Genomic DNA, 72,089 nt, shown 5'->3' on the forward strand with positions numbered 1-72,089 from the left:
AACTCCCAGCATGCCCATCCCCCCCCCCCCCCCAGCAGGCGTCACTGACGTCGCACCTGCTGGGGAAGTCTGCCTGGTAGTGAGCACAATACCGGGCAGACAAAAGGCCTTTTTAATATGTAAAAAAAAATAATTAAAGGCAGGGAGGGGGTTAGGTATAGATGGGCAATAGGCAGGAGTTAAGACTTGAGGCCACTGTGCTCTTCGGTAAAGGGCAGCAGAATTTTTTTGTACCCTTCTCCAGATCCGTGTGTCCAAACAAGCTTGTCTCAGCTCTTTTTTTCTACCTCACGACTTGGTTTTTGCTCAAATATGTATTGACAGCTGGGAGGCTTTATATAGACAGGGCTGTTTATTTTCAAATCCTGTCCAATCACCAATTTACCACAGGTGTAGAAACATCTGAGAGATGAGCAACAAAAATGGGAAGCCACCAAAGCTAAATGTTATCTCTGGTGGCAAAGGCTCATAGTAAAGGGTTTAAATACTTACGTCCATGTGAAATGCTAGCATTGCCTTTTTCTCATTAATGGTCTATTCACACACACACACAGTATTCTACGCAGATTTGATGCGCAAGATTTTCTGCTGCAGATTTCAATGTAAACTGAATGACTGAACACAGCTTGAAATCCTGCGCATCAAATCTTCGCAGAAAACTGTATGTGTGAATAGACCCTAAAAGTTTTAATTGTTCTTAAAACTATTAAAAACAAACAAATATGGTGGTATGGATACCTCCAACAGAGTAATGGACAAATTGGTACATGAACAGAGTGAAAGCATCTGGAAAACACAACAATAGCTATGTGAGTAAGGTGCATCAGAGAAAATTCTGTAGGAACAACAGGGGATCCCTATTAGTATATGTGAAAAGGGAGAGGAAATTAAAAAAAAAATATGGCAGAGATATAATGGAGTCCTGAGCGCAAAATCATTATGAATTTTATATCAGACAGGAGGCATTCGCATTATTGCATATCTTTCTTTACTGCAAAATTGATAGCAGCAACACACATGTTTTTTAAATAAAGTATATCAAGAGAAAAAACTTAGACAGCATACAGGTAAGGTGTCACAACCTAGTATGATACAGGTATGCACAGCCAATAGGGATACAGCATATGTGATATAAGGTCTAGTAAACTGTCAATCATCCTCTTTCTTTGCTGCTCTCTGTGGTGTTCAGATGAGTATCAGTGTTCAATTTATACAGAGTTGATTATTAATTATTATTCATTAAGTATTTTCCGTTTGAATTATTTGATATATGACCATTTACTTTAGGTTGGTTATTGGAATATACGGCATCCCTATTTCCTACTAACTTACTACTTTCTCCTTCAGTCCTACTATCGCTTATCCCCTTCTTCTTCTACCTTCTACCATCAACTTAATAGTTTTTATATTAATTACCTCTCTCATATATTATCTCAGCTGTCTCGCGCCGGCATTTTCGCGCCGTTCACGGAAGTTCGCGCTCGCGCCACTGTATTCTCGTCTGCCCTGTTTCTGTGAGGCAGCTCCCTTCCGGTGATATCGCGAGACTTCGGATAGTTGGTCCTCAACTAGTCCGTTCCCGCCCTTCTTCCCTCATTCGCTTCCGCTCCTCTGACTGACAGGACCTCAATACTCTGACTAAATTTCTTCCATACTGTGCTGCCCCCTAGCATCCTTTTTAGGACACTGCAGCTCCTCTTAGTTACCTGTATTAATTAATAGGCATTGTTCTCTCATTTTTTACCTCACATTATCCCTACCATTACTATAATAAGTCTTATAGTTACATTCAATTAATTGCCTGCATTAAATTTACCCCTATATATTTATATAATTTATATATATTTATTATTAAATTATCTATATATTTTACCTCATATCTATTTAAAATATACTATATTTTTTGAAAAAATAATTTATTAAATTCATTATTTATTACCATATTTACAAGATGTCCTCCGACCAATCTATCTCCAGAGACATAAGTGTCGGATTATCTGACCAAATTCAAGAGATTGTTGACCAGTCTGTTGCTAGGTCTGTAAAGACCGCAGTTTCTGCTGCCATGGCCTCCATGCAAGATACTTTGGCTTTATCTGTTGCCCAGTCCATAACACAGTTTTCTTCCCAAAAAGTCCAGACTAAAGGTAAACAACCCCAAAAAAGTGCTTCCAAAAGACATTATAATGATAATCCTCCATCCCATCATATGGTGCCAGATTTGGACGTGACACATCCTTCTTGCAGTTTTCATGCAGATGTCTCTAAGTCACATCTATTACCCTCTACCCGAGAGGAAGAGCTTAACGCACGGGGTGAGAGAGCCTTAAAACGCTCTAAACCAGACTCATATATTGAATCCCATGATTCTGATGATTATGATTATTCTGAAACCTCAGACTGTGCAGACCCCTCTTATAACCCCAATATTTCAGAGGGAAGTGATACTAATGTTGAGGAACCTAATACGTCTAAATCCAATATTTTGGATTCTCTAGGATTCCCATTTTTTGACCCCTCCCAAATCTCCCACCCTAGATCTGGAGACTGGTCGACTAATCCCCAAGTGGATAACTTTATTTCCTCCTGTTTAACTAAAAGTCTGGACAAAAAAAGAAAGAAAGAAATTACGGGCTGAGTGCCCAAGACCAACCCTCAACACCATATCCTCTCCTGAGGTGGATCCCATCCTTATCAAATATCTCTTAAAGTCTGGAAAAAAAACAAAAAAGGGTATTGATCGTAGTTTTAAGTCCGTTCAGGATAAATTTCTGGACCTATTGGGTCCATTGGCCAAAATGCTTGATATTACCGAAGAAGCTGCCACTTCCGGTAAACCAATTGATGTACCTACCATGAGAGGTTGGGTACAGAGGGCTATGTGCATCTATGGTAACATTAATGAATCTTTCTGCACAGAAAGAAGACTGTCTATTTTGCTAAAACTAGACCCTCAGCTGACACACTTGGCCAACTCAGTATCGACTAACCCCTCAGAGGGTCTTCTTTTTGGTGACGATTTTGTCAAAGAGATTTCCAAATATGTAGGTCTCTTTTCTAGTCTAGAAAAAGCCCAATCCTCTCTCAAAAAAGTTTTGCCAATAAGGTTTTTGGCAGGGCTGGGAAAAGCCGGGGCCGTTTTCCCAGCGGGTCCAATCAATTCCGCAGCCAATATAGAGGCCCCCAACAACAACAACAACCTGACAGGACATCATATATTCCTCCACTCACTCAACCCACCCCGTTCTTTCCCACCCGAGGCCGTCCTTGGAGAGCCAGAAGCCACAGAGGCTCAACCAGATCCAGACCAACAGGTAAGTCCCCTCAATTCTTTTCATCCTCCAGTGGGTGGAAGACTCCTTTTTTCCCCGAGTCAGTATCTTCAGACCAGTGGATACTCTCCACAGTAAAGGGGTATCACATAGAGTTCATTCCCCCTCCTTTCCAAACTCATCTTCCTCACCCCATTCAATTCTCGAAGGAAGATCAAAAACTAGTGGCCTCAGAAGTGTTAGATCTGTTATCCAAAAAAGCCATTGTGCAGGTACCCCTACATGCTCCGGGCTTTGTCAGCAACCTCTTTTTGGTGAAGAAAAAAGACGGAGGTCACAGACCCGTAATAAATCTCAAACTACTAAACAATTATGTTCAGTATCGTCATTTCAAGATGGAAGGTATCCATCTTTTAAAAGATCTACTAATACAGGGAGATTGGCTTATAAAAATAGATCTCAAGGACGCCTATCTCACCTTCCCTATTCATCATTACTCCCAATCATTCCTTCAATTCATTTGGGACAACAAGAAATGGCAATTTACTTGTCTTCCATTTGGTCTATCTTCAGCTCCTTGGTGCTTCACAAAACTCATGAAGCCTGTCGTAGCCTTACTCCGTGCCCGAGGAGTTCGTCTGATTATTTATCTGGACGATATCCTCATCATGACTTCTTCTCGCAAACAAGCTTACGTTCATATGGAATGGACATTATCACTTCTATCCTTTCTGGGCTTTGTAATCAATTACGACAAATCCATCCTTTTACCCTCTCAAGATAGAATAATAGAATTTCTTGGTTTCCTAATCAATACGCAATCTGCCCTGCTAAACCTTCCATCAAAAAAGTTAAAGACCATTCGCAAAGAGTTCGGTCTTTACTCAACAAGAATCTTATATCCCTGCATGCGATCGCTCGGATAGTGGGTCTTCTATCTGCTCCTATTCAAGCGATATTTCCGGCCCCGTTACATTACAGAGCCCTTCAATGTTTGAAAATTCAACACCTTCAAGAGGGTCTCGGTTATTCGGACGAAATCATTCTTTCAACAGAAGCCAAGGAGGAATTGATTTGGTGGCTTCAACATATTCAGGAATGGAATGGAAAAACAATTTTCCTTTCCAGACCGGACATTGTCCTAGAGTCGGATGCCAGCCTCTTAGACTGGGGGGCTCGGCTCGGATCCCTTACCACGGGAGGCAAATGGTCCCATTCGGAAACTTGTCTTCACATCAACTGTCTGGAACTCATGGCAGGATTCTTTGCCATCAGAAGTTTCATCAAGGACATAACTCATTGTTCAGTTCTCCTACGCATGGACAATATCTTCGCTGTCCTATACATAAACCGCTTAGGAGGAACAAAATCTGAACTTTTGGCCAACATATCAAAGGAAATTTGGCATTTCTGCTTGGAAAGGGACATTACCCTAAAAGCAGAATATCTCCCAGGTTTGTCCAATACTGTAGCAGATTGGAATTCTCGCTATCTTGTGGATTACACCGATTGGAAACTGGACCCCAATATTTTCCAACAAATCAACCTTCTCTGGGGCCCTCTTTATCTGGATCTATTCGCATCTCGTCTCAATCGTCAACTTCCTCAATTCTTCAGTTGGCGCCCGGACCCTGAAGCATCAGGGGTGGATGCTTTCCTCCAAATTTGGCCAACTCAAACCCTGTATGCCTTCCCCCCTTTCAACCTAATTTCCAGAGTCTTGATTCAAACACTTGTACAGAAATCGACTCTAGTCCTAATCACCCCTTGGTGGCCAACCCAAGCTTGGTTCCTCCAAATCTTCCCGAGAGTTCTCCCTCTGTCTCCAGATCTTCTACTGGATCCCTCCGGCAACCCTAATCCCCTCATATTATCGAGTCAACTTCCTCTGGTGGCATGGTTAATTTCGGGTCATTCTCACTTGACCCAGAATTTTCTTCATCAACTAGAACTATCCTTTCCGAAGCCTGGGCTCCAGGAACCCGGACTGCTTACCGATCAGCCTGGAAATTTTGGGTTGATTGGTGCGCACAACGGGATTTGGATCCCGTTTCTGCACCTCTGCCTCACATCTTAAATTATTTCTCGAATTCTTTTGATGCAGGCAAGGCCTATCGTACCATTAATTTATACAGATCAGCTATTTCTTTTTATCATGATCCCATTAATTATTTTCCTGTAGGTCAGAATCCTTTGGTCTGTAGATTACTCAGAGGCATTCGCCTTAAACGTCCACCTACACCTAAATATCATTCTACCTGGGACGTTAAACTGATTTTAGATCTTTTTGTCTTTTGGGATGATAACGATTCTTTATCCTTGAAACACTTATCGTTCAAACTTACTACCCTTCTCTGCTTAATATCCATCAAGAGGATATCTGATGTCAAGGCCCTTGATATCTCTTCTCGTCAATACTTACCGCATGGAGTTATTTTTAAAATCCGTAGACGTACTAAGACTAATATCCAAGAAGTTTTCAACCCTGCCTTTCCTCATAATGCTAAACTCTGCGTGGTCAGATGTCTTCAATCTTATGAGGCTAAAACGGAATCCATCAGATCTCCATCCGTATTTCAACTTCTTATCTCCTATTGTAAACCACACCTTCCTGTCTCTTCTGCTACCCTAGCTAGATGGATCAGACAAGTCATGTCCCTTGCACATATTGACACTTCTCTCTTTGGGGCACATTCTGCTAGAAGTGCGATTTCTACTAAAATTATTCAGTCAGGGGGCTCACTTTCAGATCTGCTCAAAGCGGCGAATTGGTCTTCTGAATCCACCTTTAAAACTTTCTATTATAGACCTGACACTCGTGTAGCTATGTCTCTCTTGATTTTGCTATAATCATGTATATATTGTTTGTATGCATTGTAGCTTTAAACTTGCAATAATGCGAATGCCTCCTGTCTGATATAAAATTGAAGATTTTCCTAGCTTTAGTAACGGAAAATATAGATTTTATGAAAGACAGGAGGCGAGCATTATCCCTCCCTAACCCATCCCTTAATGTGTTGTTTTCTGTTCTTTTCAGCTTACTGATTCTTCTGCCATCTGGAAACATCTATGTTCATTTGCAATATATTTGGCTGTTTCCTTGTTTATGTGCCAAGTTTTCGTTCAACTGTTTCGCTGACAAACGAGTACAAAGCCTACAAACTTGCCCTGCATGATGACAACTTCCGTACTTCTGAGTTCCACGTCTTCGTTCCAGTTATATTTGATCTGACTGTTATGGATGTATTATATGACAAAGAGGATGATTGACAGTTTACTAGACCTTATATCACATATGCTGTATCCCTATTGGCTGTGCATACCTGTATCATACTAGGTTGTGACACCTTACCTGTATGCTGTCTAAGTTTTTTCTCTTGATATACTTTATTTAAAAAACATGTGTGTTGCTGCTATCAATTTTGCAGTAAAGAAAGATATGCAATAATGCTCGCCTCCTGTCTTTCATAAAATCTATATTTCCCGTTACTAAAGCTAGGAAAATCTTCAATTATTGAGTGCAAATTGATGAGGAAATAATGTTTGTTTTTAAATTTTAGCACAAGGCCATAACATAAATGTTGAAGGGGTATTCCGGGCTTAACTAACTTTTAAAGGGGTACTCCGGTGCTTAGACATCTTATCCCCTATCCCTTGGAGAGGGGATAAGATGCCTGATCGCGGGGGTCCCGCCACTGGGGACCCCCGTGATCTTCCATGCCGCACCCCATTAGAATCAGCCCCCGCGATCAGGCATCATATCCCCTATCCTTTGGATAGATGTCTTAGCGCCGGAGTACCCCTTTAACTGTCCTGCCCATTATGAAGAATTATGCTAGTTCTACATTTAGTTGCTATACCGCTCTCTGCTTTTTGTATGGTCCCCCCAGGTCTAGCGTTTCTGTTTAGGTATATATGACGTTTGTCTCAAAATCCTTTGTGGCTCGAGGTGGCAGCTGGTAACAGGGGGCTTGGCTATTTCTTGTCCTCACAAACCAGCCCCCTGATGACGTTTGCGGTCCATCTGTACGTCGTGACGTGCTGGCGTTCCCGCATTCTGCAGATTGCCGAGATCACGGGACGCCGGCACGTCAGGACGTACAGATGGACTGCAAACGTCATCAGGGGGCTGGCTTGTGAGGAAATACAAGAAATAGCCAAGCAATCTGCAGAATGCGGGAACGCCAGCACGTCACGACGTACAGATGGACCGCAAACGTCATCAGGGGGCTGGTTTGTGAGGACAAGAAATAGCCAAGCCCCCTGTTACCAGCTGCCACCTCGAGCCGCAAAGGATTGTGAGACAAACGTCATCCATACCTAAACAGAAATGCTAGACTGGGGGGACCATATAAAGAAAAAAAAAAAAGAAGAGCAGCAGAGCGGTATAGCAAGTAAATGTAGAACTATCATAATTCTTCATAATGGGCAGGATAGTTAAAAGTTAGTTAAGCCTGGGATACCCTTTTAAAAAAATGTAGTGGTCTACAGCCATTTCAAATGCATTGTATTTGCAGCACCCTGCCACAACCCAGCCTGCTCTAGTATATGTAATCTCATATAACTTTAAAATACAAATACAACTCCACTGTTACTGTTTATCTACTTCTTTTAGCCCCTTAACGACAATGGATGCAAATGTACGTCATGGTGACGTGGTACTTAACGCACCATGACATACATTTACGCGCCGACATGATCGCGAGCACCGGAGCGGTGCTCGCGTCATGCCCAGCAGGTCCCGGCTGCTATCAGCAGCCAGGGACCCGCCGGTAATGGCGGAGATCCGCAATCGCGCGGATGTCCGCCATTAACCCCTCCGATGCCGTGATCAATACAGATCACGGCATCTGCAGCATTGCGATACCTTAAACGGATGATCAGATCGCTGTCGCAGGGATCCGATCATCCAGCATGGCGGCCGGAGGTCCCCTCACCTGGCTCAGGCCGTCTCCCGGGGTCTTCTGCTCTGGTTTGAGATCGAGCAGACCAGAGCAGAAGATCACAGATAATACTGAGCAGTGCTATGCCCTATACATAGCACTGCACAGTATTAGCAATCAACTGATTGCAATGAATAGTCCCCTATGGGGACATAAAAAGAGTTTAAAAAAATAAAATAAAAGTAAAAAAATGTAAAATAAAAAAGTTTAAAAAATGTGAAAAATCCCCTCCCCAATAAAAAAGTAAAACGTCCATTTTTCCCATTTTACCCCCAAAAAAGCGTAAAAAAAAATAATACACATATTTGGTATTGCCGCGTGCGTAAAAGTCTGAACTATTAAAATGTATTGTTAATCATCCCATACGATGTACGACGTAAACGTAATTTTTTTTTTTAAAAAGTCCAAAATTGCTGCTTTTTTGTCACATTTTATTCCAAAAAAAATAAAAAAAATGTACAAAAAGTTAAACCTAAGCAAAAGTGAAACTGATAAAAACTACAGATCATGGCGCAAAAAATGAGCCCTCATATCGCCCTATATACGGAAAAATGAGAAAGTTATAGGTAGTCAAAATAGGGCGATTTCAAACATACTAATTTTGTTAAAATGGTTTGAGATTTTTTTTAAGCGGTACAATTATAGAAAAGAATATAATCATGGGTATCATTTTAAACGTATTGACCAGATTAAAGAAAACATGTCATTTTTACCAGAAAGTGTGCAGCGTGAAAACAAAACCTTCCAAAATTTGCTACATTGCGGTTTTCTTTTAAATTTTCCCACATAAATAATATTTGTTTGGTTGCGCTGTACATTTTATGGTAAAATAAGGGATGTAGTTACAAAGTACAATTGGTGACGCAAAAAACAAGCCCTCATATGGGACTGTGGATGGAAATATAAGAGAGTTATAATTTTTAGAAGGCGAGGAGGAAAAAACAAAAATGCAAAAATAAAATTGGTCTGGTCCTTAAGGCCAAGATGGGCCTGGTTCTAAAGGGGTTAATCAAAACTGGGGGAGGAAGGATGGTGGGAATAAAACTGTCTAAAAAAACAGTGTTATATGATTTTCCCCAAATTTCTGAGTTTTAGACACTATAGAAGATGCAAACTTAACTCCTTAAGGACGCAGGGTTTTTCAGTTTTTGCACTTTCGTTTTTTCCTCCTTACCCTTTAAAACTCATAACCCTTTACATTTTCGACCTAAAAATCCATATTACGGCTTATTTTTTTGCGTCACCAATTCTATTTTGCAGTGACAGTCATTTTACCCAAAAATTTACGGCGAAATAGAAAAAAAAAATCATTTTGCGACAAAATCAAAGAAAAAACGCCATTTTGTAACTTTTGGGGGCTTCTGTTTCTACGCAGTGCATATATCGGTAAAAATGACACCTTATCATTATTCTGTAAGTCCATACGGTTTAAATGGTACCCTGGAAAAAAATCGTACTTCTAGAAAAATTCATAACTACATGCAGGAAAATATATATGTTTAAAAATGTCCTCTTCTGACCCCTATAACTTTTTTATTTTTCCACGTACAGGGCAGTATGAGGGCTCACTTTTTGCGCCATGATCTGAAGTTTTTATCGGTACAATTTTTGTTTTGATCAGACTTTTTGATCACTTTTTATTCATTTTTTAATGGTATAAAAAGTGACCAAAAATATGCTTTTTTGGACTTCGGAATTTTTTTTACGTATACGCCATTGACCGTGCGGTTTAATTAACGATATATTTTTATAGTTCGGACATTTACGCACGTGGCGATACCACATGAGTATTTTTATTTACACTTTTTTTTTTTTTTTGCAGTGTTATAGCTCCCATAGGGACCTATAACACTGCACACACTGATCTTTTACACAGATCACTGGCGCCTGTGATCAGTGTTGTCGGCGCTTGACTGCTCCTGCCTGGATCTCAGGCACGGAGCAGTCATTCGCCGATCGGCAGGTAAGGTAAGGTCCCTCTCGGTGTCCTGTAAGCTGTTCGGGACGCCGCGATTTCACCGCGGCTGTCCCGAACAGCCCGACTGAGCAGCCGGGATACATTCACTTTAGACGCGGCGGTCAGCTTTGATCGCCGCGACTGAAGGGTTAATACAGGGCATCATCGCGATCGGTGATGTCCTGTATTAGCCGCAGGTCCCGGTCGTTGATAGCCGCCAGGACCGACCCGATATGACGCGTGGTCACTGCATGACCCCGCGGCATATCGCGGGAGCCAGCGGAGGACGTAAATATACGTCATTCGTCGTTAAGGGGTTAAACTAGACAGACAGACAGATGCACCACATTTCTAAACAGCCTGAGGTTATAAATCTTGTACAGTCTTAAAGGTGAAAAACTTTTTTTTTTTTAAATCAACTGGTGCCAGAAAGTTAAACAGATTTGTAAATTACTTCTATTAAAAAAATCTTAATCCTTCCTGAACTTATTAGCTGCTGAATACTACAGTGGAAATTCTTTTCCGTTTGAAACACAGAGCTGTCTGCTGACATCATGACCACAGTGCTCTCTGCTGACATCTCTGTCCATTTTCGGAAGTGTCCAGAGTAAAAGGAAATCCCCATAGCAAACATATGCTGTGCTGGCCAGTTCCTAAAATGGACAGAGATGTCAGCAGAGAGCACTGTGGTCATGATGTCAGCAGAGAGCTCTGTGTTTCACAAAGGAAAGAATTTCCGCTGTAGTATTCAGCAGCTAATAAGTAGAGGAAGGATTAAGATTTTTTTTATAGAAGTAATTTACAAATCTGTTTAACTTTCTGGCACCAGTTGATAAAAAAAAAAAAGAAAAAAAAGAAAAAAAAAAAAGAAAAAAAAAAAGTTTTTCACCGGAATACCCCTTTAACCCCTTAATGACGCAGGACGTATATTTACGTCCTGCGCCGGCTCCCGCGATATGAAGCGGGATCGCGCCGCGATCCTGCATCATATCGCGTCGGTCCCGGCGCTCATCAACGGCCGGGACCCGCGGCTAATACCACACATCGCCGATCGCGGCGATGTGCGGTATTAACCCTTTAGAAGCGGCGGTCAAAGCTGACCGCCGCTTCTAAAGTGAAACTGAAAGTGACTCGGCTGCTCAGTCGGGCTGTTCGGGACCGCCGCGGTGAAATCGCGGCGTCCCAAACAGTTGACCGGACACCGGGAGGGCCCTTACCTGCCTCCTCGGTGTGTCCGATTGAAGAATGACTGCTCCGTGCCTGAGATCCAGGCAGGAGCAGTCAAGCACTGATAATGCTGATCACAGGCATGTTAATACATGCCAGTGATCAGCATAGGAGATCAGTGTGTGCAGTGTTATAGGTCCCTATGGGACCTATAACACTGCAAAAAAAATGTAAAAAAAAAGTGTTAATAAAGGTCATTTAACCCCTTCCCTAATAAAAGTTTGAATCACCCCCCTTTTCCCATAAAAAAAATAAAACAGTGTAAAAAAAATAAAATAAATAAACATATGTGGTATCGCGACTATAAAAATATATCATTAATTAAACCGCACGGTCAATGGCGTATGCGCAAAAAAATTCCAAAGTCCAAAAAAGCGTATTTTGGTCACTTTTTATACCATTAAAAAAATGAATAAAAAGTGATCAAAAAGTCCGATCAAAACAAAAATCATACCGATAAAAACTTCAGATCACGGCGCAAAAAATTAGTCCTCATACCGCCCTGTACGTGGAAAAATAAAAAAGTTATAGGGGTCAGAAGATGAAATTTTTAAACGTATAAATTTTCCTGCATGTAGTTATGATTTTTTCCAGAAGTGCGACAAAATCAAACCTATATAAGTAGGGTATCATTTTAACCGGATGGACCTACAGAATAATAAGGTGTCATTTTTACCGAAATATGCACTGCGTAGAAACGGAAGCCCCCAAAAGTTACAAAATGGCGGGTTTTTTTCTATTTTGTCGCACAATGATTTTTTTTTTCCGTTTCGCCGTGCATTTTTGGGTAAAATGACTAATGTCACTGCAAAGTAGAATTGGCGATGCAAAAAATAAGCCATATGGATTTTTAGGTGGAAAATTGAAAGGGTTATGATTTTTAAAAGGTAAGGAGGAAAAAACGAAAGTGCAAAAACGGAAAAACCCTGATGCCTTAAGGGGTTAAATTGTCTAGTCTAATCTTACACTGTCTAAGAATTGTACATTTATTTTTATTTAGTCCCCCCCTTATATTTTGCTCCTGACCCTTATTTTTCTCATGTGTCTATGCATACAGTATAGAGCTCATGGTTAAGATAGACAAGAGATTAGAATAGTATAAGATTTATACAGTATGTATATTCCACAACCAATGTTGATGACTTACATTGGGGGGAGATTTATCAATCAGCCTGAAACCCTAATTGTCTGTTTTTTCCCATAAAAACCAATCACAGCTCAGCTTTCATTTCTTAATGAGCGCTTGTAAAATGAAAGTTGAGCTGTGATTAGTTGTTATGGGGAAAACCAGACAATTAGGGTTACAGGCTGATTGATAAATATGGACCATTGTCTGAGATAAAACATAGTTTTATCATTTATTTTAGTGATGCTAGTATATACTATAATACCTCTTGATTTCTGAGCAGTTACAGTAGCCATGGATTTTAGAAGTGCACTGTATTATCCTGACACTAATATTTCTAAAAACAATTAACTGCTGTCACAGAAAGATGCAGTTAGTCAAGTGACAGTCATGCAGCAAGGAAACTATAATCATAAGACCTAGACAGACAACAGCACAGTCAGAAGTATCGGTCAAAGAAGAAAACAGGCAAAGAAACTAAAACGATTCCTTCTGTCACGCAATAACCACTGTGAGACAGTCACAGGAATAGTGGTCGGAGGTTGCTATATACCTCCTCAATGTACCTGTCATATGCAGCTATCGGGTTTCAGGAAGCACATATCTCATTCAGGGAAAGATGGGTGGGATTTGGGACCATAGCAGACCATAGCTGCTAAGGAACCCTGGGTAAAGTCTATTTTTAGGCCTATATTTATTATATTATTATATTATTTATTATATTACAGGCAGGTTGATAGTGGAGCCTGTCATTCCCTTCCTGGCCAGTCCAGGTTTTCAGCGTGGCTCAAATCAGCACAAGTGCTGAAGACAGCTTGTCAATGGGTTTTAAGACAAGGTGTCTAATCATCTGTATCAGAATTTGACAACAGTTCCTTCCAATCTATGTTCTGAACTCCGGGAAATTGGGCTTTTTAAAATTAAATGTCTTTGCCCACCCAATATGTCTTTGTTTTCTACACTTTAAGCCAAAAGTACTGATATTGTTGTCACTATTATCGAGGGTTTTTTACTGTTTTATTTCATGTTGTTTTTCTGGTTTATCTCAAAAATAATATATTGCATTAGAAAAAAATAAATGAATAAATAAAAAAAATTATTTCTTTAACCTGTTCCCACATGTTGACGAATGTTTACATGCATTTCAATGGTATCTCAACCCAAGTGTTCATAGTTACATCCACTGGATGGCACGTGCATAGCAGCTGTGCCAGTATCATCTGTGGCAGGAGTCAGTTGTCAAGTATAGCTGAGCTCAAACCACAACTGGCTGGACCAGACCTTGTTCCAATCTTGGCAGCTACGTATCATTAGTGACTGCAGCACCTAGTAGGTTAAGAGAGAGAGAGGAGGGGGGGGGGGCTACCCTGTTTCCCATCAGAACCCCCTAATATAATTCTGGGGTGCTGATAGTTGACCAGCACCCAGAGGCCTGAGAAAGGCTTACAGTCTGCTGGCTATGGAAGCTGCTCAGGCACTGCTTGATCGACTAGCTTAGTAAACACAAATGACAGTACAAATCTGTATGATTAAATGATCAACAGATCCCACCTTCTAGTACTGTAGTGGGACAAAAATAACACACACACTCCACCATTATATGTATTTTGGACTATTAAAAAAAAGAATGCATATTTGACCCAAGTTATGAAACAATCACCATAAAATATAAAAATAGAATAAAAACCTTGCAAAACTGACAGCTTTTTGTAAATCCTGCCTTCCTAACAATAAATTAGAAAGAGAAGTAAAATTCATATGTAGCTGTTAGGCTAGATTTCCACATAGGTTTTTTTTCCAAGTTTTTTGGAATACTGCAGTTTTTGAGACAAAGCCAGAAGTGGATCCATGAGGAATGAGAAAGTCCTTCCCTTATATTTCTCATTCCTTTTGAATACACTTATGGCTTTGGTTTAAAAAAAAAAAAAAAAAAAAAAAACAACCTGTGGTGGCAGTTAAAAATAAATTAAATAAATAAATGAATTAAAAATAAATAAATAAATAAATAAATAAAAAGCCAGAAAAAAAAAACCCGTGTGGAAATATAGCCTTAGCCTTACTTTTAAACCATATGCTCATTGTACCCCTTATTACATTATGTGAGGGGTGTAATTTCCAAAATGGGGTCACATGTGTGTGTGTGGGGGGGGGGGGGGGGGTCCATTGTTCTGGCTCTATGGGGACTTTGTAAACACAAGTGGCCTTCAATTCCGGACAAATTTTCTCTCCAAAAGCCCAATGTCGCTCCTTAAATTCAGATCATTGTAGTGCACCCGCAGAGTATTTTACATCCACATATGGGGTATGTTCTTACTCAGAAGATATGGGGTTATAAATTTTGGGGGGCTTTTTTCCCTTGTGAAAATGAAAAATTTTGGGTAATACCAGCATTTTAGTGAAAATGTTTTTTCTTCATTTTCCCCTCCAACTTTAACGAAAATTGTCAAACACCTGTGGGGTGTTAAGGCTCACTATACCCCTTGTTACGTTCCATGAGAGGTGTAGATTCCAAAATGGGGTCATATGTGGGTAATTTTTTTGCGTTTATGTCAGACCTGCTGTAAAATCAGCCACCCCTTTTAAAAAAATCAATTTAGGCCTCAAATGTACATAGTGCACTCTCAGTCCTGAGCCTTGTTGCACATCCGAAGAGCATTTTACGCCCACATATGGGGAATTTCGGTACTCAGGAGAAATTGCATTACAAATTTTGGGGGTCTTTTTTTTTCCTTTTACCTCTTGTGAAAATGAAAAGTATGAGGCAACACCAGCATGTTAGTATAAAATATTTGTAATTTTTTTTTCAATAACATGCAAGTGTAGACCCCAACTTTACCTTTTCATAAGGGGTAAAAGGAGAAAAAGCTGTTACACAATTTCTCCTGAGTATGGAAATACCCCATATGTGGCACTAAATAGTTGCCTTGAAATTTGACAGGGCTCCGAAGTGAGAGAGCGCCTTGCGCATTTGAGGCCTAAATTAGGGATTTGCATAGGGAAGGACCCGGATGCAAGAATTACACTTGCCTCTAATACCAAAGGGGTGGACATAGGGGTATTCTACGCCAGTGTTTCCCAAACAGGGTGCCTTCAGCTGTTGCTAAACTCCCAGCATGCCTAGACCGTCAGTGGCTGTCCGGAAATGCTGGGAGTTGTTGTTTTGCAACAGCTGGAGGTTCCGTTTCGGAAACACTGCCGTACAATACATCTTTCATTTTTATTGGGGGGTACAGTGTAAGGGGGTGTATATGTAGTATTTTACCCTTTATTATGCGTTACTGTAATGTAGTGTTCTTAGGGTACATTCACACGGGCAGAGGTTTAGAGCAAGTTTCCCTCTTGGAGTTTGAGTTGCAGCTGAAAATGTACTGCATCTCAAACTTGCAGTGAGAAACTCACTGCAGCTGGAGGAATTGTAGCCTAGAGCTGTTGCATAATTACAACCCCCAGCATGCACAAACTACCAAAGTGTGGTGGGAGTTGTAGTTGAGCCTTCTGCTGTTGCATAACAACAACTCCCAGCATGCCCTTGTGTGCATGCTGGGAGTTGTTGTTTAGCAACAGTAAGAGGCCAGCCTTACCTCCTGCTGCTGTGCAGTGAAGATCCTGCCTGCCATCGCCACCTCCGCTGCTGGGGCCCCGATCCCACCGCCGATGCCGAGGATCTGGTGCCCCAGCCTCAGGTACACACTCCCGGCACCCGCTCTTGCCCTCCGGAACAGGGGCGGAGCGGGTTCCGTTAGGAACACCCCCCACTGCAGGAGTCCTGATTCATCGGACACCTCACTTCTGCTGCTAAAGGATGATAGGTGCCATCTTGGACAGCACCTATCATCCTTTTTTTACGGGTCACCGGAGACCCGACTGACCCGGAATTGCAGCAAATCGCTGATCTGAATTGATCGGCGATTTGGGAGTGATCGCCAACATGGGGGAAGGTCTCAGGACCCACCCAGGCATTGTCACAGGATGCCTGCTGAATTATTTCAGCAGGCATCCCCATCTGGTCCCTGCCCGGTGAGCGGTGGGAACCGGAAATACTCAGGGCGTACGGGTACGCCGCGAGTCCTTAAAGGGGTACTTCTCTGGAAAACATTTTTTTTATTAACTGGTGCCAGAAAGTTAAACAGATTTGTAAATTACTTCTATTTAAACATATTAATCCTTCCAGTACTTATCAGCTGCTATATGTTGCACAGTAAGTTCTTTCCTTTTTGAATTTCCTTTCTGTCTGACCACAGTGCTCTCTGCTGACAAGTCTGTCCATTTTAGGAACTGTCTGGAGTAGGATAAGATTGCTATGGGGATTTGCTCCTACTCTGGACAGGTTCCTAAAATGCACAGAGGTGTCAGCAGAGAGCACTGTGGTTAGACAGAAAGGAAACTCAAAAAGAAAAGAACTTCCTGTGCAACATACAGAAGCTGATAAGTACTGGAAGGATTAAGATTTTTAAATAGAAGTAATTTACAAATCTGTTTAACTTTCTGGCACCAGTTGATTTAAAAAAATATATATTTTCCAGAGGAGTACCCCTTTAAGGATCGGGGATGCAGGGCGTATGCATACGCCCTGCGTCCCCAAAAGGTTAAAGGGGTTTTCCAGCCAATTTTGCTAAAAATCAAATATAAAATGAAACATATATATATTTCCTTACACTTGCCAGACAATCCATCTGCTCCAAAAACTAGCTCTCTGCTCCCCTTGTACGCTATGCAGCACCTGATTTAAAATCCAGACACTTCCTGGTTCATGGATGCCAGGACTGTAAGCTTGAAACTACATTTCCCATGATTCAAAGTTCCAAATGCCTACTAGCACAGAAAAGGGCACATTATAAGTGAGGGGCACACAACAGGGTGGGGGGGGGGGGGCATTATATGTGAGTGGAACATGACAATGGGGCCCCCAGTCATGTATATATAATATACACTAACACTATACCTCTGGAATGCAAAACACTCTGTACCCCTCGTATATAATGCCCCATCCTGTGCCCCCACATATAATTATGACCCGTTCCTGTTCCATCCACATAATAATAATGCCCTCTGTCCTGTGCCCCTAGCATATGATGCCCTCTGTGCTGTGCCCCTAACATATAATGCCCCCTGTCCTGCATTGTATGTGAGGGGCACAGGACATGGTGCATTATATGTGAGGGGCACAGCACAGGGGGCATATGTGAGGGACATTTGCCCCTCACTTATAATGCCCCTCTGTCATGTGCCCCTCACATATAACAGGGCATTATACTGTATGTCCTGTGTCCCTCACATATAATGCCCCCTGTGCTGAGGCCCCTCACATATGCCCCCTGTGCTGTGCCCCTCACATATCATGCACCATGTCCTGTGCCCCTTACATATAATGCCCCGTGAGGGTGCAGGACAGGGGGCATTATTTGTGAGGGGAACATGATTTGGGCATTATATGTGAGGGGCACAGCAGAGGGAGCATTATATGCTAGGGGCACAGGACAGAGGGCATTATTATTGTGTGGGTGGAACAGGACAGGTCATAATTATTATTTATTGTTTTCATAGAGAGGATCAGAATCTGCTGACAAGGGGAATAGCCATCTGGGCGTCAAGTTCTGCAGAGAGAACATTTAGCTGAACTCGGCGGTATGTACATCTAAATTAGATAAGGAAAGACTATAGAGAAGACGTCACTAATATCATTGTGTATTCTCCTCACTATGTCCTATCAGAGCTGGAGTCACTTGTAAGTTTTACAATTTGAAGGGTGAAACAACAACTCCCAGCATAACCTTACCACATACTTCATACTGGGAGCTGTAGTTTTAAATGGTAAATAACTACTTTGGCACTTTCCCATTCTCTGGCAATTGGTATATTTGATTATTATACTGGAAATTATTTTCTGCAACATGCAAAACCGCGGGCATCACAACATGCTACAGCGCGGGCATCACAACATGCTACAGAATGGGCATCCCAACATGCTACAGCGCGGGCATCCCAACATGCTACAGAATGGGCATCCCAACATGCTACAGCGCGGGCATCACAACATGCTACAGAATGGGCATCACAACATGCTAAAAAAAATCAGGGCCTATATCCCTTAATGTTATGTTTTTGCAAATATTCATCCAGTTGCTGTTTAAACGTCTGTACAGACTAGTAAAACCACATCTGCAGGCAGAGGATTCCACGTCCTTATTGTTCTAAAAACCCTTTCCTTTGCCTTAGACAAAATCTCCTTTCTTCCAGTCTAAATGTGTGACCACATGTCCTATGTATAGTCCTGTTTATGTAAACATTCTAAAATATTATACATAAACTGATTAAAATGTCTTATAATGTTTGTAATATTGATACAGTGATCCCTCAACATACGATGGTAATTCGTTCCAAATGAACCATCGTTAGTTGAAACCATCGTATGTTGAGGGATCCGTGCAATAATAATATAGAAAGATATACTCACGTGCCCCCGCCGCTCCAGACCGTCACCCCTGCCCTGGATGTCGCTTTCCATCGTTTTCGTTGTGTCCCCGGCGCTCCGGACCATCACTGCTGCCCGGGATCGTCGCTCTTCATCGTCGTCTTCACGCAGCACACGGGGCACCTTATACGACTATCCGGTGGCAGCTGAAGCAGTCTGCGCTGCCGGATAGCCGTTTATGCGATGGCCCCGACATACAAAAGCATCGTATGTTGATGCTGCCTTCAACATGCGATGGCCTCTGAGAGGCCATCGTATGTTGAAATTATTGTATGTCGGGGCCATCGTAGGTCGGGGGTTCACCGTATATCTGTTTAAACATATCCTATCTGTTTGTAATGTAAGGCCAGGTTCACACTACGGAATGTCCACACGGTGTCTGCAGAAAGAATGAACGTGTTCATTCTTTCTGCAGATACAGAAAACGGAATTTCCGTGCTGGAAACATCTGGCATGGATATTCTGCCGTGTGCACAGCGCAGCAGAATCCTGTTAAATTCAACGGTACTCTGCTGCAGCGGAATGACGTCACAATGCTCCGTCCCTGTGATCGCTAGTAATCAGATCCGGAGCGAGCACGCTCCGGGGGCTGATTCTAACGGGGTGCGGCGTGGAAGATCACGGGGGTCCCCAGCGGTGGGACCCCGCGGTCAGGCATCTTATCTCATATCCTTTGGATAGGGGATAAGATGTCTTTGCGCCGGAGTACCCCTTTAAAGAAGGTTAGGACTGTATGATACATTTAATAATATTGTAAGGCTGCTTTCACATACTATACTTTTGCTCCGTTAAAAGATCCGCTATAAACTTCCGTTAGAAAACTCTTTAACCCCTTAACGACCAAGGACGTGTATTTACGTCCTTGGCCGGCTCCCATGATATAACGCGGGGTCACGCGGTGACCCCACGTCATATCGGGTCGGTCCCGGCATCATGTATCTGATGCCGGGACCCGGGGCTAATAGCGCGCGGCAGCGATCGCGGTGGCGTGCACCATGAACCCTTTGGACGAGGCGTTCAAAGTTGAACGTCGTGTCTAAACCGAAAGTGAAAGCTCCCCGGCTGCTCAGCGGGGCTGATCGGGACTACTGCAGTGAAAATGCGGTGTCCTGATCAGCTGGGACACGAGCGGAGGTCCTCTTACCTGTCTCCGGCGTGTCCCCTCGGTGACTGATTGCTCCAAGCCTGAGATTCAGGCTTGAGCACTCGACCGCCGATAACCCTGATCACTGCAAAGCTATGACTTTGCAGTGAACAGGGTATAAGATCAGTGTGTGCAGTGTTATAGGTCCCTATGGTAGCTATAACACTGCAAAAAAAAAAAAAAAGTGTAAAAAAGTTCAAATCACCCCCCTTTTCCCATAAATAAAAAAACACCATGTAAATAAAAATAAATATAAACATATGTGGTATCGCCGTGTACGTAAATGTCCGAACTATAAAAATATATCATTAATTAAACCGCACGGTCAATGGCGTACGCGAAAAAAAATTCCAAAGTCCAAAATAACATATTTTTGGCCGCTTTTTAAATAATGAAAAAATGAATAAAAAGCGATCAAAAAGTCCGATCAATACATAACTGGTACCGCTAAAAACTTCAGCCCCATATGTGGAAAAATAAAAAAGTTATAGGGGTCAGAAGATGACAATTTAAAACGTATACATTTTTCTGCATGTAGTTATGATTTTTTACGGAAGTACGACAAAATCAAACCTATATAAGTAGTATATCATTTCAACCGTATGGACCTACAGAATAAAGATGAGGTGTCATTTTTACCGGAAAATGTATAGCGTAGAAACGGAAGCCCCCAAAATGTACAAAATGGGTTTTTTTCTTCAATTTTGTCGCACAATGATTTTTTTTTCCGTTTTGCCGTAGATTTTTGGGTAAAATGACTGATGTCACTGCAAAGTAGAATTGGTGGCGCAAAAAATAAGCCATCATATGGATTTTTAAGTGCAAAATTGAAAGGGTTTTGATTTCTAAAAGGCGAAGAGGAAAAAAAACGAAAGTGCAAAAACAGAAAAACCCGTGGTCCTTAAGGGGTTAAAACAGCCGTTAAACGGCCATTACAAAATCCGATTCACGTCTATGGGATTTTTTTTATATCCGTTATCACCCGTTATGAATAACAGACGATATTTGTGACGGGAAAAAATAAGTCACATGCACTAATTTTTCTTCCGTCAAAAATAACGGTGGAATAACACCGCCGCCAGTTCCCGTCATGTCCCGCTGCTACCCTGCTCCAAGAAGACGAGGAGCAGGCAGTGGGAGGTGAAATATGGACACGGGGGGATAAAGATAAGCACACTGGGGCCAATGAGTTATTATAAATATGCATGGGGGGCATACATTTGGGGTTCAAATTAGTAGTTTAATAACCATGCCAGGAGCCCTGAATGGCTCCTCGGTGCCGGCCATTCAGGGCTCCAGGCGAAGTTAAAAGTGAAAGTAAAAATACACCGCACATTGCAGGGGAGAGGAGCATGCCGCCCGCTCCCATTTAATAACTTCTGATCACATCGGGTCTTAGAAGTGAGACCCAGTGCAATCAATCCCTCAGCTCCTTTACTACAACCCCCATCACGGAACAGAGTATGTTTCATGATGGGGGGAGTAGTACAAACACTAATATAGCCTCCCCAGCCACCGGCAGACTCCTGCAGCTGGGGAACTACTACTCCCATCATGGAAACAAGTCTGTTCCATGATAGGAGGAATAGTAGTAGTAGTTTTTTCGCCTGTGGGAGTCTGTAGGCAGAGGTGTTATATCGGCCATAAAATTACAGTACATGACAGATGTTATAACGGGTCTTAACGGATGAATATGCCCGTCATTTTGACGGACGTTATTCAGCCGTTAGCACCCGTTATTTCATCCATTTTTAATGGTCTGTTAATACAGATAACAGATGTACAATAACGGGTGAATGCACTGTAGTGTGAAAGCAGCCTAAAGGAGATGTCCAATACGGACTATTTCTATTCCATCCTGCCCGGGCTGCAAAAAAAGAGAAATCGGTCGACTGATCGGTCGACTGGGCTGTCTACATCCCTTAGCCCGGAATGTCACACGGCGCTTCAGCCTATCACCAGCCGCATTGATGTCCCGCCTTGTCCGGTGATAGGCTGAAGCGCAGTGTGATGTCCCGGGCTAAGGGAAATAGAAATTAGACAACCCGGCCGACCGATCAGCTGTTGCGGAGCTCTGGGGGAATGTAGGAAGGTAAGTGAAAGTTTATTTTCTCTTTTTTTTCAGCCCGGGCAGGAAGAAATAGTCCATACCGGACATCTTCTTTAACCCTTTAAGGACCGAGCGTTTTTCAGTTTTTGCACTTTGTTTTTTTTTTCTCCTTACCTTTTAAAAATCATAACCCTTTCAATTTTGCACCTAAAAATCCATATGATGGCATATTTTTGCGCCACCAATTCTACTTTGCAGAGACATCAGTCATTTTACCCCAAAATCTATGGCAAAATGGAAAAAAAAATAATTGTGCGACAAAATGGAAGAAAAAACACAATTTTGTAACTTTTGGGGGCTTCCGTTTCTACACAGTACATTTTTCGGTAAAAATTACACCTTATCTTTATTCTGTAGGTCCATACGATTAAAATAATACCCTACTTATATAGGTTTCATTTTGTATTACTTCTGAAAAAATCATAACTACATGCACAGAAATTTATACTTTCAACATTGTCCTAATCTGACCCCTATAACTTTTTTATTTTTCCATGTACGGAGCGGTATGAGGACTATTTTTGTGCCGTGATCTGAAGTTTTTATCGGTACTATTTTTGTTTTGATCGTACTTTTTGATCACTTTTTATTCATCTTTTTATGGTATAAAAAATGACCAAAAATTTTGGACTGTGGAATTTTTTTGCGCGTACGCCATTGACCGTGCGGTTTAATTAACGATATATATTTTTATAGCTCGGAAATTTACACGCGTGGCGATACCACATATGTTTATTTTATTTACATTTTTTTTTTATTGGGAAAAGGGGGTGCTTCAAACTTTTATTAGGGAAGGGGTTAAATGATGTTTATTAACTTTTTTTTTTTATGCTATAGCCCCCATAGGGGACTATAACATGCAGTACATTAATTCAATACACTGATCACTGCCTTTGCATTGCAATGCAGTGATCATTGTTATCGGCGGTTGATTTCTCCCGCCTGGATTTCAGGCTTGGAGCAATCAATCACCGATCAAACGCGCAGGAGGCAGGTAATGGATCCTCCTGTTGCGTTCTAGCTGATCGGGACATCGCGATTTTACTGCGACGATCCCGATCAGCACGACTGAGCTGCCGGGAAGCTTTTACTTTCACTTTAGACACGGCGATCAACTTTGATTGCCCTGTCTAAAGAGTTAATGCTGGACATCAGCCCTATCAGCAATGTCCGGCATTAGCCACGGGTCCTGGTTGCTTATAGCAGCCGGGACCAACCGGGTATGAGCGCACGTCATACCTCTGGGGCCGCATATGAATGTTTATAAACGTCCATATGCGGCAAGGGGTTAAGCAACACCTTATTTTCGGTCCAACACAAAATACTCTAATAGTGCCCCTACCGCAACTAGACTATGGATCCGCCCCTAGGATAGCAGTATTAGGTAAGTATCACATGTGCCATATTTTGCTGCTGTGTATTTTCCCACTCACCGAAGTCATTGAATAAGCAAAATCAGCTGCATAAAATATGCAGCACAATATGGCACACATGACCCTACCCTTAAGAATATCACAAAAATGTATGATACCACCACCATAGTCTTTCACATGCCAAACCTACCTATGCTATTAATCTTTAAGTCTTCATTCTCCTAAAAATCTAATTTCTTCTGCGTTAAACAGTGTTAGGCTAGGTTCACACCACGTTTTGTTAAATACGGTTCCCGTATACGGCAGGGAGGAGGGGGGCGGGGCTTAATCGCGGTTTCCCAACCGTAGGCAAAAATGCGGTCGACCACGTTTTTGCCTGCGGTCGGGAAACCGCATACGGCCGAAAACTAAGCCGACCGGAGGCTGCGGTTCACTCCGGTCGGCTCATTGACATGCATTAAATACGGTTCCCGAATACGGCTGAGTGTGGGCGCCGCGATTAAGCCCCGTCCCCTTCCTCCCAGCTGTATACGGGAACCGTATTTAACAAAACGTGGTGTGAACCCAGCCATAGGCTGGGTTCACACTACGTTTTCTCCCATACGGGAGCGCATACGGCAGGGGGGAGCTAAAAGCTCGCGCTCCCGTATGTCACCGTATGCGCTCCCGTATGTCATTCATTTCAATGAGCCGACCGGAGTGAAACGTTCGGTCCGGTCGGCTATTTTTGCGCCGTATGCGCTTTTACAACCGGACTTAAAACCGTGGTTGACCACAGTTTTAGGTCCGGTTGTAAAAGCGCATACGGCGCAAAAATGAGCCGACCGGACCGAACGTTTCACTCCGGCCGGCTCATTGAAATGAATGACATACGGGAGCGCATACGGTGACATACGGGAGCGCGAGCTTTTAGCTCCCCCTAGCCGTATGCGCTCCCGTATGGGAGAAAACGTAGTGTGAACCCAGCCTTAGAGAGGTGTGGTGTCCACTGTGCCTCCTGTCTGCCAACACCTCGCAGCACGTCAGTTCCATTGACACGCCAAACTCGCCTGACGACAGCATGTGCGCCTCCAGAATGCAGCGGTGCACACACGGCGAGTCTGTGACCCTGTCAGACACTATCTGGGAGATTTACCAAAACCTGTCCAGAGGAAAAGTTGCTGAGTTTCTCATAGTAACCAATCAGATTGCTTCTTTCATTTTTGAAAAGGTCACAGAAAAATGAAAGAAGTGATCAGATTGGTTGCTATGGGCAACTCAGCAACTTCTCCTCTGGTCAAAGATTGATAAATCTCCCCCACTGTGACTGTCAAAATCCCTGGAGACAGAGCTCTAGCCTTATTTTTTTAATAGGCTTTTTAAAAATGAATTATTGAATCTAATTGGTTACTATGGGCAACTGCTCCACTCTGCCTCTGTACAAGATGTGAGAAATCTCCCCCTTTGTACATTCCTTTATTGAGGCCCACTATTGTGCTGTGGTATGTCACCATTTTTGACTGGATGCCAATGTATATCCGAAATGTATAAGCACAGTAGAAAAGAAAAAACAACAACTATACAGTCGGCCATATACCTTCCCCTGGTGGAGGCACTCTTGGCACCCACCAGGTCCACCTGAACTAGTAGGTGCCTCCACGCAGAGCTGAGGTAACCTGCACCAGCACGTGAGCGGCTCTGCAGTGTACTCCCTCATTCACTGTCCACCACCACACAAACGCGCCAAGCGTGAGGTAAACTACCACGAGCCAAACACTGTATAGATGAACCCAAACCGCAGAGTCCTAGTGTCACCGGTGTGAACAGCACATAGGCAGCAGCAAGATAACGTGTTGCATAACACTGCTACACAAACAATCCCCATCAGCCTACCGAACAACAGCGCGACGTGCTTTCCCCCCCCTCCTGTCAGACGATAATGGTACAGTCCGCTCCATCTCGCAGTCACGTGCGGTGATGCGCTTGAGTGGCAGGAAGTGCCGCGATGGGTCACGTGACGAGTCTTATGTACACAGCGGCTCTGTGATGAAGGAATGTGTGTAGTGGGGAGGACCGCATCTGCCTCAGGTTTGTACTGTGACAGTGTATAACCATGCTCTGTAAGTATTGTATGGTTTGTTTTTTCTAATCAATCCGTATCTGTTGTCATGTGATTTGTCTTGTGAATGTATATGTGTCTGTAGAGCAGTGTTTCCCAACCAGGGTGCCTCCAGCCGTTGCAAAACTACAACTCGTTGCAAAACTACAACTGCTGGGAGTTGTAGTTTTGCAACATGTGGAGGCACACTGGCTGGGAAACACTGCTGTAGAGTGTTATAAATATAATGTCTGTCCAGCCATTGGAATTAAACTCTAGACTGCAGAGTCATGTGACAGCTCCCTAGTTATGTAGAGCAGTGATGGGAACCTTTTTGAGCCCGAGTGCCCAACTTTTTTCCTTCAAAGTGCCAGCACAGCAAATAAATCAGAATACTGAGGTTTAAGTTTAGAAAAAACAACTTAGGTTGGCAGTATAGTTCCCCCCACATTAGGTTGGCATTATAGTTCCCCCCACATTAGGTTGGCAGTATAGTTCCCCCCACGTTAGGTTGGCAGTATAGTTCCCCCACGTTAGGTTGGCAGTATAGTTCCCCCACGTTAGGTTGGCAGTATAGTTCCCCCACATTAGGTTGGCAGTACAGTTCCCCCACATTAGGTTGGCAGTATAGTTCCCCCACATTAGGTTGGCAGTATAGTTCCCCCACATTAGGTTGGCAGTATAGTTCCCCCACATTAGGTTGGCAGTATAGTTTCCCCCACATTAGGTTGGCAGTATAGTTTCCCCCACATTAGGTTGGCAGTATAGTTTCCCCCACATTAGGTTGGCAGTATAGTTCCCCCACATTAGGTTGGCAGTATAGTTCCCCCACATTAGGTTGGCAGTATAGTTCCCCCACATTAGGTTGGCAGTATAGTTCCCCCACAATAGGTTGGCAGTATAGTTCCCCCACAATAGGTTGGCAGTATAGTTCCCCCACAATAGGTTGGCAGTATAGTTCCCCCACAATAGGTTGGCAGTATGTCCCCCCACATTAGGTTGGCAGTATGTCCCCCCACAATAGGTTGGCATTATAGTTCCCCCCACATTAGGTTGGCATTATAGTTCCCCCCACATTAGGTTGGCATTATAGTTCCCCCCACATTAGGTTGGCAGTATATTTTCCCCCACATTAGGTTGGCAGTATAGTTCCCCCACAGACATACAGCCTTCAGCCATATACAGTGTATGGCTGGAGGCTGTATGTCTGTGTACTGCCTCACAGTGCTCCGTCCACTGCTCCTACGGTCAGGGGTCACAATCTACTGCTATGGGCTATAGGCGATATCATTGAATGGTCGGTATTTTTAATATAAAATTACCAGCCTGGTGGCAACCCTAACTATGATATAGGACAGATTCCTGGCCTATAGCCAGAGGAGAGATCCACCCTGGATAGTGCTGGGACTGCTGTGAGATGTGGCAGTGTATAGAGAGCGACATGCTTATTTACTTATATACCATATACTGTAGATTTCAAGGTTATGTCCACATAGTGCACATTCCAGTGATAATCTTGCTCCATTGCAAGTGAATGAGGTTTCTGCAACACTGTTCATATGCATAGAAAATAATCCACATTATATTTATATATTATATTTATTAAAATGACATATTTTGCTTTGGATCTGATGTGGGGTTAGATGTCATCTTTGCACATTCTTTGCATATATCCAGTGGCCGGCCTCAGATTTCTGTTATGGAAATACATGAATTATTATGCTATAGCTGCCCGTGAGTGTATTCTATAGCTGCCCGTGAGTGTATTCTATAGCTGCCCGTGAGTGTAATCTATAGCTGCCCGTGAGTGTAATCTATAGCTGCCCGTGAGTGTAATCTATAGCTGCCCGTGAATGTAATCTATAGCTGCCCGTGAGTGTATTCTATAGCTGCCCGTTAGTGTAATCTATAGCTGCCCGTGAGTGTATTCTATAGCTGCCCGTTAGTGTAATCTATAGCTGCCCGTGAGTGTATTCTATAGCTGCCCGTGAGTGTCCCCAGTGTCCGGAAGTTTATTGTTCTGAACACTACGTGCGGGCTTTCGTGTTCAGGGCCACCCCTTGTGATGTCACGCCGGCCCCCTCAACGAAAGTCTATGGGAAGGGGGCGCGACGGCCGTCGCGCCCCCTTCCCATAGTCTTTCGTTGAGGGGGGCGGGTGTGACGTCACGAGGGGCCAAAGCCCGCACGCAGCGTTCGGAACAATAAACTTCTGGACGCTGGGGAGCGGAGCTTCCGTAGCAGGGCAGCGGAGTACCCCTTTAAAGGCTCATCTGTTTTCCATAGACTTCAATGTTAAATTTACTGCATCCGTTTTTTTTCTTCTACCGTTTTTTTTGACCGAAAAAAAATACTGCATGTGTCGTTTTTTTTCTGCAGTCAAAAAAACGGAAATGAATGCAGACGGGTACGAACAGATGTAAACGGATTGTAAAAAAAATCCCATTGACATGAATGGGATTTTTTAAAAACCGTTTTTAATCGGTTTACAGCCTGCAAGAACGGAACCGAAAAGGAGATTAAAAAAAACGTTGACAGACAGCTGTGTGAACGCACCCTAAAAGGGAAACTGACAGATGGATCAACCCCACTTCCCCGAATATACAGATGGTTAGGAGTAGAGATGAGCGAACTTACAGTAAATTCGATTCGTCTTGAACTTCTCGGCTCGGCAGTTGATGACTTTATCCTGCATAAATTAGTTCAGCTTTCAGGTGCTCCCGTGGGCTGGAAAAGGTGGATACAGTCCTAGGAGACTCTTTCCGAGCCGAGAAGTTTGTGAGGAATCGAATTTACTGTAAGTTCGCTCATCTCTAGTTAGGAGACATCCCATGAGATGGCATCAGAGGTGCAGATAGTCTTCAAACCTGCCTCCAGTTCAGTTAAGACTTTATTTGCTTATTGCAAGACCGTCCTATATTTCTGGAAAGTCTGAACGGATTGGGGAAAAGAAATACATCATTTTACTCAGAATCACCCTCACTAACCACCAGTATATTCAGTCTAGTAGGGTTGATCCATCTGTCAGTTTCTCTTTAAAAGACGGCACAGCAGCGTCCAGCCTTTACTGTAAGGTTGGTGGAGGTCTGACCTCTGGGATCCCCACTGGTTCTGTGCTGTAGCCTCTACACTGTATGTCCCTTCCTGGCAGCTACCCAGATGTACAGGGAACTCGCATGTAGAGAGTTGTGTTTCAGTTCCCCTTTACAATGGCTGGCTGGTTACCACTGTGTAGGATAAGACTAGGGCTACACTGCAACTTTCTGTACTGTTACTGATTGATTTTAACCCCTTAAAGGGGTACTCCGGTGGAAAACATTTTATTTATTTATTTTAATTTGTTTTTCAAATCAATTGGTTCCAGAAAGTTAGATTTGTAAATTACTTCTAGTACTTATCGGCTTATTCCTTCCAGTACTTATCAGCTGCTGTATGCTCCAGAGGAAGTTAAGTTGTTCTTTTCAGTCTGTCCATGTCAGGAACTGTCCAGAGTAGGAGCAAATCCCTATAGCAAACCTCCCCTGCTCTGGACTGTTCCTGACAGTTGTAGAAAATTGTTTTCCAACGGAGTACCCCTTTAACCCCTTAAGGACCATGGACGTACGCGTACGTCTAAGCACCCTGGTAGTTAAGGACCTAGGATGTACGCGTACGTCCGTGGGAATTTCGGTCCCTGCCGGGCAGAGACCGGGGTGACTGCTGATATCTATCAGCAGTCACCCTGCGCAAATGCCCAGGGGGGTCATAAGACCACCCCAAGTCGGCGATCGGCGCAAATCGCAAGTGAATTCACACTTGCGATTCTATGGTGACCCGGAATATACGGGCGGGTTTACAGTAAGTTTTCTGCTTCAAGTATGAGCTGCGGCAAATTTTTCGTTGCAGCGCAAACTCCTAGCAGGGAACTCACTGTAAACCCGCCAGTGCGACTGTACCCTAAAAACACTACACTAACACTTAATAGAGGGTAAAACACTACATATACACCCACTACATATACACCACATTTACACTGTCTCCCCCCCCCCCCCCCCCCAATAAAAATTAAAAACGTCTTGTACGGCAGTGTCTCCAAAACGGAGCCTCCAGCTGTTGCAAAACAACAACTCCCAGCATTTCTGGACAGCCACTGACTGTCCAGGCATGCTGGGAGTTTAGCAACAGCTGGAGGCACCCTGTTTGGGAATCACTGGTGTAGAATACCCCTGTGTCCACCCCTATGCAATCCCTAATTTAGTCCTCAAATGCACATGGCGCTCTCTCACTTCGGAATCCTGTCGTATTTCAAGGAAACAGTTTAGTGCCACATATGGGGGCAGGGATGTGGAATTCCTATAGCCCGACACCCGCGACATGCAGTTTCGGGCGCCGGGCAGGTGAATTTTTCCGGCCCTTAGCTCGGCTTCGGGCAAGCAGGGCCGGACCTGGCAAGCTCGGCGGCGATCTGCAGTCTGTATGGAGCGGGCTCTCGGCTCCTTCCCGCTCCATACTCTGCAGCCCCCGGCTGTAAATAACTGTGTCCTCCGAAGCAGAGCAGGGGAGATGAGAAGCTGTGTATTTGTCTTCTCTCCCCTGCTCTGCAGATCTGTGGGGGGGAGATGAGGGGGCGTGGCTTCTTGCTCCCCATGCAGACCTGCGTCGTCTTCCTTCACTCCCCCCAGCTGTAGCTTCGGAGAGCTGAGGGGAGGAGGCACGTCTGCACGGGGAGACTGCATGCGGAGCTCTGCAGTATGTATGGAGCGGGATTCCTGCCCGCTCCATACTCTGAAGCCTTCGGCTGTTCTCAGTAGCCGGGGGCCGCCGCTAATAGCCAGCATGTGGCGATCACGCTGCTAGTGGGGTGGATCGCACCCCGCCCCCCCTCCCCCCCGCAGCGCGATCGCAGGGGGGCGATCCACTATGGAGGTAGCTGGAGGGCTTACCTCTGTTCCCTGCTGTCCCGCTCTGTCATTGATAGAGCCTGGCTGGACTAGGCTCTATCAATGGATCACAGAGCACACAGATTAATAGAGTTCAATAGAGTTTTAATAAAAGTTTGAAAGACACACATTAACCCAGTGGTCTTCAAACTGTGGCCCTCCAGATGTTACAAAACTACAATTCCCAGCATGCCAGGACAGCTGTTGGCTGTCCGGGCATGCTGGGAGTTGTAGTTTTGCAACATCTGGAGGGTCACAGTTTGAAGACCGTTGCATTAACCCCTTCCATGTTAAAAGTTCAAATCACCCCCTTTTGCTATATAAAAACATGTAAACATAATAAAAATAAACATATTTGGTATCGCTTCGTGCGCAATTGAACAACCTATTAAAATATAACATTATGTATCCCGTACGGTAAATGTAAAAAAAAATACCAAACCACAGATTTGCAATTTTTATAATATCCCAGAAAAAAAAAAAAGTTAAAAAGCGATTAAAAAGTCAGATCATTACCAAAATGGTACCGATACAAAAAAAAACGATTATGGCGCAAAAAATTATCCCTCATACAGCCTGGTATGTGGGAAAAAAATAAAGCTACAAGGGTTAAAAAAATGGCAATTAAAAAAATTTGAAAAAGTTCAGAATTAGTAAAACATGACGTAAACTATACAAATCTGGTATCGCTGTAATCAGGCGGCCTAAAGTATTAAACTAACATGTTACCTCAACCACAAGGTAAATTAAATTAAAATTAAAAGGTATCATTATAGTAGGTAGTTATGGGTATTATAGGGCGAGGAGGAAAAAATGAGAGCGTAAAAGCGAAAATTGGCCCGGACAAGTGGATCGTCATGAGGGACAAGTAGATTTTGCTCCATTTTAGTCCCGTGGACAAGTAGTTTATTATAAAAATTTCCACACCCCTGTGGGGGATTCCCATACTCAGGAGAAATTGCACTACAAATTTTGGGGGCTTTTTCTCCTTTTACCCCTTATGAAAAGGAAACATTGGGGGCTACACCAGCCTGTTAGTGTAAAAAAATATTTTTTTACACTAACATGCTGGTGTTGCCCTTTACTTTTTATTTTCACAAGAGGTAAAAAGAAAAAAAGACCCCCAAAATTTGTTACGCAATTTCTCCTGAATTCGGAAATACCCCATATGTGGGCGTAAAATGATCTGTGGACGCATAACAAGGCTCAGGAGTGAGAGTGCACCATGTACATTTGAGGCCTAAATTGGTGATTTGCACAGGGGTGGCCAATTTTACAGCGGTTCTGACATAAACACAAAAAAATGAATACCCACATTTGACCCCATTTTGGAAACTACACCCTTCACGGAATGTAACAAGGGGTATAATGAGCCTGAACACCCCACAGGTGTTTGACAAATTTTCATTAAAGTTGGATGGGAAAATGAAAAAAAAATTTTTTTTTTTCACTAAAATGCTGGTGTTATCCTGAATTTTTAATTTTCACAAGGGAAAATAGGAAAAAAGCCCCCCATAATTTGTAACCCCATTTCTTCTGAGTAAGAACATAAACCATGTATGGATGTAAAGTGCTCTGCGGGCAAACTACAATGCTCAGAAGAGAAGGAGCGCCATTGGGATTTTGAAGAGAAAATGTGTCCGGAATTGAAGACCACGTGTGTTTACAAAGCCCCCATAGTGCCAGAACAATGGACCCCCCAACATGTGACCCCATTTTGGAAACTACACCCCTCACGTAATGTAATAAGGGGTACAGTGAGCATTTACACCCCACAGGTGTCTGACACTGGAACACCATTTTTGGAACACTGGTCTGTGAAAATGAAAAATGTAATTTTTCATTTGCTCAGCCCACTGTTCCAAAGATTTGTCAAATGCCAGTGGGGTGTAAATGCTCACTGCACCCCGTATTAAATTCTGTGAGGGGTGTAGTTTCCAAAATGGGGTCACATATGGGGAGGTCCACTGTTCTGGCACCACGAGGGCTTTGTAAACGAAGCCCTCACTCTTCAAAAGCTCAGTGGCGCTCCTCCTCTTCTGAGCATTGTAGTTCGACCGCAGAGCACTTGACGTCCGCACATGGGGTATTTCCATACTCAGAAGAAATGGGGTTACAAATTTTGGGGGTAATTTTCTCCTATTACCGCTTGTAAAAATGTAAAATTTGGAGAAAAATCAGCATTTTAGTGAAAAATTTTTTCATTTACACATCCAAATTTAACAAAAAGTCGTGAAATACCTGTGAGGTGTTAAGGCTCACTGTACCCCTTGTTACGTTCCTTGAGGGGTGTAGTTTCCAAAATAGTATGTCATGTTGGTATTTTTGCTGTTCTGGCAGCATAGGGGCTTCCTAAATGCGACATGCCCCCCAAAAACCATTTCAACAATATTTGCTTTCCAAAAGCCAAATGTGACTCCTTCTCTTCTGAGCATTGTAGTTCGCCCGCAGAGCATTTTACGTCCTAACGTGGGGTATTTCAATACTCAGAAGAGATGGGGTTACAAATTTTGGGAGGCATTTTCTCCCATTACCCTTTTTAAAAATGGTAAATTTGGGGAAAAATCGGCACTTTAGTGAAAAATTAAGGCTCACTGGACCCCTTGTTACGTGCCTTGAGGGGTGTAGTTTCCAAAATGGGTATGCCATGTGGGGGGTTTTCTGCTGTTCTTGCACCATAGGGGCTTCCTAAATGTGACATGCCCCCCAAAAACCATTTCAGAAAAACTCACTCTCCAAAATCCCACTGTCGCTCCTTCCCTTCTGAGCCCTCTACTGCATCCGCAGAACACTTGACATACACATATATGAGGTATTTCCTTACTCGACAGAAATTGGGTTACAAATTTTTAGAGGATTTTTCTCCTTTTACCCCTTGTAAAAATTCAAAAACTGGGTCTACAAGAACATGCGAGTGTAAAAAACACTTACTGAATGTAATTTTGAATACTTTGAGGGGTGCAGTTTTTATAATGGGGTCATTTGTGGGGTATTTCTAATAAGAAAGCCCTTCAAATCCACTTCAAACCTGAACTGGTCCATGAAAAATTCAGATTTTGAAAATTTTGTGAAAAATTGGAAAATTGCTGCTGAACTTTGAAGCCCTCTGATGTCTTCCAAAAGTAAAAACATGTCAACGTTATGATGCAAACATAAAGTAGACATATTGTATTTGTGAATCAATATATAATTTATTTGGAATGTCTGTTTTCCTTACAAGCAGAGAGCTTCAAAGTTAGAAAAATGCTAAAATTTTAATTTTCTTTATAAAATTTTGGAATTTTTCACCAGGAAATGATGCAAGTATCGACAAAATTTTACCACTAACATAAAGTAGAATATGTCACGAAAAACAATCTCAGAATCAGAATGAAAGGTAAAAGCATCCCAGAGTTATTAATGCTTAAAGTGAAAGTGGTCAGATGTGCAAAAAACGATCTGGTCCTACAGTGAAAAATGGCCTGGTCCTTAACGGGTTAAAGGGGTACTCCGGTGGAAAACAATTCATTTTAAAGCAACTGGTGTTAGAAAGATAAGCAGATTTGTAAATTACCAGTACTTCTATTAAAAAAAATCAAAATTCTTCAAGAATTTATCAGCTGCTGTTTACTATAGAGAAAGTTCTTTTCTTTTTGGATTTCCTTTCTGTCTGACCACAGTGCTCCCTGCTGACACCTCTGTCCGTGTCAGGAACTGTTCAGAGCAGGATAGATTTGCTATGGGGACTTGCTCTGGACAGTTCCTGACACGGACAGAGGTGTCAGCAGAGAGCACTGTGGTCAGACAAAGAAGAACAACTTTCTCTGTAGTAAACAGCAGCTGATAAGTACTGTAAGGATTAAGATTTTTTTAATAGAAGTAATTTACAAATCTGTTCAAGTTTCTGGCACCAGTTGATTTAAAATAAATAGTTTTCCTCCGGAGTACCCCTCTAAGGACCAGTGCTGTGGAGTCGGTAGATAAATGTTCCGACTCCGCAATTTTTTGTACTTCTGACTCCGACTCCTTTGTATTAATATGCAAATGTATTAAAGTTTAAGCTAACAATCGGAGTTTACAAGTTTTTATAGCCTTAGCTGAATGACAGCAGTTTTTCCAATGGTTTACAGCTTCAGTCTTGAACTATTGACCCCCCATTCCCTTCACTTATACAAGTCTCTAGTCCTACAAAAAACATATTTACTTAATTCCTTATCAGTGAGAGGCTAGGTTACCCATGGGTTCCCTGTAACAGCAGAACACAACACTATGGAAAGTATAAGTATTGGCGCTCCTAATTGTGCCATATAGTGAAGCACATGAAATGCATGCTTCTTCACGGTCACTTAATCATTTTGCGGTTACGTGAGGCACTGCATGCATTGGTCTTTATTCTTACAGTAGAGAAGTCATTAATTACAACTTTTTGTGAATTGGGACATTTAAACTTGCTTTGGTTTTTTTTCATTCCAATCTAAATTTAGTAGGAGTCTGAGTTGGTGCATTGTTTTCCGACTCCAGGTACCCAAAATTTTATCCGACTCTACAGCACTGCTAAGGACACAGTCCATTTTGGCCATAACTCCTTAACGAAGCATATATTTATCTCCTGTGCCGTCTCCCGCCATATAATGTGGGGGTCACGCGGTGACCCCAGGTCATATCGGGTTGGTTCTGGTGGCCATCAAAGGCCGGGACCCACGGCTAATACCGGACATCACCGATCGCGGTGATGCTCGGTATTTACCCTTCAGACACGGCAATCAAAGCTGATAGGGGATAAGATGTCTGATCGCGGGTGTCCCACCAATGGGGCCCCCCGCAATCTCTCATGCAGCACCCAGCTGTCTCAGCTTCACTGAGCGACGATAGCTTCGTGTCTGAAGACTCATGACTACGGGGCCCGAGTATTGTGACATAGGCTTGCATTGAGGGGACGGGGCGTGACGTCACAAGGGGGCAGTGTTGTGACATTACGATACTCTGGCACCGTGGTCGTGAGTCTTCAGACACGGAGCTATAGTCGCTCCGTGCAGCTGAGACAGGTGGGTTCTGCATGCGAGATAGCGGGGGTCCCCAGCGACAGGATCCCCGGGATAAGACATCTTATCCCCTACTCTTTGGCTGGGGGATAAGATGTGTTAGGGCCGGAGTACCCCTTCAAAGCTAATATACATACAGCATGGGAGATTTTTGAAAGTTGTGTTAAAGGGGTACTCTACTGCCCCAGCGTTCGGAACATTTTGTTCCGAACACTTGGAGCAGGTGGAGGGGGTCATGACATTGAGGGGGCATGGAGTTATGTCACAAGTGTGGTGTGGCTGTGACATCACACCCCCGCCGCCTGCTCCCAGCATTCTAAAGGAACGCTGGGTATTAAACTGAGATCGCAGGGGTCCCAGCTGGGACCCTGCAATCAGACTTTGGATATGGGCGGAGTACCCCTTTTAAGTATTTTATCGGACGGCAAAGAGGACGTCCAAATATAGTAAGGGACCTGATCTTCAGATACAAAAGATGTTGCTGAGATTTATGAGTAAGACTGATAGCGTTGAAACGTGTCCAGTATTATCTGTATGAGATTCATGTGTCTATGCGGTTGCTATCATTTTACATGTTCAAATATATAAAGGAAGATTCATTTTAAGGACATCCATGTGCTGGATCATCTGACTTTTTGTTTGCTTAGCGCAGCACTTGATCACAGGATTTGTGCAGTACGAGAGTTAATCTGGAGTGGTGAGCTGGAGGATTGTTCTTTTTTTATATAAGATGTTGCTGATGCTTATAAATAGTTGAACCGGACCGGTTCCTTTTAACGGGGTACTCCGCTGCTCAGCGTTGGGAACAAACTGTTCGGAACGCTGGTGCCGGGAGCTTGTGACATCATAACCCCGCCCCCTCGTGATTTCACGCCCCGCCCCCTCAATGCAAGTCTATGGGAGGGGGCGTGGCAGCCGTCACGTCCCCTCCCATAGACTTGCATTGAGGGGGCGGGGTGTGATGTCACGAGCTCCCGGCACCAGCATTCCGAACAGTTTGTTCCAAACGCTGAGCAGCGGAGTACCCTTTTAACAAAGCATGCAGTTTGTAGTAGCTTTTTTACAATATAGAACACTTCAGTATGATTTTGTGTCTTTTTGGATTCTATCTTCAAGTATTTTTTTGACATTCTGCAGGTAATGTTACGTCTCCTGATGTATCCAATCCAGACAATGTGCAATAAGAAGATGCTCGTGTACAAGTAGGAGGACTTTCCTGGAGGATGGCTGCTCATCGTGATCTGATGGATGCCCTGAGCAGCTTTGACTACTCTTCATGGAACACCTGTCTGGTTCTGATGATAGGAGGATTTCTATTCTATTTGGCCATTTTTGCATTCAGTCATCTTGTATCTATAGTGTTTTATGCTACTTATAGGTCACTCCCAGCCAAAGAGAAAGTATTTTGGAATCTTGCAGCTACACGGGCAGTCTTTGGAGTTCAGTGCATTGTGGCTGGGTTAACCGCACTACTATTTGACCCAGTTCTCCTTGCAGATCAGATCACTGGTCAGCAGGGGTGGGCTTTTTTTACCATAATAATAGCAACTGGATTTTTTCTATTTGAAAACCTTGCTCTTCACACATCTAATTTTGTGTTCTGGTCTTTTGATATCTTTTTGGCTGTCCACCACTTTTTTGCTTTTATAGGATATTTGGGTGCAGTGATCTGCAGCACAGCGGGACATTATTTGCCAATGGTTACACTATTACTAGAGATGAGTACTCCATTCACCTGTATTTCATGGATGCTGTTAAAGGTAAGCATATGTTCTGTGAATTCATCCGTCAGCAGACTTCTAGGGTATAAAGTAAGAGCATTGCTGAATATGGCTTTTGTACATACAGATTGATAAGTTTGGGTTATTGAGTTTCGAGATAACTTAACATAAAAAAAGACACCTGTAATTTTGTATCCTCGAATTGTTATTAAAGCTTGAGATTTACTTTCAGCTACGTTTCTTAAAGGAGATCTGCAGCCATAGACACTTATCCCCTATAAGTGTCTGATCGCAGGGGGTCCGACCGCTGGGATCCCACACGATCTCCCGTACAGGAACAGGCATTATCTTGGCTCTATGCGGCTAATGCGAGTGTTTTCAACCTCACTGAACCAGAGCCCCGTACAGGAGATTGCGGGTGGTCTCAGCGTTCATACCCCCTGTGTTCAGACACTTATCCCCTGTCCTGCGGATAGGGGATAAGTGTCTATGGCTTCAGATTTTCAGCTGGTTGAGCTGATTAAACTACGCTTTGGAGCCTACTGTGCATTCCCTTCAGCTGCAAAACTTACAGTACAGCTTTGTGGCTGTCAATCAGAGGTTAAAGGAGGTGACCAGCACACAGTGCAACGCGAAGTGGGCTCCACAGTCTAATTTGCATGTCTATCTTTAATTTAACTATAGAGGAGTAGCTATTTATTCAGCCCACATATGTTATTGCCACAATTGTAATGGTCTAAGCAGTAAACATGTTACGGATGAAGAAAAAAGAGCACCAGTAATAACTACAACTCATCTTGCATAAAACAAGACATACAGCTACAAGTTATGGAAAAAAGATATTTCCCAAAAAAAATGGCTTTTATTGTGCAAAAACACCAAATAATAAAATACCTATTTGTTGCATTCGTACTGACCACAAAGAAAATATAAAAGTTCAGAGCTAAGGTGCATTCACACCACGTTTGTGAGATCCGGCCCACATCTCATTCTTTTTAATGAGCCAACCAGAGTCAGAGGGTGACTCAGGTCGGCTCATTTTTACCCCTTATCCGGTTTTGTGGCCGGGCTGAAAACCGTGGCATACAATGGATTTCAGTCCGGCCAAAAAAACGGATACGGGGTAAAAATGAGCTGACCGGAGTGACTGACTCCGGTCGGTGCATGTAAATGAATGAGATTCGGTGCTGGTCCGGCTGGGATACAGGAGTGCCTAGTTTTGAAATTTCACAGCATGAACTCACAAACATGGCGTGAATGCACCCTTACCAATCTGTCTGAGGATAGAAACTGCCCGGTTTTCCCAACAACCAACCAATCACAGCTCAGCTTTTATTTAACCAGAACTTAAGATATGAAAACTGAACTGTGATTGGTTGGTTGCTGTGTTCAGAACCAGACAGTTTCTGTCCGCAGACAGATTAACCCCTTAACGACAATTGATGTAAATGTATGTCATGGTGCCGTGGTACTTAATGCACCATGACGTACATTTACACTCCGCCATGACTGCGAGCACCAGACCGATGTTTGCGTCATGTACGGCAGTTCCTGATTGTTATCAGCAGTCAGGGACCCGCCGGTAATGACGGACATCCACGATCGCGTGGATGTCCGCCATTAATCCCTCAGATGCCGTGATCAATACAGATCACAGCATCTGCGGCAGTGCGGTACTTTGAATAAATGATGATCGCACGCAGCACTGCCGGGGGAATCCGATCATCTGTAATGGTGGATGGAGGTCACCTCACCTGCCTCCGTCCATCTCCAGGGGTCTTCTGCTCTGGTCTGTGATCGAGCAGGCCAGAGGAGAAGATCGCTGATAACACTGATCAGTGCTATGCCCTAAGCATAGCACTGAACAGTATTAGCAATCAAATGATTGCTATAAATAGTCCCCTATGGGGATTATTAAAGTAAAAAAAAATTTAAAACTCCCCTCCCCAATAAAAATGAAAATCATCCCTTTTTCCCCTTGTACACCAAAAAAAGGGTGTAAAAAAAAAAAAGAAACATTTGGTATTGCCGCATGCATAAAATTCTGAACTATCAAAATATATTGTTAATTATCCCATACGGTGAACAGCGTGAATGTAAAAAAAATAAAGTCCAAAATTGCAGCTTTTTTTGTCACATTTATCCCCAAAAAAATGTATAAAAAATTTGCAAAAAGTAAAACCTAAGCAAAAGTGGTAGTGATAAAAACGACAGATCATGGCGCAAAAAATGAGCCCTCATACCGCCCCGTAATGGAAAAATTTGAAAGTTATAGGTGTCAAAATAGGGCGATTTCAAACATACTAATTTTGTTAATAGTTTGAGATTTTTTTAAAGCAGTACAATAATAGAAAAGTATGTAATCATGGGTATCATTTTAATCGTATTGACCCACAGAATAAAGAAAACATAATTTTTACCGTAAAGTGTACAGCGTGAAACAAAACCTTCCAAAATTTGCTAATTTGCGGTTTTCTTTTCAATTTTTCCACATAAAATTTTTTTGGGTTGCGCCGTACACTGTATGCTAAAATGAGTTATGTAATTACAAAGTAAAATTGGGGATGCAAAAAAACAAGCCCTCATATGGGTCTGTGGATGGAAATCTAAAAGAGTTGTGATTTCTAATAGGCCAGGAGTCAAAAATGAAAATGCAAAAATAAAATTGGCCTGGTCCTTAAGGGGTTAAATCTGGACCAAAATGTTAATTTCATTGCATGGTAAAAAGCGAGGGTAAAAATGGCTCTATGCACTGAAAAATAATTTGTATAAAACCGTGAACTTGTCTCACGAAAGACAAGCTTTAATATAGTCACAAAATAAAGAAAAATAGTAATGACTGTTATATCTATATAACAAAAATTTAAAAATTAAATCTGACAATAAAAGTGACTTTTTTGGGAGGATTATTCCAATTTAAATCCGTCTGTTAAGGACTTTTGTTGAAAGTGAACCTCAAGCTTCAGCAATGTTTCCATAGTGTATAAAAGGGTACAAACGTGTCCTTTCTAAACTCCCCTAAACTCAATGGTCCAGATTTAACAATCTGTCTGACAAAAAAAAAGTCTAAATTGCCCAAAGGAACCAATCACGGCCCAGCTTTCATTTCACCAGAACAGTTTGAGAAATGAAAGCTGAGCTGTGATTGGCTGCTATGGACACATTTTTGTCCCAGTTTGGAAAATCCAGTTACTAAGTGTGAACAGAGGGGCAAATGTCCTACTTTAATTGTGCTAAAATTCTGGCATTATTTGCACTAAAAAACTTGGATTACAATGGTCACTTTTCTCCTCTCCTTCTAGCGATCGGTCGAGATCTGAACATCAATACCTGGAATGATCAAAACTTTTCACATGTCTCTAGGATAACAAAAAAAAAAAATGTTTTTTTTTTTTGTTAAAGTGACAGGTACCATTATCAGCCACCCAAAAGATCTAGTTAGCTGACAAGTAAGCTAACACTCATTTGTCAGCTGGCCCTTTTAGGCTCTGTTCACATGTTACATTGCAGTACTGTTGCATAGTATTAGGAGTTCTGCTACTGTTTGACTACTTCATTTTATGTTGATGTAATATATAAACTGTAGCGAATACAGTGTGAATGTACCCTCAAAGTGAATCGTTATGGATAGTAAGAATTATAAGAGTAATTGCAGTAACGGTAATGTGTAGCTCCATGTTAGAGATCACTGTACAGCTGCCATTTAATTATGTATGGGTAACTTTTTGTGCACTTTAATGTATAAAATATTAGTAATGTCTCTCTTTCCTCTCCTCCTCTAGGCGGGTTGGTCACAAACGTTATTTTGGAAGGTAAATCAATGGATTATGATTCACATGTTCCATTGCCGCATGGTCCTTACCTATCACTTATGGTGGGTAACTCTTTACAACTGGGATCGCCTAGTAAGATCTGTCACGGTGCTATATGTAGCCTTCTTCCTTGTTGGTTTGACTTTGATTACTCTTATACTGAACCCATATTGGACTTATAAAAAGACCCAGCAGCTCCTCGCCCCAGTTGACTGGAACTTTGACTCCACATCCAAAAATTCTTCATGGGAAGGAAATGATGGAATTGGCATTAAGAAAAATGAATAGTATATCTATATGAGGGCCACAGTTCTTGTGGAAGAATTGTGATGTGTTTTTAAAGGGGTACAAACTGTTCCAAACGCTGGAGCCGGGAGCTCATGACGTCATAGCCCCACCCCCTCAATGCAAGTCTATGGGAGGGGGCGTGACAGCCGTCACGCCCCTCCCATAGACTTGCATTGCGGGGGAGGGGCTATGACATCGCGAGCTGCCAGCTCCAACGTTCGGAACAGTTTGTTCTAAACGCTGAGCAGCGGAGTACCACTTTAATGCAGATTTAAAATCCCTCTGCAGGTTGGAACAGGACTGTTACCAAAGATCAATCCTTCTGAGTTTACGTGCTTTTATTTAATATTCATTTAACGTAGACATAGAATTATCTTAATCTTTTGTTAATAGATTTAATTACAAAACTATTTCACCAGGAATTGGGAATTGTACTGCATGGTCTGTACTCTGTATAATTTCTGCAGCTAGGTCCCATTTCTTTTTCGTGTCTTCATTGGGAAACAGCTTTCTTCAGGGCCCATACTTAGCATTTATGGGGGTTTTTTAATTTGATTTTAGTCATATTGTAATCGTATTATTTAATACAATATGAGAATATGTTTTTTCCCACTTTGGTTTTTCCTGTTTGTGTTACAAGCATCCCAAGTGTAAACTGATCAAGTGTTGTCCTGCTTGTACGACTGCTGCCAATAAGCTGTAAATTCTAGGGGGACCACAAATTAGCACACAAGTGAGTTTCTGTTCAAAAAAATTGGACAACCCATGTTGTGTACCGAAATGCTAGATACTCCAGAATATTATTCCTGTTTTTTGTCTGGACAAATGAGTGTAGCAGAGGTAAACTGCATAAGGCTGGGTTCACACTACGATTTGAACTACGGTTCCCGTATACGGCTGGGAGGAGGGGTGGGCGGGGCTTAATCGCGGCGCCCGCACTCAGCCGTATAGGGAACCGTAGTTAATGTATGTCTGTGAGCCGACCGGAGTGAACCGCAGCCTCCGGTTGGCTGCTTTTTCGGCCGTATGCGGTTTCCCAACCGCAGGCAAAAAACGTGTAAAAGGCCCATACCTCATTTGTTTTCTTTACATACAACTAACACACTGGGAAAGCTTATGTCAAAGTGTCCTTTTGGTATTCTTTAATTTAGAATATATTTCCTATACAGTGACATATGTTAAATATTATTGAGGAATACCCCGGACAGAAGCAAAAATAAAAGGCATGGGCAGACTGTTTTGAGTATGTTGATACTTTACATACATTTCTGCAACAAATCTGCCATGTGTAAATTTACCTTCTAGTTGGCGCACTGTACAGTTCTGTCATTGTTCTTAATAACAAGTCATATGTTATGAATACTGAGTATTTCTTGTGTTTATAACTCTCTATTTGAGGAAGGTATTACTACATTCCTAGTATGTCAGATGCCTACAATCTAGTAGTATTAAAGATGTATCCAATGTGGATAGACACATTCTCTTCTTGAACTGTATTATATCTTTTAAAGGAGTACTTACATGCTCAACTTTTGGAAAAAACTGTTCTCAACGCTGGAGCCGGCGCCGGGAGCTCGTGATGTCATAGCCCCCTCCCATAGACTTGCATTGAGGGGGCGGGGCGTAATGTCATGAGGGGGCGGGGCTATGACGTCACGAGTTCCTGGCTCCAGTGTATGGAACAGTTTCAAAGGCTGACCAGTGGAGTACCACTTTAATAACCACTCAGGACTGAAGATGCAATAATATTTAAAAATGCTAAACTTTTTACAGAAACGGTATTAAACATAGTATAGCCCCATAAATTTAGTGCTGTAGTTTGGCTTCCTCTTGAAGGATTTGTTCTATCCACATAACCTATGTTTATTTGCCCTGTTAAGGCACATGGTAGTCATGGTTGGGAGGTTAGCACCTTTCTGTTGCAGAATTTCTGCTGCAGGAATTTTGATGTAAATTGGCTATAAATTCATGCAGAATTCCATGCAAAAATTCTGGCGTGTGAACATAGCCTTACTGTGCCTGAGAGAGGGATAGTGCTTTAAAGGGAAACTGACCGGCTGCTCACCCACACTAAACTCAATATACTGGGGTCATAGTGGGAGATTTATCAAAAACCTGTCCAGAGGAAAAGTTGCCCATAACAACCGATCAGATCTCTACTTTCATTTTTTACAGGTCTCTTAAAAAATGAAAGAAGCAATCTGGTTGCCATGAGCAACTGCACCACTGTCCCTCTGTACAGTTTTTTATACATTTTCCTCATAGTGCCGATGAAAAGCTTTAAAAACATTGGTCACTTAGATAAACAGCCAGAACTCTGATACAACACCAAGGAATAATAAGCCAGTATATTGGGATACGGGTCTATTCACATGTACAGTATCCTGCGCATATTTGATGTGTAACGATTTGAAGTTGTCATTTATTTCACATTGAAATCTGCAGCAGCAAATCTTGTGCATCAAATCCTGCGTTTCAAATCTGTGCAGAATACTGTACGTGTGACAACACCATTGATTTGAGCCAGAATAAACCAACTAATAGGTGTGTAAACTAACACTAGATGCACTCTGATAAATAGAGAGGAGCAAAGTTACAGTGATTTGATTCGTCACAAACTTCTCGGCTCGGCAGTTGCTGACTTTAGCCTGCATAAATTAGTTCAGCTTTCGAAGCTCCGGTGGGCTGGAAAAGGTAGGGGAGAGTCTCCCACCGGAGCACCTGAAAGCTAAACTAATTTATGCAGGCTAAAGTCAGCAACTGCCGAGCTGCAAGGTTCGTGACAAATGGAATCACTGTAACTTTGCTTATCTCTACTGATAAATATGTAACATTTTTAGTCCAAGTCATTGTTTAAAAATTGGAGAGTTTTTGAGTAAATCTGACCTATTAAAGGAGTTCTCCGCCCCTAGACATCTTATCCAGGGGGTCCCGCACTGGGGACAACTCTGCTGCGGCACCCCGCTGTTATCACTGCACAGAGCAAGCTATGTGCATAATGACAAGTGATACAGGGTCAGAGCATCGTGACCTCACGGCTCCGCCCCTCGTGACTTCACAGCCTGCCCCCTAAATGCAAGTCTATGGGAGGGGGCGTGATGGCCACCAAGCCCCCTCCCATAGACTTGTATTGAGGGGGTGGGACATGACGTCATGAGGGAGCGGAGCCGTGACGTCACGATGCTCCGACCCCTGTATCGCCCGTCATTATGCACAGAGAGTTAGCTCAGTGCAGTGAGAACAGCTGGGTGCCGCAGCCGAGATCACAGGGGTCCCCAGCAGCGGGACCCCCGCGATCAGACCTCTTATCCCCTATCCTTTGGATAGGGTTAAGATATCTATGGGCAGAGTACCCCTTTAGGCATAGATTAGACTATTGGGTAAGTCTACCAAATAAAGGCTTTAATGTCCTGTTTTCCCTTGTATTGTGTTGACATTTTATGAAACCGTTTGTTTAATTATTTTAAAAAAAAACTGTTTTTGAAATTTTGAATTTCTCTTATATTTCAGCTGATGACAGTGTTATTAGTCATTACTGTCCAGGTAATAAAACATCAGTGTCTGAAATGTCTCCGAAATTATTTTTATTCATCTAGTACCAGCATATCCTTCAGCTCTTTGCAGTTGGGGAAAATAAAACCATTTTACTATATGAATCATGGCCAGCATCCCCTTATGTGTTGGCATGGGGGAAGCCCAGAAGTCCCGCCTTACAGATGTGAATGAGACAGTGTAATAAAGGAGAATGAGCATCGTAGGTCATTGGCTGCATGAAATGTACAGGTCTGTTATTAAATGGAGATGGGGAAACAGATGTATGGCAGTGCATCATTAAAGGGAATCTACGCAGACCCCCAATTATGCTAGATGTCACCTGAACCCACCTATTTCAGTGGGACTGGCTGACCATCTAATGACTGCCTCGCAACTCGGGTATGCTTAAAGGGAACCTGGCATCAATCTCACGTTGCCTGAACCACAGTCCCCAGTTGCTTCTTTATCCCCAATCAGTTCACAGCAATTAGTTATATGTAGGTAAAAGTTGAATATCTTTAGATTGAATGGAAATATCAATTGACCTTTCATTCCCAGTCATTATCTGGTACATTAGATAAAATGGATGGCTGCACACATTTCACTTAAAGGGGTACTTCCATCTCCTTATCCATGTCTCTTGAGTAGAGCATGGCAGCATAAACAAGTTTGCAATTGTCTTTATTTAGCAAACTTGCTTGGTTCTGTAGATAACTCTTTTTCATTTTTGTTGACAACTGGTTTCCTGGGATCCCATCCACCAGCTCTGCTTTAGAAGCAGCGGTGCCATCATTCCCTGTGTAGAGGGGCTGTAGGAGCTCCTGAGTGTACACCAGGCTCCCTGCTTGGGTTTATCTCTGCCTTTCCATCATGTCTGACAGCTGCTGGCTTAGTACTTTAGCTTGGGAGCTGACAGACACAGGAGCAATTGACCTTCCTCTGACCCAAGTGGGAGCAGATGGCAGCAGCTAAGAGGGGTAATCAGCCAGGTGACAATACCCCTTTGAGGGGTATTCTGCCTGAATATTCCACACAGACATTCTGCTGAAGCAAAGTCCCATTGATTTCAATAGGATTCTTCTGCACTGTTCACACGGTGGAATTTCCGCTGCAGCTATTTCTGCTGTGGAATTCCAGATGCCGCAAAAAGAATAGACTTGTCTATTCTTTTTGGGGATTTCATTCGGAAATGCATTGCTGTTTATGAGACGGTGCATTTCTGAGCAGGATGTTCGTACATGTTTTCTGTGCGCATATTTTACACTGTGTGTACATGGCCTAAGAGTAAGTTTACAAAAAAACTGAAAATTGCTGCAGCAATATTTGTGCCATTTATCTGAATGAGGTTAAGCTTCCGTGTTTTTTCAGTCCCCATTCAAATGAATCACAAAAATTTCTGTATCAAATCGATGAGGTGTGAATATACTTTAACCCCTTAAGGACCCAGGGTGTTCAGGTACGCCCTGAAGTCCTGGTACTTAAGGACTCAGGGCGTACCTGTACGTCTTAAGTCCCGCTAACAGAGTTTAAACCGTTCTCACAAGCAGAGAACGGGTTAAGGGTCCCGGTTGCTACGGGCAGCCAGGACCCACGGCTAATGCTGGGCACTGCCGATCGGACAGATGCTCGGCATTAACCCTTTTAGAAGCCGCAATCAAAGTTGATCGTGGCATCTAAAGTGAAAGTAAAATTATCCCAGCAGCTCAGCGGAGCTGATCGGGACTATTGAGACAGAATCGCAATGTCCCGATCAGTTTACCGGAAGACAGGAGGGCCCTTACCTGCCTCCTGTTGTTTGATTGGCGATCTACTGCTGGAGCAGCAGAGTGGCGATAACGCTGATCAATGCTATGGTATAGCAGTGATCAGTGTATGCAATCAGAAGATTGCATGGTATAGCCCCCGTGTTAAAAAAAGATAATACATGTGAATAAGTGCCCCCCTCTAAAAAAAAAGTTGGAATCACACCCCTTTTCCTATTTTTTAAATAAAATAATGTAATAAAAAAAATCATATGTGGTACCGCCGCATGCGTAAATGTCCAAACTATTAAAATATGAGTCGATGGTGTACACGTAAAAAATACCAAAGTCCAAGATTGTGAATTTTTAGTCACTTCATATACCATAAAAAAAGCCCCATCAAAAAATAAAAAGTTGGTACCGATAAAAACTACAGACCATGGCGCAAAAAAGGAGCCCTCATACAGCCCCGTACGTGGAAAAATAAAAAAAAAGTTATAGGGTCAGAAAATGACAATTTTAAACATACTAATTTCGGTGCATGTAGTTATAATTTTTTAAAAGTAGTAAAATAAATAAAACCCTCATAAATTGGGTATACCTGTAACCATATGGACCTACAGAATAAAGAGAAAGATAAGCCCTAAAAAGTTGCAAAATGGTGTTTAATTTTATAATAAAGATTGTTATAAAATAAGTAATGTCATTACAAAGTAGAATTGGCGGCAAAATTGAACGCGGTATGATTTTTAGAAGGTTAGGAGGAAAAAACAAAAGTGCAAAAACTAAGATTGTTTTGAGTCCTTGAGGTGAAAATGGGCTGAGTCCTTAAGGGGTTAAATGGGTACTGCGGTGGAAAACTTAGTTGTTGTTTTTTTTTTGTTTGTTTGTTTTTTTTTTTTATCAACTGGTGCCAGAAAGTTAAATAGATTACATTTTTTGACCAAGAGTGCTGCTGCAACCTTCTTTATTTGTATACTCTGTATTTGCCACAGCAGTGTGCACCCGTGTATTAGGTAGTGGTGCTGGCTATTTTTCTTTTCGTTTTTTTTTTTTTTGTCCCCCTTTTTCACAGGAGGTATTTTAATTTAAATTGATAATGGATCCAGCATGTCACTCAGTCAGAGGCTATATGCCCAGCAGAGGTGAGTGTTAGGGTCCCATCCGAAATGAGGCCGCCTCCGCGTGGTGGATGGCGGGGGCACATTTTGATCAAAAAGTGCGCTAAGTGTGCTGCTGCAACCTTCTTTTTTTTTTTTTTGTATAAGATTTGTAAATTACTTCTATTAAAAAATCTTAATCCTTCCAGTACTTATTAGCTGCTGAATAATACAGAGGAAATTCTTTACTTTTTGGAACATAGAGCTCTCTGCTGACATCATGACCACAGTGCTCTCTGCTGACACCTCTGTCCATTTTAAGAACTGTCCAGAGTAGGAGAAAATCCCCATAGCAAACATATGCTGCTCTGGACAGTTTCTAAAATAGACAGAGATGTCAGCAGAGAGCACTGTGTTCCAAAAAGTAAAGAATTTCCTCTGTAGTATTCAGCAGCTAATAAGTACTGGAAGGATTAAGATTTTTTTTTATAGAAGTAATTTACAAATCTATTTAACTTTCTGGCACCAGTTGATTTAACCTGTTGGGGACGAAGGGCGTATGCATACGCCCTTGCGTCCTGGTACTTAAGGACGAAGGGCGTATCCATACGCCAGTGGGAATTTCGGTCCCCGCCGTGCGCCGGGCGGGGACCGGGCCGGGGTGACTGCTGATATCTATCAGCAGGCACCCCGTGCAAATGCCCAGGGGGGTCATTAGACCCCCCCCATGTCGGCGATCGGCGCAAATCGCAAGTGAATTCACACTTGCGATTTGCGCCGATTCCGGGTCATTACGGGTCTATGGTGACCCGGAATAGAAGGGGGATCGCGGGTGTCTAAGACACCCACGATCCCCCTAAAGCGATAGGAGTGAGGTGGCAGAGTTGCCACCCCTCCTATCTCTGCTATTGGTGGTCTAGACGCGACCACCAATAGCAGATCTGGGGCGGAGGGGTTTACTTTAGTTTTCCCCGTCCTGCCCACCCACAATAGGCGGGGCAGAACGGGGAAAACGAAGAGGAGCGGCGCCGGAGTCCACTTACCCCTCCGGAGGCAGCGGAGCGACGGGGATCGGCGGTCGGCGACGGAGATCTGCGGCGGCGTGTGGCAGAAGAGGACGGCTCCCGGATGCGACGGAAGCCGGTGAGTAGTTGCATAGCAACATCTAGAGGGCTACAGTCTGAGACCACTATAGTGGTCTCTAGACTGTAGCCCTCCAGATGTTGCAAAACTACAACTCCCAGCATGCCCAGACAGCTGTTTGCTGTGTGGGCATGCTGGAATTTGTAGTTTTGCAACAGCTGGAGGTCTGCAGTTTAGAGACCACTGCACAGTGATCTCTATACTGCCCTCTAGATCTTGCAAAACTACAACTCCTAGCATGCCCACACAGCTGTTTGCTGTCTGGGCATGCTGGGAGTTGTAGTTTTGCAACATCTGGAGGTCCACAGTTTGGAGATCACTGTTCAGTGGTCTCTAAATTGTAGCACTCCAGATGTTGCAAAACTACAAATTCCAGCATGCCCACACAGCAAACAGCTGTCTCGGCATGCTGGGAGTTGTAGTTGCGTACCTCCAGCTGTTGCATAACTACATCTCCCAGCATGCCCTTCTGTGATCAGACATGCTGGGAATTGTAGTTTTGCAACAGCTGGTGGCACACTGGTTGGGAAATACTGAGTTAGGTAACAGAACCCAACTCAATATTTTCCAACCAGTGTGCCTTCAGCTGTTTCAAAACTACAACTCCCAGCATGTACTGACAGACCGTGCATGCTGGGAGTTGTAGTTTTGCAACAGCTGGAGGCTCACTGGTTGGAAAATACTGAGTTAGGTAACAGAACCTAACTGAAGGTTTTCCAACCAGTGTGCCTCCAGCTGTTGCAAAACTACAACTCCCAGCATGTACTGACAGACCGTGCATGCTGGGAGTTGTAGTTTTGAAACAGCTGGAGGTTTGCAGGGTACATTCACACAGGCGGGTTTACAGCAAGTTTCCTGCTTCAAGTATGTGCTGCGGCAAATTTTTCGCCGCAGCGCAAATTCCTAGCGGGAAACTCACCGTAACCCGCCAGTGTGAATGTACCCTAAAAACACTACACTACACTAACACCTAACAAAGAGTAAAACACTACATATACACCCCCTTACACTGTCCCCCCCAATAAAAATGAAAAACGTATTGTACAGCAGTGTTTCCAAAACGGAGCCTCCAGCTGTTGCAAAACAACAACTCCAGCATTTCCGGACAGCCACTGATTGTCCAGGCATGCTGGGAGTTTAGCAACAGCTGGAGGCACTGTGTTTGGGAATCACTGGCGTAGAATACCCCTATGTCCACCCCTATGCAATCCCTATTTTAGTCCTCAAATGCGCATGGTGCTCTCTCACTTTTGGAGCCCTGTCGTATTTCAAGGAAACAGTTTAGGGCCACATATGGGGTATTTCCGTACTCGGGAGAAATTGCACTACAAATTTTGGGGGGCTTTTTCTCCTTTTACCCCTTATGAAAAAGAAAAGTTGGGGGCTACACCAGCCTGTTAGTGTAAACAAAAAAAAAAAAATTTACACTAACATGCTGGTGTTGCCCTTTACTTTTTATTTTCACAAGAGGTAAAAGGAAAAAAGACCCCCAAAATTTGTAACGCAATTTCTCCTGAGTACGGAAATACCACATATGTGGGCGTAAAATGCTCTGCGGGCGCACAACAAGGCTCAGGAGTGAGAGCGCACTATGTAAATTTGAGGCCGAAATTGGTGATTTGCACAGGGGTGGCTGATTTACAGCGGTTCTGACATAAATGCAAAATAATAAATACCCACATGTGACCCCATTTTGGAAACTACACCCCTCACTGAATGTAATAAGGGGTACAGTGAGCATTTACGCCTCACAGGGGTCTGACAGATTTTTGGAACAGTGGTACGTGAAAATGAAAAATTAAATTTTTTTGTTTGCACAGCCCACTGTTCCAAAGATCTGTCAAACGCCAGTGGGGTGTAAATGCTCACTGCACCCCTTATTACATTCCGTGAGGGGTGTAGTTTCCAAAATGGGGTCACATGTGGGGGGGTCCACTGTTCTGGCACCACGGGGGGCTTTGTAAATGCACATGGCCCCCGACTTCCATTCCAAACAAATTATCTCTATAAAAGCTCAATAGTGCTCCTTCTCTTCTGAGCATTGTAGTTCGCTCGCAGTGCACTTGACGTCCACATATGGGGTATTTCCATACTCAGAAGAAATGGGGTTACAAATTTTGGGGGGCATTTTCTCCTATTACCCTTTGTAAAAAAGTTAAATTTGGGGAAAAACCAGCATTTTAGTGGGAAAATATTTTTTTTTCATTTACACATCCGACTTTAACAAAAAGTTGTCAAACACCTGTGGGGTGTTAAGGCTCACCGTACCCCTTTGTTACGTTCCTTGAGGGGTGTAGTTTCCATAATAGTGTGCGATGTGGTTTTTTTTTGCTGTCCTGGCACCATAGGGGCTTCCTAAATGGGACATGCCCCCCAAAAACCATTTCAGAAAAACTCACTCTCCTAAATCCCATTATTGCTCCTTCCCTTCTGAGCCCTCTACTGCGCCCGCCGTACACTTGACATACACTTATGAGGTATTTCCTTACTCGAGAGAAATTGGGTTACAAATTTTGAGAGGATTTTTTTCCTTTTACCCCTTGTAAAAATTCAAAAACTGGGTCTACAAGAACATGCCAGTGTAAAAAATGAAGATTTTGAATTTTCTCCTTCACTTTGCTGCTATTCCTGTGAAACACCTAAAGGGTTAACACACTTACTGATTGTCATTTTGAATACTTTGAGTGGTGCAGTTTTTATAATGGGGTCATTTATGGGGTATTTCTAACCAGAAGACCCTTCAAATCCACTTCAAACCTGAACTGGTCCCTGAAAAATTCCGATTTTGAAAATTTTGCGAAAAATTGGAAAATTGCTGCTGAACTTTGAAGCCCTCTGATGTCTTCCAAAAGTAAAAACTTGTCAATTTTATGATGCAAACATAAAGTAGACATATTGTATATGTGAATCAATGTATAATTTATTTGGAATATCCATATTCCTTATAAGCAGAAAGCTTCAAAGTTAGAAAAATGCTAAATTTTCACCAAGAAATGATGCAAGTATCGCCGAAAATTTACCACTAACATAAAGTAGAATATGTCACGAAAAAACAATCTCGGAATCAGATTTATAAGTAAAAGCATTCCAGAGTTATTAATGCTTAAAGTGACAGTGGTCAGATTTGCAAAAAATGCTCCCGTCCTTAGGGTCATAATGGGCTCCGTTCCCAAGGGGTTAAAAAAAAAAAAAAGTTTTCCACCGGAGTACCCCTTTAAGGGCACACAATGTGGATCTGCTGTGTACAGTTTTAACTGAAATCCCACAGCAGTAAAATGGATGAAAATACAGATGATTAAAAAGTATTTCACCTTACTTGTAGTCTCACGTTTTTCCTTCTGACCCTTTCCACTTCCATGTACCAGAGCTGTACATTTCGCTGCAGATTAAGTTGACGTTTCGTCTAATAAAAAAGCTGAGTAGTTTTTTCAGGAGAGGAGAGATAAGGGCTGGAGACTGAGCTAGTCTTAGTGCTTCTGGCAGTTTTCACTGTGAACAGGACATGGGGGGGTTCAAGTTCACACATCTTACCTGACTCATGAAAAAATGTTAAAAGCACTTCATCTAAGCCAGCAAAATGATTGTGTAGATTTATGTAAAAATGTTATACATTGTGCAAAATATGTGTGCTTGACTGTTAAAAGGTGCAATTGTCAGTTACCACGGCTTGACCACTTATAAATTCCTCCCACTGTTTTTTTTTTTTGCACCAAAATAAGTACATTAGAAAGTGGGCTGATCACGAAATGGATAAGTTGATAACAAATCAACCTTTCTACATTTCCCCATATCTCAATGGCAGCAAGTAGCAGAAGGACACTTTTTAATGTACTCTTTTAACCCCTTAAGGACTCAGCCCATTTTGGCCTTAAGGACTCAGACAATTTAATTTTTACGTTTTCATTTTTTCCTCCTCGCCTTCTAAAAATCATAACTCTTTTATATTTTCATCCACAGACTAGTATGAGGGCTTATTTTTTGCGTGACCAGTTGTCCTTTGTAATGACATCACTCATTATATCATAAAATGTATGGCGCAACCAAAAAACACTATTTTTGTGGGGAAATTAAAACAAAAAACGCAATTTTGCTAATTTTGGAAGGTTTTGTTTTCACGCCGTACAATTTATGGTAAAAATGACGTGTGTTCTTTATTCTTAGGGTCAATACGATTAAAATGATACCCATTATTATATACTTTTATATTATTGTTGCGCTTAAAAAAAATCACAAACTTTTTAACCAAATTAGTACGTTTATAATCCCTTTATTTTGATGACCTCTAACTTTTTATTTTTCCGTATAAGTGGCGGTATGGGGGCTCATTTTTTGCGCCATGATCTGTACTTTTTTTTGATACCACATTTGCATATAAAAAACTTTTAATACACTTTTTAGAATTTTTTTTTTAATAAAATGTATTAAAAAAGTAGGAATTTTTGACTTTTTTTATTTTTTTTCGTTCACGCCGTTCACCGTACGGGATCATTAACATTTTCTTTTAATAGTTCGGACATTTACGCACGCGGCGATATCAAATATGTCTATAAAAAATGTTTTTTACGCTTTTTGGGGGTAAAATAGGAAAAAACGGACGTTTTACTTTTTTATTGGGGGAGGGGATTTTTCACTTTTTTTTTACTTTTACTTTTACATTTTTTTACATTTTTTTTTACACTTGAATAGTCCCCACTATTCATAGCAATACCATGATTGCTAATACTGATCTGTTCTATGTATAGGACATAGAACAGATCAGTATTATCGGTCATCTCCTGCTCTGGTCTGCTCGATCACTGACCAGAGCAGGAGACGCCGGGAGCCGCACGGAGGAAGGAGAGGGGACCTCCGTGCGGCGTTATGAATGATCGGATCCCCGCAGCAGCGCTGCGGGCGATCCGATCGTTCATTTAAATCGCGAACTCCCGCAGATGCCGGGATCTGTATTGATCCCGGCACCTGAGGGGTTAATGGCGGACGCCCGCGAGATCGCGGGCGTCGGCCATTGCCGGCGGGTCCCTGGCTGCGATCAGCAGCCGGGATCAGCCGCGCATGACACGGGCATCGCTCCGATGCCCGCGGTTATGCTTAGGACGTAAATGTACGTCCTGGTGAGTTAAGTACCACCTCACCAGGACGTACATTTACGTCCTGCGTCCTTAAGGGGTTAAAGGGGCCATCACGCCCCCTCCCATAGACTTGCATTGAGGGGGTGGGTGTGATGTCACACAGGGGCGGAGTCGTTACGTCACAATCTTCCGTTCTCATGGTCGGGACCCAGACCCTCCAGCGGTTCCGGAGAGGAAACAGGTGGGTGCCGCATGCTATATTGCGGGGGTCCCCAGCGGCGGGACCCCGGCGATCAGACATCTTATCCCCTATCCTTTGGATAGGGGATAAGATGCCTAGGGGTGGAGTACCCCTTTGTACCCCTTTTGTATTCCCTTCTCCTCAACCATGTCTGATTACATGGCAGCTCTGTAGGTTCTACCAGTTCTCTTCTTATGTCCCCTCTTGTAGTCACTAGTTTCCATCCACCAGCTTCAGAAGCAGTGGTGACATCACTCCTATAGTGCCTGGGAGCTTCTGAGCCAATATATATATATACTGATATATATATATATATATATATATATATATATATAGCACACATCAGGCTCCCTGTGCAGATTTTCTCAGCCCATTCATCATGTCTGACAGTTGTAGGAACTTGGGAGCTGTCAAAAACAAGCACAGAACAGATGCCTCTGACCCCAGCCTCTTTCTGGAGTGTAAGCAGCCTGCAGCAGAAAGAGTAAGGTAATAGAGGAGGATGAGGCCACCCCTTTAAGGCCGGGGGTTCACACTACAAAATTTCAGAGGTGAAAATATCTCCTTCAAAAGAATGAACTTGTCTATAGGGACCAGCAATGTCCGTGCGATCATTCTGTTGTGGAAAATTTCTTCCGGGGATCCTGCCATAAATCCTTAGCAAATTCCTCTTGTACACCATGAAGCTTTTACTGTGCCCTGCATTAGCAGAAACGGGCGGGATAGGACACCATTGTTGCAGACTGGAACAAGCACCTTGCGGGAGCAGACGGCAATGGTCATAAATCCAGTAAGTTGGAGCAGGGTTTAAACAGTCCTGCATAGGGCTCTAGTGTGGATTTCACTCATGCGACACTGATATAAGTAAAGTTCAGTGACATTTTACAGACTGCACAAATTTGTATGATAAATGCCCGCAGTATGTGACTCTTATCCACGTGTCTGCTATTGTAATCTACAGCAGATATTATTTGTGCAAATCCGCTTATAAAATCTGCACCTTTTCCATTCTGTTTGAATTCACCTAATTCCTGAAGGCCGTAAAAAATACTCCTAATGTAGAATATCTGTGCATGTACCATATCTTTTTTCTTCAGCTTTTTTGTCTGATTATAACATTATATTGGTCTCTCAATCTACAATGGCCTCAGGTTACAATAGTTTCAACATACAATGGTCTTTTCTGGACCATTGTATACTGAAACCAGACATACAATGCTACGGACAGTCCAGATCTGTGAAACGTGACAATAGCTGGAAGAACTGACCAATCACATTGGGCATTTCACTGATAAAACACCTGTATTACTGTCTGGTAGCGCCTCTCTACAGTACATAGAGGTACTACATTTTCTGTACTACTCATAACCTGTGGCAGGGTTATATGATCCTTTGGGCACCAGGTAAGGGGGGCTGCATTTTACTGTTTTGGGCCTGATGAAGCACTAAGACGTGTGAAACGGCTGTAGCCTACATTCAGCTTTACACCCCTACTATTCATTGCCTCCCCCCTGTAAATATGTAAGTATTTGACTCAATAAAAAGCTGATACCACTGTTTATGGTAAGTGCAGTTATTTATTTTCTATACAGAATATGTTTCTAAGCAGGGTCACACTATATGTGATATAAAGATTTCACTTGCTCCATCCTGGAAGGTTTCATTACCGGAAACAGAACTGGTGTGTATGTGTGTCTGCTGTACCATCCTGTATTATCTGTGTTTGTTATCTACTTATTTTGTCTGTAATCTTAACTTTTTCCTCTATTTTTGGTGACATTTTGGGGCTATGGAACCAATTACCAGATTTCCATAGAGTTATGGTCCCAACATACAGTGGTCATCCTGGACCCAAATAATATTGTAATGAGGGACCACTGTATATAAAAGAGAACTTTCATATGAAATTAGAGGCATATGAAGATACTGTACAGTAAGGCCCCATGCAAAACGCTGGGTTCCACGTTTAAAACAGTGGCATGATAGGAGACCACAGCCATAGTAAGGACAGCTCTTCATAAGCAATGTACAATATATAGAAAATACATGCAGGGTTGCAGCTTTGGTTTTATAAGTTGATTGTAATAGAGAGATTATAAACCACTAAATATATTTTTAGACTTTATTTTCATATCTCTTTTTTGTTTTTATCATTTTTTTTTTACAAATATACATTCATTGATATTTTCTTATTTTATTTCTTACCTCGGTAAGGGTAGAGGGATTCTTTTTGATTATATGCTTTTAATCTAGTTTTTATTTTTAATAACTCATCCCCACTGGATTTAAAAACTGGATTGAAAAACTATCTGGTTTTGCCCATAACAACCAATCACAGCTCAGTTTTCATAGTTTAATAATCTCTGGTAAAATTAAAGCTGAACTGTGATTGGTTGCTATGGGCAAATCAGATAGTTTTATCTCGCACAGATATATCTGGGCCTTATTATAATAGGGTTTAAGTTTCCTATTAAATCCATTTTTCATTTTTTCAGCATCGTTTATATTAAATTTCCTTACTTTTTCTCAAATGTGCTTATATACTGTATTGAAGGTATTCTTTTCTATTTGGCGCCACCTAGTGGATTGTATGTTGCTTATCAGTAAAGTGGTCCCTCAAGTTACAATATCAATTGCTTCCAGGACAAACATTGTATGTTAAAGGGGTATTCCGGGCAAAAACATTTTATCCCCTGTCCAAATGATAGGGGATAAGATGTCTGATCACGTTACCCCCCCCCCCTGCAATCTCCCTGATACCATAACTCTATGGAAAAATATTAATTTGTCCTTCAAAATGTAATTCCAAAATGAGAAAAATATAGGTAAAAAAATAAAAATAAAATTACAAGAAAACCAATACAGATTAAGCAAGTTCTTACATATAAAAGTCAGTAACAGCTGCTAGAACCTATAAATCACATTTTACATAAAGGAAAGGTGTATTTTACACATGAATTGTCCCCCTTAAAATGCAGCAATATTTTTAAGATTATTTTCCTGGCAAATCCATGTGTAGAATGTAAAATGTGCAACAAATTTCATGCAATGTGAACTCTTAGAGTGAGTAGGTAGGTAGGTCCCCTATGTAGCTATGCAGGTTGGTCAAGTAGGTAGCTATCTCCAGTAAGTATGTATGTCCCCCCACTATATAGGACACCCTATTAAGTAGCCAGGTGCCTTAGTTAGGTAAGCTGATAGTCGGTTGATACATCTCCTATATCTAGGTCCTTCTTCCCATTAAAAATGCAAACTTTGGCGCAATAAAACGACACCTTTCCTTCTCCCTGTAAACACACTGAGCAGGTCTTCTATTTCCTCCGCTCTAAGTGAGGCTATAAATGACATTATCGAACTTGCCTGCTCCATGATGCAGCAGTCGTGCGTTGCTCTCTGCCTCCTGTAAGCAGCCTGTGGCCTACATCATAAATGATGGAGATGATGTCACAACATGTGCATTCTAATGACACGCTTACACTGGTGCTTGCTTTTTCACAAGGGGATCTGCTGCAAGTGCCCTAGGTTCCCCAGTGCTAGCAACCATCAGAAAATTACCCAAAATGTCCCATATACTAAAGTAAATTAGTGCTCAAACTTTATTAATACATGTGAGTTAAAATGAAGTGCTATCTACATAGGTCGAACAGGCTTGCTTATATTGCACTTGGCCGACTCGCCTCAGTCTAAGTCCTAGAGCCCAATAACCTTCACTTAGGTGACGAAACATGTTGAGGGGGGCTGAGAATTAGGGCATCTATGAGGTCTGTATACAATTGTGTACTGCAGACACAAGTGCAATATTAACAACAGAGACTGAGGCCAGGCGGCCAAGTGCAATATAAGCAAGCCTGTTTGGACCTATGTACAGGGTGGGCCATTTATATGGATTCACCTTAATAAAATGGGAATGGTTGGTGATATTAACTTCCTGTTTGTGGCACATTAGTATATGTGAGGGGGGAAACTTTTCAAGATGGGTGGTGACCATGGCGGCCATTTTGAAGTTGGCCATTTTGAATCCAACTTTAGTTTTTTTCAATAGGAAGAGGGTCATGTGACACATCAACCTCATTGGGAATTTCACAAGAAAAACAATGATGTGCTTGGTTTTAACGTAACTGTATTCTTTCATGAGTTATTTACAAGTTTCTCTTTGTTTACAGCCATTGACATGTCATCGAGGTTAACACGTGAGGAGCAGATAGAAATTGTGTTGATGTCTGGTGAACCCAGTACCTGGGTCATTGCAGCAGATTTCAATGCAAGACACCCTACGAGACCACCAATCTCCAATGCTACAGTTAGCAAACTGCTTGCTAAGTTTTGTGAAACTGGTTCAGTGTTGGATTTACCAAAATGTGGACGCATGAAATCTGTCACTAATGTCAGTGGCTGTCCTAGCTTCATTCAGCAAGATCCCACAGTGTAGCACTCGCTGCATGTCACTGGAGAGTGGCATTAGTCAAACATCCCTTCGGCAGATATTAGCTACTCACAAATGGCACCCTTACAAACTCCAGCTCCTGCAGCATCTCAACGAGGATGACCCAGATCGGCGCACTGAATTTGCAGAATGGGTAAAACAAAAATTGGAACAGGACCCTCAGTTATGCAGCAGATTTTGTTTAGTGATGAGGAAAACTTTTATGTGAATGGTGAAGTTAACAAACAAAACCACCGCTATTTGTCTGACATTAACCCACATTGGATAGATCCCTCCAAGACTGTTCGAACACAAAAATTGATGGTATGGTGTGGTATATGGGGTACAAAGATAGTGCGGCCATTCTTCATCAATGGAAACCTCAAGGCCACTGGATATGCAAAATTGCTACATGATGATGTGTTTCCCTCTTTATGCACTGAAGCTGGCACGTTCCCTGAGTTTTTCCAGCAAGATGGTGCACCACCACATTATGGGTGTCAGGTCTGAGCATTCCTAGATGAACAGTTTCCTGGAAAGTGGATTGGTCATCGTGGGCCAGTTGAATGGCCCCCAAGGTCTCCCAATCTGACCCCCTTAGACTTTTATCTTTGGGGTCATCTGAAGGCAATTGTTAAATGCTGTGAAGATATGAGATGTGCAGCACCTGAAACTACAGATACTGGAAGCCTGTGCTAGCATTTCTCCTGTGGTGTTGCTATCAGTGTGTGAAGAGTGGGAGAAGAGGATTGCATTGACAATCCAACACAATGGGCAGCACATTGAACACATTTCATAAGTGGTCAGAAACTTGTAAATAACTCATGAAAGAATAAAGTTACGTTAAAACCAAGCACATCATTGTTTTTCTTGTGAAATTCCCAATAAGTTTGATGTCACATGACCCTCTTCCTATTGAAAAAACAAAAGTTGGATTCAAAATGGCCGCCATGGTCACTACCCATCTTGAAAAGTTACCCCCTCACATATACTAATGTGCCACAAACAGGAAGTTATTATCACCAACCATTCCCATTTTATTAACCCCTTAAGGACACATGACGTACTGGAACGTCATGTGTCCACTCCCGATCTATAACGCGGGGCCACGGCGTGGCCCCGCGTCATAGCGGGTCGGGCCCGGCCTCTAACAACGGCCGGGACCCGTGGCTAATAGCGCGCGGCATTGATCGCTGTGCCGCGCGCTATTAACCCTTTAGACGCGGCGTTCAAAGTTGAACGCCGCGTCTAAAGTGAAACCGAAAGCATCCCGGCTAGCTCAGTGGGCTGTTCGGGATAGCCGCGGTGAAATCGCGGCATCCCAAACAGCTTACAGGACAGCGGGAGGGCCCCTTCCTGCCTCCTCGCTGTCCGATCGCCGAATGACTGCTCAGTGCCTGAGATCCAGGCCTGAGCAGTCATCCGGCAGAATCGTTGATCACTGGTTTCTTATGAGAAACCAGTGATCAACATAGAAGATCAGTGTGTGCAGTGTTATAGGTCCCTATGGGACCTATAACACTGCAAAAAAAAAGTGAAAAAAAAAAGTGAATAAAGATCATTTAACTCCTCCCCTATTAAAAGTTTGAATCACCCCCCTTTTCCAATAAAAAAAAAAACACAGTGTAAATAAAAATAAAAATAAACATATGTGGTATCACCGCGTGCGGAAATGTCCGAATTATAAAAATATATCATTAATTAAACCGCTCGGTCAATGGCGTGCGCGCAAAAAAATTCCAAAGTCCAAAATAGTGCATTTTTGGTCACTTTTTATATCATTTAAAAATGAATAAAAAGTGATCAATAAGTCCTATCAATGCAAAAATGGTACCGTTAAAAACTTCAGATCACGGCGCAAAAAATGAGCCCTCATACCGCCCCATACACGGAAAAATAAAAAAGTTATAGGGGTCAGAAGATGACAATTTTAAACGTATTAATTTTCCTGCATGTAGTTATGATTTTTTCCAGAAGTCCGACAAAATCAAACCTATATAAGTAGGGTATCATTTTAATCGTATGGACCTACAGAATACATATCAGGTGTCATTTTTACCGAAAAATGTACTACGTAGAAACGGAAGCCCCCAAAAGTTACAAAACAGCGTTTTTGTTTTCAATTTTGTCGCACAATGATTTTTTTTCCCGCTTCACCATAGATTTTTGGGCAAAATGACTGACGTCATTACAAAGTAGAATTGGTGGTGCAAAAAATAAGCCATCATATGGATTTTTAGGTGTAAATTTGAAAGAGTTATGATTTTTTAAAGGCAAGGAGCAAAAAACGAAAATGCAAAAACGGAAAAACCTCCGGTCCTTAAGGGGTTAAGGTATATCCATATAAATGGCCCACCCTGTATAATAGACTTTGATGTCATCAAGGTACAGAAAGCTACTCTGGAAGTTCATGTGGCCAAGACATCTGCCTGAATGTCATGTCATTGAACTTGAAGAGTCCTATGGAAGTAGTGGAGGCAGTCTTCTTCCAGTGTTCAGGCACCATAGGTACTTCCTAATAGCCATTGGTTAAGCCCAAGGTGGAGAAATAGGAAGCTAAGCCTAAGGCAGTTGATGACTCTTTGATACATGGCAGGGGATAAGCATTCTTGTGCATTGTTCAGCTGAATCCACAGAGAATTGTCCTTCTTCTTTACAAGGATTAGTGGTGCTACCAAGGGCTGATTTTCTTGCATGACATAAAAAACAAAGTAAATAAAAGAGTGAATAGGCCCCTCCCAAATTATAATTTTTATCACCCCTTTTTACCTTATATTGTTATTTTGTTTTAAGCAGTACAATAATAGAAAGGTATGTAAACATGGGTATCATTTTAATTGTATTGACCCACAGAATTAAGAATTTTTTTTACTGTAAAATACACTGCGTAAAGACGAAACCCTCCAAAAGTTGCAAAAAATGCAGTTTTCTTTTAAATTTTTGTCCAAACAAATAATATTTTTTGGTTTCTCCATACATTCACTAAAAACAATTGGCTGCACAAAAAACAAGTCCTCATGTAGGTCTGGGGATGGAAAAAAAGCTATGGCTCTTAAAAGGCGAGGAGGAAAAAAAAAAAGCTGTCCGTTTCCTTAACCCTTTCCCGCAAATGGACGTTTATGAACATCCATTTTTCCTGTGACTGGACGCAAATGGACGTTCATAAACATCCAATACATTTTCTGAACAGCTGACCGATGACACTATGCAGCTGGGGACCAATCAGAATGGTCCCCTGCTGCTGATCATTGTCAATAGTCAGTCAGTTAGTGACTGACTAATGACAAGGACTTGCGGGGTTCCGGGCTGATCGGGTCTCTGGTGACCCGATAGCCTGGAAAATAGGGATGATCGGAGCTGTCAGAGACAGCTCCGATCATCCTGAGGGATAGACATTGGTCTTTAGGACAAACTGACCAATGGCAGGAGGGGGGCGGGAGGTTAACCTCTTAAGGACTCAGGGTGTACCTGTACGCCCTGAGCCCGGTACAGGTCGGGGTCACACCGTGACCCCGCATCACACCGGGTCGGTCCCGGCTGCTAATCATAGCCGGGACCCTGGGCTAACAGGGCGCGGCATTGATCGTTGTGCCGCGCGCTGTTAACCCTTCAGAAGCGGTGATCAAAGTTGATTGCCGCATCTGAAAACGAAAGTAAATGCTTTCTGGCGGCTCAGTCGGGCTGATCAGGACATTGCGATAAAATCGCGATGTTCCGATCAGCTGGGACGCAGGCGGAGGTCTCCTTACCTCTCTCCGCGGCGTCCAATCGGGGTTTGATTGCTCCAAGCCTGAGCTACAGGCTTGAGCAATCGAGCCCCTATCTGACTGATCCGTGCAAAGCTATGGCTATGGGAGCTATAACACTGCAAAAAAAAAAAGTTAAAAATAAAGTTAACAAAGGTCATTTAACCCCTTCCCTAATAAAAATTTGAATCACCCGCCTATTCCAATAAAAAAAAACTGTGTAAATAAAAATAAGCATATGTGATATCGCCGCGTGCGAAAATGTCCGACCTATAAAAATATATCGTTAATTAAATCACACGGTCAAGGGCGTGCGCGGAAAAAAATTCCAAAGTCCAAAATAGTGTATTTTTGGTCACTTTTTATATCATGAAAAAATGAATAAAAAGCGATCAAAAAGTCCGATCAATAGAAAAATGGTACCGATAAAAACTTAAGCACACGGCGCAAAAATGAGTCCTCATACCGGCCCGTACGTGGAAAAATAAAAAAGTTATAGGGGTTAGAAGATGAGAATTTTTAACATATAAATTTTCCTGCATGTAGTTATGATTTTTTCCGAAGTACGACAATATCCAACCTATATAACTAGGGTATCATTTTAACAGTATGGACCTACAGAATAAAGATAAGGTGTTTTTTTTACCGAAAAAAGCACTGCATAGAAACGGAAGCCCCCAAAAGTTACAAAATGAAAAATTCAATTTTGTCGCACAATTATTTTTTTTCCCGTTTCGCCGTGGATTTTTTGGTAAAATGACTGACACTGCAAAGTAGAAATGGTGGAGCAAAAAATAAGCCATCATATGGATTTTTAGGTGCAAAATTGAAAGCGTTATGATTTTTAGAAGGTGGTGAGGAAAAAATGAAAATGCAAAAACGCTGAGTCCTTAAGAAGTTAAAGTTGAAAACCCTACTCTGCCTGCCCCTGGATGTCGGGGTAGAGCGGGAGGAATATGGCGGAGGGTACTGGGACCAGCAATCACGGCAGGCAGCGGCGGAGGCAGCAGTAAACACTTCACTGCTGCCTTCCAAGAGTTGCCAAACTACAACTCCCAGAAAGCCCAGACAGCCAAAGGCTGTGCAGTGGTGTCCAAACTGTAGCCCTTCCAGATGTTGCAAAACTACAACTCCCAGCATGCCCATACAGTCCAGGCATGCTGGGAGTTGTAGTTCTGTAACATGTGGCCCTTCAGACGTTGCAGAACTACAACTCCTTGTATGCCTGGACAGTCTGGGCATTCTTGGAGTTGAAGTTTTGCAACATCTGGAGGGCTACAGTTTGGACACCACTGCACAGTAGTCTCCAAACTGTGGCCCTCCAGATGTTGCAAAACTAAAGCTCCCAACATGTCCTTCGGCTGTCTGCATAACTACAACCCCCAACATGCACGGACAGCCAAAGGGCATGCTGGGATTGTTAGTAGTATGCCTTCAGCTGTTGCATGGTCCCAGCATGCCCTTCAGTTGTCACTGCATGCTGAGAGTTGTAGTTTTTGCAACGGCTGAATGCACACTGGTTGCGAAGTTTGTTACCTAACTCAGTGTTTCACAACCAGTGTGCCTCCAGCTGTGGCAAACTGCAACTCCCAGCATGCACTGGTAGACCGTACATGCTGGGAGTTGTAGTTTTGCAACAGCTGGAGGCACACTGGTTGCAACAAACTCTGTGTTTTGCAACCAGTGTGCCTCCAGCTGTTGCATAACTTCAACCCCCAGCATGCACGGACAGCCAAAGGGCATACTGGTAGTGGTAGTTTTGCAACAGCTGGAGATTTACCCCCCACCCCACCCAGGGTACATTCACACGGGCGGGGGTCTACAGTGAGTTTCTTGCTACAAGTTTGAGATGCAGCAAATTTTCCACCGCAGCTCAAACTCCCAGCGGGAAACTCGCTGTAGACCGCCCGTGTGAATATACCCTAGAGACACTACACTACACTTACACAAAATAAAGGGTAAAACACTACATATACACATACCCCTACACAGCACCCCTAAATAAAAAAAAATATTTATCGTATGACACTTTTTCCAAAACGGAGCCTCCAGCTGTTGCAAGACAACTCCCAGTATTGCAGGACAGTGATTGACTTTCCAGGCATGCTGGAAGTTCTGCAACAGCTGGAGGTACCCTGTTTGGGAAACACTGCCATAGGGTATTTTTGGTATCGGAGGCAAGTGTAATTCTTGCATCCGGGTCCGTCCCTATGCAAATCCCTTATTTAGGCCTCAAATGCGCATGGCGCTCTCTCACTTCGGAGCCCTGTTGTGTTTCAAGGCAACAGTTTAGGGCCACATATGGGGTATTTCCGTACTCAGGAGAAATTGCCTAACACATTTTTGGGGGGAATTTTCTCTACTTACCCCTTATGAAAAGGTGTTATTGAAAAATTGTAAACATTTTTTACACTGGTGTGGTTCCATACTTTTTATTTTCACAAGAGGTAAAAGGAAAAAAAGTCCCCCAAAATTTGTAACTCAATTTCTCCTGAGTATGGAAATACCCCATATGTGGACATAAAATGCTCTGCAGATACACAACAGGAGTGAGAGTGTCATGTACATTTGAGGTGATTTGCACAGGGGTAGCTGATCGTTACAGCGGTTCTGACATAAACACCAAAAAAAAAACTCCCACGTGTCCCCATTTTGGAAACTACACCCCTCACGGAACGTAACTGTCAGGATCCGGACTAGTAGCAGGAAGCGGTACAGGTGGTGGATCCTCTGTGCCAGAGAGGGATTGGCGTGGACCATACCGGAGGATCGGTTCTAAGTAGATACTGGTTTTTACCAGAGCCCACCACAAAGCGGGATGGACTTGCTGCGGTGGTAACTACCAGGTCGTATCCTCCAATAGCAGCTCAACCTCACTGGCAGCTGAGACAGGCAAAGTACAGAAGGGGCAGGCAGATGCGAGGTCAGACGTAGCAAAGGTCAGGGCAGGCAGCACGGGTTCTCAGGCGGTAGTCGTTAGCAACGGGATCGGCAACAGGAAGAAATACACAAGAACGCTTTCTCTAGGGCACTGAGGCAACAAAGATGCGGCAAGGGCAGGAAGGGGCAGGATACATTTATAAGAGTGACCAATTACAGATTGGGCCAGGCACCAATTAATGGCCCTTTAAATTTTATACTGCCGGCGCGCGCCCTATAGTGCAGGGACGCGCACGCCGGGAGACACGTGAGCGGGGAGCAGAGGAGAGGGCCGGAGCGGGCACGGGTGAGTGGAGCTGGGACGCGGGGCGCGTCCCCAACATGGGCAGAGACGGAGTGTCCCCGGTCAGAGAATCCGACCAGGGCACCCCGCTGGGACAGACGCTGCGAACGCTCCGGTCCAGAGGCAGGGACCGGAACGCTCAGTGTTACAGTAACAAGAGGTATAGTGAGATGAAGATTTTTTATTTTTTCACTAAAATGCTGGTGTTATCCCAAATTTTTCATTTTCACAAGGGGTAATAGGAAAAAAGCCCCCGAAAATTTGTAACCCCATTTCTTCTGAGTATATAAATACCCCATATCTGGATGTAAAGTGCTCTGCGGGCGAACTACAATGCTCAGAGGAGAAGGAGCGCCATTGGTCTTTTGGAGTGAGAATATGTCTGGAATTGAAGGCCATGTGTGTTTACAAAGCCCCCATAGTGCCAGAACAATGGACCCCCCACATGTGACCCCATTTTGGAAACTACACCCTATTACAAGGAATGTAATAAGGGGTGCAGTGAGCATTTACGCCCCACAGGTGTCTGACAGATTATTGAACAGTCGTCTGTAAAAATGAAAAATGAAATTTTTGATTTGCACAGCCCACTGTTCCAAAGATCTCTCAAAGGCCAGTGGGGTGTAAATGCTCACTGCACCCCTTATTAAATTCTGTGAGGGGTATAGTTTCTGAAATAGGGTCAAATGTGGGGGGGTCCATTGTTATGGTAGCACGGGGGGCTTTGTAAATGGACATGACCCCCAACCTCCATTCCAAACAAATTCTCTCTCCAAAAGCCCAATGGCACTCTTTCTCTTCTGAGCATTGTAGTTCACCAGCAGAGCACTTTACATCCACATATGGGATATTTCCATACTCAGAAGAAACGGGGTTACAAATTTTGGGGGGCATTTACTCCTATTACCTCTTGTAAAAATGGTAAGTTTGGGGGGGAAAATCTGCATTTCAGTGAAAAATCTTTTTTTTTTCATTTACAAATCAGATTTTAATGAAAAGTTGTCAAACACCTGTGGGGTGTTAAGGCTCACTGTACACCTTGTTACGTTCCTTGAGGGGTTTAGTTTCCAAAATAGTATGCCATGTGAGGCTTTTTTTTTTTTGCTGTTCTGACACCATAGGGGCTTCCTAAATGTGACATGCCCCCCAAAAACCATTTCAGAAAAACTCACTCTCCAAAATCCCATTGTTGCTCCTTCCCTTCTGAGCCCTCTACTGCGCCCGCAGAACACTTTACATACACATATGAGGTATTTCCTTACTCGAGAGAAATTGGGTTAAACATTTTGGGGGGATTTCTCTCCTTTTATTCCTTGTAAAAGTTCAAAAACTGGGTCTACAAGAACATGCGAGTGTAAAAAATGCAGATTTTGAATTTTCTCCTTCACTTTGCTGCTATTCCTGTGAAACACCTAAAGGGTTAACACACTTACATAATGTCATTTTGAATACTTTGAGGGGTGCAGTTTTTATAATGGGGTCATTTATTGGGTATTTGTAATATGAAAGCCGTTCAAAACTGAACTGCTCCGTGAAAAATTCAAATTTTGAAAATTTCGTCAAAAATTGGAAAATTGCTGCTGAACTTTGAAGCCCTCTGATGTAAATACATGTCAACTGTATGATGCAAACATAAAGTAGACATATTGTATATGTGAATCAATATATAATTTATTTGGAATGTCTATTTTCCTTACAAGCAGGAAGTTAGAAAAATGCTAAATTTTCAAATTTTTCATGACATTTTGGAATTTTTCACCAAGAAATGACGCAAGTATCAACGAAAATTTACCACTATATTAAAGTAGAATATGTCACAAAAAAACTATCTTGGAATCAAATTCCTTAGTGAAAGCATTCCAGAGTTATTAATGCTTAAAGTGACAGTTGTCAGATGTGCAAAAAACGCTCTGGTCCTTAGGTGAAAATGGGATTGGTCCTTATTAAGGGGTTAAAGAGGTACTCCGGTGGAAAACAATATTTTTCATATCAACTGGCTTCAGAAAGTTAAACAAATTTGTAAATTACTTCTATTAAAAACTCTTAAAACTCTTAATCCTTCCAGTACTTATCAGCTGCTGTATACTACAGAGGAAGTTGAGTTGTTCTTTTCTGTCTGACCACAGTGCTCTCTGCTGACACCTCTGTCCGAGTCAGGAACTGTCCAGAGCAGAAGAGGTTTGCTATGAGGATTTGCTCCTACTCTGGACAGTTCCTGACATGGACAGAGGTGTCAGCAGAGAGCACTGTGGTCAGGCAAAAAATAAATACTCAACTTCCTCTGTTGTATACAGCATCTGATAAGAACTGAAAGGATTTAGATTTTTTAATAGAAGTAATTTACAAATCTGTTAAACTTTCTGGAGCCACCGGAGTACCCCTTTAAGTGCCAAATGGGCTGTGTCCTTAATGGGTTAAACTCATTAGAAAGACAATCAAGTGAAGCATTATAACACTTAATTACACATTATGGCACCAAATGTGTTCTAAGTGTATAGAAATGTGCCAGTCTACCCAGGGCCGATTCTTCCTATAGGCCAAGTAGGCCATCGCCTACAGCTCACTTTCGAGGGGGCCGCTTTTCCACCGGTGTCAGCAAACTAAAGCTTCACTCACTGAGCAATTTGCATCAGCAGTAGCAGGCCACAAATACTGCAGTATACAGAGCCCTGCTTGTCCTCAGTGTACAGAGCCCTGCTTGTCCTCAGTGTACAGAGCCCTGCTTGTCCTCAGTGTACAGAGCCCTGCTTGTCCTCAGTGTACAGAGTCCTGCTTGTCCTCAGTGTACAGACCCCTGCTTGTCCTCAGTGTACAGACCCCTGCTTGTCCTCAGTGTACAGAGCCCTGCTTGTCCTCAGTGTACAGAGCCCTGCTTGTCCTCAGTGTACAGAGCCCTGCTTGTCCTCAGTGTACAGAGCCCTGCTTGTCCTCAGTGTACAGAGCCCTGCTTGTCCTCAGTGTACAGAGCCCTGCTTGTCCTCAGTGTACAGAGCCCTGCTTGTCCTCAGTGTACAGATCCCTGCTTCTCCACCCACACTTCCTGTATTTGGACTCCTCACAGAGGCACACAGGCAATAGCTGAAGGACAAAAATATACACATTTAACCAATGTATATTACAAACATACATATAAGGGTTTTTATACATTATATAAAAAGTTTTTGTTAATGACAGGTACACTTTAAAACATACATTACCATTCTGATGATATTAGAAGTATAGATATTCCATGCTCTATACCCCACATGGTTCTCTCTAAAATCCTGCCCAAGATTTACTATTACAAATGCAACAGAATTCTGGCACAATTTGTGCCAAAAACAACTGTAGGAACTTTTTTAGGAGCTTTTTTAAAATCAAGCAATCAGGTTGCAATGGGCAACTGCTCCACTTTCCCACTTCAATTTTGATAAATTCTGGCGCAAAATGCTGGAACAGCTTAAGCCAACTGAGACTAGACAACTGATTAATAAAACAGTTAAGAGACAGTGTGATAAATCTTAAACTGTCTAATCTAAGTCTAGACAGTTTTAGTAAATATGGGCCACTCTTTGTCACTGCTCTCTGCTTGGACCAACAGAATGGACATGCAAGAACCTATCCTCTATTATATCTCTAATAGGGTTTATGCTTCAGTGCACATGTTCACCAATTTTATATTGTCTTAATATACCATTAATTACTACTCCGTTTTCTGGATGTACTGATGGTTGATTATCATGGCTTTAACTACATAATGCTTGTCACTAATACAATTTCAGTATGCACCAATATTGCATACATATCATTACCTCTATGTTATAGCTTTCAATGCCAATGATGAAGACCTGTCCTCCAGAAGCAGCCCAGATAGTTCCCTCCATCACTAACAAAGTGCGAACAGGTAAAACACCCATATTTATCAGCTTTGGAGATTCAGTGTTCCAGGATCCATCTAAACAATAAAACAAATCATGTTATTTGTATACAAGGCTTTAATACAATCATTGTGATTTCAACCTCATTGCTACTAAATCTGATAGGAACTTTTCCCAGTCCTTAACCCCTTAAGGGGTACTCCGGTGAAACTTTTTTTTTTTTTTTTAAATCAACTGGTGCCAGAAAGTTAAACAGATTTGTAAATTACTTCTATTAAAAAATCTTAATCCTTCTTGTACTTATTAGCTGCTGAATACTACAGTGGAAATTCTTTTCTGTTTGAAACACAGAGCTCTCTGCTGACATCATGAGCACATTCCTCTCTGCTGACATCTCTGTCCATTTTAGGTATTGTCCAGGGTAAAAGGAAATCCCCATAGCAAACATATGCTGTTCTGGACAGTTCCTATAATGGACAGAGATGTCAGCAGAGAGCACTGTGCTTGTGATGTCAGCAGACAGCTCTGTGTTTTAAAAAGAAAAGAATTTCTGCTGTAGTATTCAGCAGCTAATAAGTACAGGAAGGATTAAGATTTTTTTAATAGAAGTAATTTACAAATCTATGCTTGCAACAAGAAACAGCGTTCAGCACAGCCAGCCATACAGCCAAAAACCGCTCCTTAGCAGAAACAGGTGTGTGCAAGCGCCACCTCCGGTGGGGGTGCTCAGCCTTGTCAGAATCATGAATCAGACGTGTAGAATAGAGATGAGCGAACTTACAGTAAATTCGATTCGTCACGAACTTCTCGGCTCGGCAGTTGATGACTTTTCCTGCATAAAATAGTTCAGCTTGATGAATGATGAATGCCTCCCAACGTGTATACACTGTATAGACAGTGTTTTGAGAAATCCATATAATAATACAAATGTGCTATATACATCATAAGTAAAAGCAAAACACTGAAGAGTAGGGGTTAAATCAAACTCACCACGGGGGAAGATAAACATAGCGTTGTAATGGTGGCATGCAGGCACATACATTTTGTGAAAAACACAGCAGTGAAGCCGAGTGGGGACTGAAGCAAGTGTGTGGTCAATCAGTGATAGCGTTGCAGGTTGGCATGCAACCATCGACCCGCCGATCTCCACGCATGCGCACAGTAATGTGGGAGTCATCAAACATGTACAATGCATGAAATGTGCGCACAAACTCATATACAGATATAGTTTGTGACAACATTTAATGCATTGTGCATGTTAGATTTCCTTTTACACGTACTTTTGGCATTCCCTTTTCTAAGATAGCCACCAATGACTCCGGATGAGTTTGATTTAACCCCTTCTCTTTAGTATTTTGCTTTTAATTATTAAGTATATACACCTCAGCACTTAGTAGCACAATTGTATTATTATAAGGATTTTGCAATACACTGTATTATATTCATTGATGTATACAAGCTGTTTTATTGTAAATTAATTGTAAATTATGTGATTATGCTGATAACATAAGTATAATGCACTTCAGTCACAATGTATGCTGGACAAAGACTGTGGTGACAGTCGAAACATTGCATTTGGTATGAGGAAATAAACACACACTTTTTCTTCACTCTGATATTGGAGTGCTGTGGAATTTTTGCATTGTCCTAGCTACTTACCTACCTGCAACAGGAGAATACAGCAGCACACTGCAAAAGTGTGCTGCTGTATTCTCCTGTTGCTGTATATTTAGCCCAGCAGCCTGCACCTGTAAGCCAGGTCTTTACAATAGTTTGGAATCAATAGTGCTGGCCAACTTATTCTTTGGTTGTACTTACCTACCTGGCTACCTACCTACTGACATATTTACCTATTGATGGGGGCTACTTACCTGAAGACATACCTTCCTATGGGTGAAGGGAGAAACCTCTTAATAAGAGAACTAACTACTGTGGGACATACCTATCTATGGGGGAACTACCTGTATACTATTGGGGATATATTTACTTAATAAGCGACCTACTGCCCTACCCATTTTTAATGTGCAGGACACCAAGGAGTCATTAGTACAGTTCGGGGCCTATAGATGGGAAGATTATGTAGTGATGGGTAGGGCACTGAAGAAATGCCTGCAGATGCTGAAGAGATGAGTTTTGGCTGGAAGATGTCATCCTGGCGGTCTGAGCATGAGGGAGAAGAAAAGGAAAGAGGACATCTGCGATCAGAGAATACATCATCTGTGAGTAGGGCATCACTGCGTGGGGCAGTGGGGCGGATTTTGGGATTGCTGATACCTCACCTCGCCAGGGGTGCAGGGGGCATTAGGTAAGCCTTTGCATGTGAATATGTTTGTAGTCTACTATTATGTATGCAAATGCAAAGGATGCAAACCAGGTGTCCTCGAAATATAAGCATCTGCAAATAAACCTGAGGAAGAAACAATGTCTGGGACACATGTATAGGCAGAAGCTCATCTTTTCTTGTTCCCACACAACACAACTGGAACAAAGCATGTTGTAGCAAGCACAGAGCTGACTGCTGCCTGAAGCATTTTATGGACTTTAATACAT

General features: G+C 42.6%; 1 protein-coding gene across 4 annotated transcripts; it reads left to right on the forward strand.

Moving 5' to 3' along the window:
- Positions 1 to 18,087: 18,087 nt before the first annotated feature.
- CLN8 (CLN8 transmembrane ER and ERGIC protein) lies at positions 18,088 to 44,455 on the forward strand. 4 transcript variants are annotated; one of them, XM_056565710.1, is made up of 4 exons: positions 25,552 to 25,691; positions 33,911 to 33,995; positions 36,778 to 37,400; positions 41,144 to 44,455. In XM_056565710.1, the coding sequence occupies exons 3-4, from the start codon at positions 36,864 to 36,866 to the stop codon at positions 41,459 to 41,461; spliced, it is 855 nt and encodes a 284-aa protein (XP_056421685.1). In that variant the 5' UTR covers positions 25,552 to 25,691; positions 33,911 to 33,995; positions 36,778 to 36,863; the 3' UTR covers positions 41,462 to 44,455. The 4 variants fall into 4 exon arrangements, with proteins under 4 accessions (XP_056421686.1, XP_056421685.1, XP_056421684.1 ...); XM_056565711.1 differs by lacking the exons at positions 25,552 to 25,691; positions 33,911 to 33,995 and adding an exon at positions 18,088 to 18,150; XM_056565709.1 differs by lacking the exon at positions 33,911 to 33,995 and having other exon boundaries at positions 25,553 to 25,723.
- The last annotated feature ends 27,634 nt before the right edge of the window (positions 44,456 to 72,089 follow it).

The sequence above is a fragment of the Hyla sarda genome, chromosome 3 (assembly GCF_029499605.1).
Source record: "Hyla sarda isolate aHylSar1 chromosome 3, aHylSar1.hap1, whole genome shotgun sequence".
NCBI lineage: Eukaryota > Metazoa > Chordata > Amphibia > Anura > Hylidae > Hyla > Hyla sarda.

Coding starts and splice junctions, on each gene's coding strand:
- CLN8 (XM_056565711.1), top strand. CDS start 36,864: ATGGCTGCTCATCGTGATCTGATGGATGCCCTGAGCAGCTTTGACTAC. Junction 37,401..41,143: donor TTTCATGGATGCTGTTAAAG/GTAAGCATATGT, acceptor CTCCTCCTCTAG/GCGGGTTGGTCACAAACGTT.